Source organism: Ovis canadensis, chromosome 21 (genome assembly GCF_042477335.2).
Source record: "Ovis canadensis isolate MfBH-ARS-UI-01 breed Bighorn chromosome 21, ARS-UI_OviCan_v2, whole genome shotgun sequence".
Taxonomy (NCBI): Eukaryota; Metazoa; Chordata; class Mammalia; order Artiodactyla; family Bovidae; genus Ovis; species Ovis canadensis.
This window is the reverse complement of record NC_091265.1, coordinates 43,287,886-43,359,974: the sequence shown is the minus strand read 5'-3', so window position 1 is coordinate 43,359,974 and position 72,089 is coordinate 43,287,886. Positions and strand designations below refer to the sequence as shown.

The 72,089-nt window shown below is 37.3% G+C and overlaps 5 protein-coding genes and 1 pseudogene across 5 annotated transcripts; 1 reads left to right on the top strand and 5 right to left on the bottom strand.

Moving 5' to 3' along the window:
• The first annotated feature begins 7,501 nt into the window (after positions 1 to 7,501).
• LOC138426591 (olfactory receptor 8D2-like) lies at positions 7,502 to 8,434 on the top strand. Its single transcript, XM_069565295.1, has one exon. The coding sequence runs from the start codon at positions 7,508 to 7,510 to the stop codon at positions 8,432 to 8,434; it is 927 nt and encodes a 308-aa protein (XP_069421396.1). The 5' UTR covers positions 7,502 to 7,507.
• A 24,003-nt stretch (positions 8,435 to 32,437) lies between these two features.
• Positions 32,438 to 33,424, bottom strand: LOC138426468 (olfactory receptor 8G1-like). Its single transcript, XM_069565030.1, is given in 1 exon segment — positions 32,438 to 33,424. A coding segment is annotated over 1 exon segment (951 nt). The 5' UTR covers positions 33,389 to 33,424.
• A 5,463-nt stretch (positions 33,425 to 38,887) lies between these two features.
• On the bottom strand, positions 38,888 to 39,835 carry LOC138427323 (olfactory receptor 8G1-like). The gene has a single exon (XM_069566675.1). The coding sequence runs from the start codon at positions 39,833 to 39,835 to the stop codon at positions 38,888 to 38,890; it is 948 nt and encodes a 315-aa protein (XP_069422776.1).
• A 5,353-nt stretch (positions 39,836 to 45,188) lies between these two features.
• LOC138427248 (putative olfactory receptor 8G3) lies at positions 45,189 to 46,111 on the bottom strand (annotated as a pseudogene).
• A 13,190-nt stretch (positions 46,112 to 59,301) lies between these two features.
• LOC138426348 (olfactory receptor 8G1-like) lies at positions 59,302 to 60,252 on the bottom strand. The gene has a single exon (XM_069564770.1). The coding sequence runs from the start codon at positions 60,250 to 60,252 to the stop codon at positions 59,302 to 59,304; it is 951 nt and encodes a 316-aa protein (XP_069420871.1).
• Positions 60,253 to 70,609: 10,357 nt separating this feature from the next.
• On the bottom strand, positions 70,610 to 71,572 carry LOC138426469 (putative olfactory receptor 8G3). Its single transcript, XM_069565032.1, has one exon. It carries the CDS (start codon positions 71,543 to 71,545, stop codon positions 70,610 to 70,612), a length of 936 nt encoding a protein of 311 aa, XP_069421133.1. The 5' UTR covers positions 71,546 to 71,572.
• Between the last annotated feature and the right edge of the window lie 517 nt (positions 71,573 to 72,089).

Sequence of the window (72,089 nt, the reverse complement as noted above, 5' to 3'; positions counted from 1 at the left end):
AGAAAGCTGAGCACCAAAGAATTGATGCTTTTGAACTGTGATGTTGGAGAAGACTCTTGAGAGTCCCTTGGACTGCAAGGAGATCCAACCAGTCCATTCTGAAGGAGATCAACCCTGGGATTTCTTTGGAAGGAATGATGCTATAGCTGAAACTCCAGTACTTTGGCCACCTCATGCGAAGAGTTGACTCACTGGAAAAGACTCTGATGCTGGGAGGGATTGGGGGCAGGAGGAGAAGGGGACAACAGAGGAGGAGAAGGGGACAACAGAGGATGAGATGGCTGGATGGCATCCCCGACTTGGTGGACATGAGTTTGAGTGAACTCCAGGAGTTGGTGATGGACAGGGAGGCCTGGCATGCTGCAATTCATGGGGTCGCAAAGAGTCAGACACAACTGAACGACTGAACTGAACTGAACTGAACCTGTTTGGAGGGCTTCCCTGGTGGCTCAGCTGGTAAAGAATCCACCTTCAGTGTGGGAGACTTGGGTTCAATCCCTGGGTTGCGAAGAGGCCCTTGAGAAGAGAATGGTTACCCGCTCCAGTATTCCAGCCTGGAGAATTCCATGGTCTGTATAGAGCCCATGCGTCACAAGAGTCAAACATGACTGAGTGACTTTCACCCTGTTTGGAAGCATCAGAAAATTACTTTTGCTGTTATGCTACAGAAATATGTAAATTATCTAGCATTATTCCACAGCTTAGGAAGCTGAGATTTGACCTGGTGACTCAAAGTATTTAAAATATTGAAATCATATGCTACCCAAAAGAATTAAATTTATTCCAGAAACAACTGTACTTGACACCCTATGTTCCCTTATTAATTTTATGACATAAAACAGATGGACTATTAAGAAGAAAAAATCCAAAAGCTTTCCCAGATAGCACATCTCTTTGGGGCTGTCTGAGAACAGCTAGAGTAGATTCAGACAAAAAATTTTTGCTAAGAGGAATGTTTGGTGAAACAGTTTGTAAATTCTATGGTGTTACAGAAGACAATGTATATATTATTATTGTGTTTTACTAACAGAGACCAGTCCCTTGGGTGATGAAATCTTTTTGAGATGTAATTTCTATTTTTGTTTGTTTGTTTGTTTTCATTGATTGCCTAATGCACATAGGGCCAAATCTTGAGAGATTTGTAGACATTTGGGAATTAGTTGTTGTGTATTTCTAAGCCCCATCTCAATATTTGCAAACAATATCAAGATGCAGTCTTTGAAGGAAAATAAATAAATATCTTAAGGTGAGTGTATATCAACTTAGCAGAGAAAAAGTTTAAAGTGATGTCTGGATTGGTTCTATTTAAAAAGCCTAATTAATCATTTTTTCTTCATGATATTAGGCTAATAGTATGAACTAGTTGTTCAGTACTTAATATGTATCTTTTTAAAAATTAACTTCAATTAACTAAAAAAAATCTTAGGAGACAGGTTTTACACATGAAGACATTGAGTCACAAGTGATATGATTGTCCCAAATCACACAAGTCTTAAGTGGTAAAACCAACACATGGTTCTAGGCAGACTGAGGCTAGGGTGTCATTAAAGCTCTAATCAATATGTTACCCTATTCTTTATTTTTTTGAGATTATACTCATTTAATTTTTCAATGACTGAAGAAAAAGTCATACATTTCAAGACAAGCCAACTGTTCTGAAAACTTTGCCTGGAGAAAGGTAATCTTGAACTTTAAAGGTACTTACTTTCTTTTAGTCAGTCTGTAAACTGGATGACAATTTTCTTGATTTAATTACCCATTATCTGCAATTCAGTTTCAATATTTCCAATCAGATGCTCCAGTGAACCAAAGGATTTTCACAGAGCCCAATGTTTTAAGTTCCTCTTGTCCTGAAATCTGTTACATTGGCTTAACTGAACACCAGATGATCTTCCTTATGTAGATGGAAATTGCTAGCAAAATGGTGCCCTATCCAAGGCAGAACTGGCAAATGCAGCTCTAAATTATCAGACTTAAGTTACTGGGCTGTTAACTGTCATTGTTAAAGTTTAAGAAATTGGTGAGAATATTTAGATATGAAAACGTCAGAATGCTCAGCTGTATTGTTATTGTTGTTGTTCAGTCGCTAAATTGTATCAGACTCTTTGTGACCCCATGGACTACAGCACATCAGGGACTGGCGGCATTTAATGACCTCATCCTTTTGTTGCTCCCAGTGCTTTTCTGAGCAGTTTACTGCAATCTGTTCCTACGACAGCAAGAACAGAGTTGATATAGTGGCTAACACAGCTCCTTCTTAAATCTGAATCCTGACTTTCTGTTATTCATAGCCTCGAATGTGCACCAAACTCTTGAGAGTTCTCCCAAAGCCATTGTAGAAACACCTGGAATCTCCTGACTGCTTTGCTTTTTAAATTATAATTAAATTTTTTTTTTTTTTTGCTTTTCATGGTTAAAGAGAGTGCCCTTCTTGATGAGACCCTGGAACAAACACCACTTTTCTTGGTAAATACACACCTATACTTTCATTACATGGATAAGGGTGCCTGTTACTTTGTGGAACATTGGCATACACAGTGGAGAAGGCAATGGCACCCCACTACAGTACTCTTGCCTGGAAAATCCCATGGAAGGAGGAGCCTGGTGGGCTAAATCCATGGGGTCGCACAGAGTCAGACACGACTGAGTGACTTCACTTTCCCTTTTCACTTTTATGCACTGGAGAAGGAAATGGCAACCCACTCCAGTGTTCTTGCCTGGAAAATCCCATGGATGGAGGAGCCTGGTGGGCTGCTGTCTATGGGGTCGCACAGAGTTGGACACTACTGAAGCGACTTAGCAGCGGCAGCAGCAGGCATACACAGGTAAAGTAAACTCAGAACGTGTTTTGTAAGTGTAAGAAATCACAAGTGGTATAAAGTTTTCAAATCTCAATACAAGTCTTTATCTTCTTAGCTATTCTTTCTAGTTGAAGTAACAAAGATTCAGAGAGGGTAAGTGATTTGCTTTAGTCACACAGATTCTATACAAAGTGTTCTTAGCCCCCTCTTCAGACTCTGTGTGTTATTATACAATCATAGCATTTAAGATTTGAAATTGATAAAGATTTTGCTCTAAGTCATACAGATGTTTTATAACATTTGCTTTGGATAAAGAAACAAATAGGAATATCTCCTTTCCACAGTATTTGACTTCTATGAAGAACTAAGCTTCATTCTCTACCCAAAAGATTGAACTTTATAAATTCTACCTTCTTGACAAAAATGCCCACTTCATCAGATCCTAAAGGGACAGGCATCTACTTTCCCAGTAGTATTTGAGATTCGAGTATCAAGACAATTTTTTTTCTTCTCTCTCAAATAAAGTTACATCGTAGAAAGAATAAGAACAGGATTTCTCCCATAACTATAACTCTGTATTCCAGATCCTGCAACAAATTAGTTTAGGAAAATGTTATTAGTGTTATGTTATCTTTCAGTGAGAGAATATAACAAATCAATATCTACCCTAAATAGTTCTGCATTAAAAAAGTAGGCCTTTGCAAGATGAGTTTTCTTAGATTTGTGTATCTCTGTTAAATTAAAGAAATAAAACTTTAGAATTAAAAAAATTAATTAGGCATACAGACACATACACCCAGACATACACATATGCAAATGTTACGATTAATGGGAGTTTCCAGGCCAGAATACTGGAGTGGGTAGCCTTTCCCTTCTTCAGGGGATCTTCTCAACCCAGGGATGGAACCCACGTCTCCTGCATTGCAGGTTGATAATTTACCAGCTGAACCACAAGGGACGCACACTTATACTGTATAGATATTTAAATTTTAATTCTGAATCTTTTATGGGTAACTTGATGAAGGATATAAGGAGCAGTATTCTTACATCCTTGAGTAGTTGATGATGCTACTTCCATTTATGATCTCCAAGGATAGGAGGTGGCATTTTCCTGCCTTCACTATTGGTTGTATTATAAAAGTTTAAAAACAGTAGCATCCTAGACCACTAGCTATGGGGAAGAAAAATTCAGAGGGAAACAATGTATTGTCTTCTCTTCTCTCCCCACAGAGAAGCATATTACCTACATATATAGTAGTTATTCACTTTCATTTCATTTGGCATAATAACATTTCACTTCCAGTAATAATCTCACATATATAAATATCTTATTATTCTTGCTTCATTTACTGAATTACTTTGATAGGAAATTTAAATATTGCATTTCATGCTTCCCTGGCATTTTGAGTTAAAGATATTAAAAATTAACTTTCTTTTGGTGATTCAGGGCAATTACTTTTATGCATATGAGCTATTTTGTGCATGTATTCTGCATTTTGATATATTCAAATGTTCTCGAGTCCTATATACCTATGCAGTTTGAGGATTTTTTCCTTTTTTTTTTTTTTAAGCACTCTTCTGGAAGCCTCCTTTTTTGCTGTTAAGCTGCTCTTCTTGATATCCTGAGCCTTCTTTCTTGTATCTCCCCTCCCCTTTTAAAATTCTGCCTTCATTCTGATCTCCTCCATGTTTGTTAGAAGTATTTCTTAAGGAAAAGAATAACAGGGCACTAAGAGAAACCTAAATGGATTGACAAATGGATAAATTTTGTTACATGATATTGTGACATTTATATTGGTGTCTTCAAGGTATTTGGGGCTTCCCTGATTGCTCAGTTGGTAAAGAATCCGCCTGCAGTGGAGACCCTGTTTGATTCCTGGGTCAGGAAGATCTGCTGGAGAAGGGAAAGGCTACACACTCCCGTATTCTGGCCTGGAGAATTCCATGGACAGTATAGTCCATGGGGTCACAAAGAGTTGGACATAATTGAATGACTTTCACTTTTCAAGGTATTTTTACTTACCTTCAGTCTCTTGGTACATTGTAAGTTACTAGATAAACATCTTCAAATAACTGAAGAGTTAATGCATACATATTGCTTTTCTTATTCTACTGGTCTCCATCAAAGCATAATCTAATAATGGGCTTTGTTTACTTGACGAATCAGCAACTTGAGTCTCAACATCAGCAGGAATATCTGGACAAGGAAAACAATCTTTTTTGGTTCTGACCTCTGGACAACCCTTCTTACTGGTAATGATTTTAGTATTATTTGGGATTTAAAAAAGAATTTTAGTCAGTTCATGTGTGAGCCTATTAAAAACCTATAGTACTCAACCCAAAGTGAATCTCAACCCAAAATGCCCCACCTCTCTCCCTTTCATGGAATGTTGATTTGGTTTGAATAACAAAAGCCTCCGCCTTCAGTCTTAATTATATTCAGACAAATTTAGAGCATCTACCTGGAGATGTTTGAATTTCATGGTCTTTGTTAATCTGGTTACTTTGAGTTTTATCCTGGCAACTCTGATCCTCTTTTCTTAAGTTTTATCTAATTTTCTCAATTCAGAACCATGTGTTTTTTTCTCATATGTTCTTTATTTTTCTTTTCCATTGTTGTTTATTACAAGATATTAAATATAATTCCCTGTGCTAAACAGTATGGCCTTGTTGTTTATCTATTTTATATTTAATAGTGTATGTCTGCTAATGCCAAACTCCTAATTTATCCCTCCCCTACCTCCATTCCCCTTTGGTAACCACAAGTTTGTTTTCTATGTCTGTGAGTGTGTTCATTTGTGTCATACTTTGAATTCCACATATAAGCGATTTCAAAAGATATTTATTCTCATGTGCTCTCAAAGATAATGACTCTGTGTAATTAAGCCTTTTAATCAACACATATATTGAGCACCCTCAGCATGTTGTGGAAGGTAGAGAGAGAAAATAAATTAAAGCAAAGTTTCATACATTTTTGTTTGTGATGAAACTATTTTTATTTTTCATGCAAAATAAAATCAAATTCTATATCACTCTATGTACAGAAAATTTTCTCCATTGATTTTTTTTTTCACTCAGTGAAAAGTTATTAAGCTTGATTCCTTTAGGTAAGAAAGAGTGCATGCACTGAAAGCAGGAATCTCTTTCCCCTGATTCCACTTTAGGGGAAACTAAGATAGTGAAGGAGAAATCCCCAGTTCTGATATAACAGCTGTGAGAAAGGTCAGTGCAAGTTTGGCCTCTGATTATGGACAGCAGGGAAGAGCCAGGGATAAAACACTGATTTGTTGATGGCTCAGAAAATATACCTGAAAGCTAATCTTCCTTTTTTGCTGTCGTTGAACAAGAAAGTTTTAAAATACAGACTAAGAACAGCCTTTGGCATCTTATTTCTGTTAACCACATCTGCTGACAGAGGATGAAAAGAGTTTCCTGGCTTAACTAAAGTCTTCCATCCAGAGAACAATAGAGAGATAAGTGGGAGTCTGAATTGATTAAAGACACTGATTGAATTTCTTTTTGTATAAACAATCTCTTTAATAAGTCTATTATGTTTCTAGATTCCCAGTTTTAGAAAATATCATGATAACTCATATAGATGGGTTGAGATATTGAAAAGGATGACTTTCATTTCATTAGAGCTAGATTAGAAGCCATGTTTTAACCAAATTTGAAGGTTCTATTCATATATGTCAGAAAAAGGGATGGGCAACATTCCTTTAAGTATATTAAAGAAAAACTAATTAGGTCTTTAAAGTTTGTGCTTTTTTTCAAAGTGAGGTAGTTGTTGGCTTAAGCCAGGGAGTAAAATGAAAAGGCTATGACTTATGAGGGGGAGGGGTGCTATTTGAGTTTTGGGTGGAACCAAGGCTCTGGGTATACTTCCAGTCTTTGTCTTTGAGTGCTTGTTTGTTTTTGTTTTTTTGGTAGATTCTTATTATTTTTAAATTATTATTTATTTTTAATTGGAGGATAATTGCTTTACAATGTTGTGCTGGCTTCTGCCATACAACAAATTGAATCGATGATAGTTGTATGTATATCCCATCCCTCTGGAGATTCCCTCCCACCCCAATCACTTTAGGTCATCACAGAGTGCCAGGATGGGCTATACAATGCTGGCTATACTAACTGAGAAAGTAGCATTGATGTCTATACAGTACCATGTGTGAAATGGATAGCTTCCCACTAGCTATCCATTTTACACATGGAAGTGAAAGTCGTTCAGTCATGTCTGACTCTTTGCAACCCCTTAAACTATACAGCCTATGAAATTCTTCAGGCCAGAATACTGGAGTGGGTAGCTGTTCCCGTCTCCAGGGAATCTTCCCAACACAGGGATCAAAGCCAGGTCTCCCACATTGCAGGCAGATTCTTCACCAAATGAGCCACCAGGGAAGCCCATTTTACACATGGTAGTGTATATATGTCAATGCTACTTTCTCAGTTAGTCTCACCCTCTCCTTCCCCATCTGTGTCCACAAGTCCATTTTTTATGCCTGCATCTCTATTCTTGCCCTGCAAATAGGTTCCTCAGTACCATGTCCTTGAGCTTTTAAGAGATCACCGGAAAGGATGAAGACAAGGGACAGATGAAAGATGGATCCAATCAAGACAGGACCTGTCATGCTGTTTTGGGAATCAGAAAATAACTTGAATGCACCTATTTTGTCTCACTTCTTTCTGTAGATAATATCTTGTGAGGAATGATGACTTTAAATCATTCTTCAGTGAGTGAATTTATCCTTGAAGGGTTAACAAAATGCCCAGAGCTTCAGTTGCCACTCTTCCTCCTGTTCCTTGGAATATATGTGATCACCATGGTGGGGAACCTGGGCATGATCTTCTTAATCGCTATCAGCTCTCAACTTCACTCTCCAATGTATTATTTTCTCAGCCATTTGTCATTCATTGATCTCTGCTACTCCTCTGTCATTACACCAAAGATGCTGGTGAACTTTGTGTTAGAGAAGAATGTTATTTCCTTCCTGGAATGCATGGCTCAGCTTTACTTCTTCCTTATTTTTGTAATAGCAGAAGGTTATCTTCTCACTGCCATGGCGTATGATTGTTATGTTGCAATCTGCCGCCCACTGCTTTACAATATTATCATGTCCCCTAGGGTCTGTTCCATAATGATGGGTGCAGTATATTCATTGGGCTTGTTTGGGGCCACAGTTCATACTACCTGCATGTCAATGTTGTCCTTTTGTGGGTCTCATGTTATCAGTCATTATTTTTGTGATATTCTTCCCTTGTTGAGTCTCTCTTGCTCCAGCACCCATGTTAATGAGATACTGTTGTTTATTATTGGAGGAGTTAATACCTTGGCACCGATACTGGCTGTACTCATCTCTTATGCTTTCATGCTCTCTAGTATCCTCCATATTCACTCCATCAAGGGAGGGTCCAAAGCCTTTGGCACTTGTAGCTCCCATCTCATGGCCGTGGTTATCTTTTTCAGGTCTATAACATTCATGTATTTTAAGCCTCCTTCGAGCAATACTATGGAACAGGAGAAAGTGTCCTCCGTGTTCTACACCACTGTGATCCCCATGCTGAACCCTTTGATCTACAGTTTAAGGAACAAGGATGTGAAGAATGCACTGAACAAGATGCTTAAGGGAAAGTAATCACCCCAGCAAAGGAGATTTCTACAGAGAGGAAGAAGTGAACTGGATGAAAAATTGTCATGAGCTCTGTGTTATTTCTTTTTCTCCTGTAGAGACAAAATGCACTGTTACTTATAAAATATATATTTGTACTTGAGAATGTTTGAGGCATTTTGGTCATTTTTATCAAACAATAAGATTTTCTCATAGCGAACATAATATTTGGAAATTTTACTTGTATTAGGGTTGTGTTTGAAAAGAGATGATGTTAACTGATTCAACATCTTGAAAGGCAGAAAGAGAAGTATTTTTAAACTTCCAAAGGAAGCTTTTTTTTTCCTATCCCCAAGCCATTATAGTGAAATATTGAGAATATTGATATCATGACCGAGCTGTGAGGATGCAGTACTTATATCAAAGAACCACATATAGGTGGATTGCAGTGTGTGTGTTTGAGGGGAGAATAGCTTTAGGGTGGAGAGGTGAGGGTAAGAGATGTCAAAATTAGCCTAGTCTTATCATATTCAGTTAAGATCAATTATAACTAATCTAAAATCTCACATTGCCTTTCTTTGGAGGCTATCACTTAAGCCATAACTATCCATTAGAAGTCTAATAGAGTCTTGTTCCAACTTGGGGAGTTTAACTTACTATTCTGTATTAGAATAATCAGTTTAATGAGGGCAATGCTGTTTCTTTTCTCCTGGAATTGTATATAGCTCTTTCCCACCCACCCTCTGTATGAATCATAGTGTTGTTTGCTTTGTTTGTTTGTTTATCACCTTGTGACTTTGCCTGTATCCACAATTTCTCTCTGGTGCAGGAATCCAGCCCTCTTGGAGATCAGAAACACAACCTTCTTGGTGCTTCTTTGCCCTGAGACATCATTTTGGACATCAGTGCATAACTTCCATCTTACTCTACTCTTAAGTATGGGAGTCTTAGAGGTATATGCATGAAGTGGCTGGGGGTCTAGCTAAATGATTTTTTTTTGGTCTTTCTTCAATGACTTGAATAATAATATAGGAAATGAATCACCAGTCTAGGTTCCATGCAGGATACAGGATGCTTGGGGCTGGTGCACTGGGATGACCCTGAGGGATGGTATGGGAAGGGAGGTGGGAGGGGAGTTCAGGATTGGGAATACGTGTACACCCATGGCAGATTCATGTTGATGTATGGTAAAACAAATACAATATTGTAATGTAAAAAAAAAAAAGAGTTAATGTTACCTTAGCTGCAATAGCTGCATTTTAGCAGAGTAATAAAACTTCAAAAAAATCATGTGCATATAATGATTAGAATACTTCCATTTGAATGTAATTCATTCAGTGGATATCACTTTTCAAAAACCTTTGGCTCCTTTTGCATTCTGAGGTCTATGGGCATGATGAATAAGGGACTTGAAATCATACATCCATTCCTATATTCATTATCTTGGTTATTCATATAGCAAATACTGCAGTATATACCTAGCCTATTCCTCATACTGGTGATAAAGAGATGAATAAAAGAACAGAAGTCTTTGTCTTCATTTCATTTAGGTTTTGGTATCAAAGAAAATAAACAAGGAGACATATATGTAATGTAACAGGTCACAAAATACTTTTTTAATAAATCAGGTAAGGCAAGACAATATGGATGGGGAGGATGCTTAGATTCAAAAAAGAAAAAAAGAAAAAAGAGCAGAAGTTTGGTTGTGAGACTTGTGGTAGTTTTTGCCACAGGACATAACTAGGCTATGAGGAAGAAAGTTGCAGAGAGTCACATTTTTCTGACAATTTAAGAAAGCCTTTTTCTCAAATTTCTCATTTCCATACCATCACCATTTGTAAGTGTGCCTCCAGCCTCTGTATGCTCATTTCCTGGCCTGAACACAGCTTTCATCTAAGAAGGTGAAATTTGGGGGTTGGGGGCATCTTTCTCTCAAGGAGCTATAGCAAATCTTTGTTTTGGGCCTTCTATTAGTTCCCTTTGGCTACTGTAATAAATTACCATGTGAAAAAGAAAGTGAAAATGTTAGTTGCTCAGTCATGTCCTACTCTTTTGTCAACCCATGGACAGTAGCCCACCAGGCCCTTCTGTCTATGAGATTTCCTAGGCAAGAGTACCGCAGCGGGGTGCCATTTCCTTCTCCCAGGGATCTTCCGGACCCAGGGAATGAACACAGGTTTCTGCGTGAGCCACCAGGGAAGCCCAATCAGTTCAGTTCAGTTGCTCAGTCATGTCCGACTCTTTGCCACCCCACGAATCGCAGCACGCCACGCCTCCCTGTTCATCACCAACTCCTGGAGTTCACTCAGACTCACGTCCATCGAGTCAGTGATGCCATCCAGCCATCTCATCCTCTGTCGTCCCTTTCTCCTTCTGCCCCCAATCCCTCCCAGCATCAGAGTCTTTTCCAATGAGTCAACTCTTCGCATGAGGTGGCCAAAGTACTGGAGTTTCAGCTTTAGGATCACTCCTTCCAAAGAAATTCTAGGGCTGATCTTCTTCAAAATGGATTGGTTGGGTCTCCTTGCAGTCCAAGGGACTCTCAAGAGTCTTCTCCAACACCGCACTTCAAAAACATCAATTCTTCGGCACTCAGCCTTCTTCACAGTGCAACTCTCACATCCATACATGACCACAGGAAAAACCATAGCCTTGACTAGACGGACCTTAGTCGGCAAAGTAATGTCTCTGCTTTTGAATATGCTATCTAGGTTGGTCATAACTTTTCTTCCAAGGAGTAAGTGTCTTTTAATTTCATGGCTGCAGTCACCATCTGTGGTGATTTTGGAGCTCAAAAAAATAAAGTCTGACACTGTTTCCCTGTCTATTTCCCATGAAGTGATGGGAAGCCCAATAAATTACCATAATGGAACTTTATTCTCTCACAGTTCTGTAGGTCAGACATCCAAAAATCACATTGAGTGGACAAGAGCCTGGTCCCCCTAGAGGCTCTAGGGAGAATTTGATCCTGGCCTCTTCTGGCTTCTGGTGGAATTCCTTGGCTTTTGGCTGTATCGCCACAATCTCTGCCTGATTGGTTACATCGCTGCCTCCTGTTCAGTGTGAAATCACCCTCTGCTTCCCTCTTATAAGCATGTGTTTGACTGTATTTAGGACCTTCTGGATAATCCATTGTACTCTCTCCATCTCAAGATCTTAATGTAGTCACATCTGCATAGCCTGTTATAGCCCTAAAATGTAGCACCCATAGGTTCCAGGGTTTAGGAAGTAGATATCTTTGGGGAGATAGTTTTTCAGCTTATCACAGGTCCATGGGAAAGCAAGGACCTATGAGATTAATTTAGAATTGTGTGTAACTTCTAGGCTTCTCAGACAGCTTGTCTTAGACAATAGCATGAAAAAAAAAATGACTCAAACTACAAGACATAAAGCCACAAAATATTACTGTAACTATTTCAGAACATGTATCTAGATACCTGGAGAAAGGATATTCTTTGAGTCCAAGTTATTATCAGGGTATGTGGATGTAAAAAAAGCAATTTCTTTGTTTTATATTCTATACCCTGGAGGCTCACTAGAGGCATTCATAGGTTTTTTTTTTTTTTGCTATCCCTATTTTATTTTATTTTATTTTTTAAATATATATCCCCATCCTTTTTCAGATTCTTTTCCCATCTAGGTTATTTTTTTTTTTTAATTTTAAAATCTTTAATTCTTACATGCATTCCCAAACATGACCCCCCCTCCCACCTCCCTCCCCACATCAACTCTCTGGGTCATCCCCATGCACCAGCCCCAAGCATGCTGCACCCTATGTCAGACATGGACTGGCGATTCAATTCTTACATGATAGTTTACATGTTAGAATTCCCATTCTCCCAAATCATCCCACCCTCTCCCTCTCCCTCTGAGTCCAAAAGTCCGTTATACATATCTGTGTCTTTTTTCCTGTCTTGCATACAGGGTCGTCATTGCCATCTTCCTAAATTCCATATATATGTGTTAGTATACTGTATTGGTGTTTTTCTTTCTGGCTTACTTCACTCTGTATAATTGGCTCCAGTTTCGTCCATCTCATCAGAACTGATTCAAATGAATTCTTTTTAACGGCTGAGTAATACTCCATTGTGTATATGTACCACAGCTTTCTTATCCATTCATCTGCTGATGGACATCTAGGTTGTTTCCATGTCCTGGCTATTATAAACAGGGCAGCGATGAACATTGGGGTACATGTGTCTCTTTCAATTCTGGTTTCCTCGGTGTGTATGCCCAGCAATGGGATTGCTGGGTCATAAGGTAGTTCTATTTGCAATTTTTTAAGGAATCTCCACACTGTTCTCCATAGTGGCTGTACTAGTTTGCATTCCCACCAACAGTGTAGGAGGGTTCCCTTTTCTCCACACCCTCTACAGCATTTATTGCTTGCAGATTTTTGGATCGCAGCCATTCTGACTGGTGTGAAGTGGTACCTCATTGTGGTTTTGATTTGCATTTCTCTAATAATGAGTGATGTTGAGCATCTTTTCATGTGTTTGTTAGCCATCCATATGTCTTCTTTGGAGAAATGTCTATTTAGTTCTTTGGCCCATTTTTTGATTGGGTCATTTATTTTTCTGGAATTGAGCTGCAGAAGTTGCTTGTATATTTTTGAGATTAGTTGTTTGTCAGTTGCTTCATTTGCTATTATTTTCTCCCATTCAGAAGGCTGTCTTTTCACCATTCATAGGTTTTTCATATCTGTCTTTTAAAATAAACTCCAGTACTTTAGTCAGCCATAATGATCTCACTTATCTTTTCTGAGGGTTTGGCTCCTTGTATTGATTTGAAGTAGAGTGTCTGTCACATTATCTAATCATCTATATTTTACTCAGACAGGTTCTAAGCTGGCAGAAACAGATCCTATACATTATGCTTAGTCAACAAATCTACCTCCATCATTGCCTACATACTGAATAATTTTGCCCATCCATATAAGTGAGAAAGAAGAACAGATATGAGTGGTAGGAGAAAGTGAGTCTCAGAGAATTCTAGGAACTTCCTGAGTTCAGTTATTTTGACCAAATGGACAGTATATATGTAAAATGCTTAGTTATAAGCATCTATTAACAGTGGTTCTAATTGTAAAACTAGGAAGAGCAGTTGTAGTCAGTGATATTATTATTATTGGAACAGGTTTGGAACCAGAGAATGAAAACACACTACTGAACAAATCCAACTCTGAATCAGCTGTATTGATACATCATTCATGTGTCAAATTTGCTAGGGATCCTTGGATGCTTTAGAAATGAACTTCATTAGAGAAGGGAGTTCAGTGGTAAAACCCTGGTATTTCTGGCAAACCTAGAACAGAAAAGCTGAGGGGGCTCTTAAACACTACCATTGTCTTTGATAGTGGTGAGATGGTTGGATGGCATCAAAACTCAATGGATATGAGTTTGAGCAAACTCCGGGAGATAGTGGAGGACAGAGAAACCTGGCATTCTGCAGTCCATGTGGTTGCAAAGAGTCAGACATGACTGAGTGATTGAAGAGCAGCAACTAAGTCACTAAGAACACATGCCACAATTATCTTAGAATAGGAAGAGCATGGGAAAGGTTTAATAAACAAAAATGGATTTAGGTTGCTCAAGCCATTTAATGATATTGACTCCTGTCACAGGAAACAGTATTGGAGCAGACACAGAACCATCATTGCATTCTGGTAATTAAAGACGAGTTCAGGGGGGAAGATTCGTGGAATATATGTCTTGGGCTCCCAGGAGATTTCTTACCTGTATAACGCTCTGAGTCCTTAGATAGGAAGGGCAGACAAGACTTTTGTCTATATTGCCAAACTCTGTGGTTCACAGCATTTGGCCTCTAGAGGGCTGCCACATTTTTAGTTTGACAGAAGTGCTGTGCTTAGTCACTCAGTCGTGTACCACTCTTTGCAACCCATGGACTTTAGTCTGCCAGGCTCCTCTGCCATGGGATTTTTCAGGTAAGAAAACTGGAGTGGGTTGCTATTTCGTCCTTCAGGGGATCTTCCCCAACCACAGATCAAACCTGCATCTCCTGTGTCTCCTGCTTGCAGGTGGATTCTTTACCCTCTGAACCATAGTCATTCAAACAGAATAAGCAAACAAATAAGCAAATAACCAAGAAATATAACTATAATTTACTGTCAGCATCATGCCATATAATTAAACAGTATTTGGAATCCCAACCACAATAAAAATAAGATGGAAATGATAACCCCCTCCCCCCAAGAAAGAGGAATATTTGTATGCCCATGTTCATAGCAGCATTATTCAGAACAGTTGAAAGTTGGAAGCAACCCAGATTCTATTATCAAATGAGTAAACAAAATGTGATATGTACATACAGTGAAAAATTATTTGGCCTTAAGAGAGAAATTATGACTCTCACCATAACATGGGTGAACCTTAAGGAGATTATGCTTAATGAAATAAGCTGAACACAGAAGGAGAAAAACATTATGATTTTGCTTATATGTAATATCTAGTGTAGTCAAATTCATAGAGACTGAAAGAAGTGTGGTTGCCAGGACCTGGGAAGAGAGAGAATGGTAAGTTATTGTTTAATGAGTATAGTTTCAGTTTCTGGGGATGATGGTGATGATGATTGAATGACAATGTGAATGTACTTAATGGCACAGAACTGTACACATTAAAATAGTAAATATGTATATTTTATTGCAATTTTAAAAGAGAAAAATAGACAGTCTTTACATTGAATCATTTAGCTGTAAGGAAAATTATGTTTTATTAGTTTCCTCCATTCTTTTCTACTGACTGATGAAATCATAGTCAAGAACCAGCTGAAATCATAGTCAAGAACCAGCAATTGCCTTTCAGCAATCACTGATCTTATTTCACTGTGTTTCAGAATCCTCATAGGTGACATGAAAATATAAAATAAGAAGCTTCTGTTGGGATCTTTACTACTCTTGGGAAATACAGGAATAGGCAGGCACAGGGGATGATAAGATTATTTTTGAAAAGGATTATTAAATACTGAGCACTCAGATAATCTCTAGGCTCAATGGGTATTGGGGGACCTGTGAGTATATTTAATGGTGTCCCTAAGTTTAACAAGCCACAAATAAAAGTGGAATAACATGCCACTCCCTTGCTTTTTAAGACCAGGAAATCAAACATCACGATGTTTTTTTTTTTTTTTGTAAGAGTTTGTACTATTAGATCAGTTTTGATGTTTTACCTTCAGCCAATCAAATAATTCAACCATTGACATATAAATGTGCACATCAGCCAGTTGAAAGGGATTTGTTCTTTCTTGGTGATTACAAGAACCTGTTTCCTACGCAAAGTAAGCAATTTTTAAGAACTTCAGTCTCTGAGCAGTGTCAGGGTAAGTGTCCAGTTTTATTTATGGCAACTGTACCCAATCTAATAGAGGATGGTTGGTGATTAGCAATGCTGCTAACCATGTGTAATGTTTGTGCTTTATCCAGGAGACTTGACCTACTGTTCTTTCCACTTGGTTATGTCCACCCTTCTCCTCTCTTATTAATCTCATCTTGTCTCTTCCTCCTAATTTGGGTACAACCTCCTGCAGGTGTTTTTCCAAACTGAGTTCACCTACCTCTGGTGCTTAAAGCATCAATGGGATTTCCATATGGTTCTGAGCTTTCACTTCCCTGTAGTGCTTCTAGTTGATGTATTTATTACTTGTCCTTTTTGTACACCAGCCCACATAAGTCTCCACAAGATAAAAAATAAATGTAGATACAAACCCAGGTAACATATTAAATATTGGGAAGAATATTAGACAAAAAAATCCTACTTCTCTTTTGACTTGAAACATTGTTCTCAGGTCAGTGGGAGATACAGAAGAGTCCTTTCACCTCCTTAGCCCTGCTTTGTTTCCTCTTGGTCTCAGAAGCACTTGCCAAAGGTACACCCTTTGGAATAAAGAGCCTTCAATGCCAATAATATGCAATACTTACAATGCCTCTCAAAATATACAAATCTGTAGATCAAATGTTTAAAAACCTAAGCCCCTCAAACATTTAAAATAATTTTATCACTCACACCAAGATGAAAAATCTAGAATGAATAAGAAACACACATATGATTTTTCTTCCTATAAAGGTAATGTATATCCATTTCCCTGCATTGTGTTCCTTTAAAAAAAAAATACTGTAGTAGGGTATAGTGACTTTGTGACTCCTTTGTCACTCAGTCAGTAAAGAATCTGCTTGCAGTCCAGGAGACCCAGGTTTGATCCCTGGGTTGGGAAGATCCCCTGGAGAAGGAAATGGCAACCCACTCCAGTATCCTTGCCTGGAAAATCTCATGGACATAGGAAACTGGTGGGTTACAGTCCATTGGGTCGCAAAGAGTCAGGCACGACTGAGCGACTAACACTAACACTATAGTGACTTTACAATGTTGTGTTAGTTTCTACTATATTATCCTCTTTCTTTTAGATTTCTTTCCCATTTAGGTCACTACAGAGCACTGAGTAGAGTTCCTTGAGCTACAGAGTAGCTCAAACTATAACACTCCTCTAAGTTTTATAGTTTCTGGTCTTACATTTAGATCTTTAATCCATTTGAGTTTATTTTTGTGTATGGTGTTAGAAAATGTTCTAGATTCATTCTTTTACAAGTGATTGACCAGTTTTCCCAGCACCACATGTTAAAGAGATTGACTTTTGTCCATTGTATATTCTTGCCTCCTTTGTCAAAGATAAGGTGTCCATCAGTTCAGTTCAGTTGCTCAGTCGTGTCCGACTCTTCATGACCCCATGAATCGCAGCATGCCAGGCCTCCCTGTCCATCACCAACTCTCAGAGTTCACTCAGACTCATGTCCATTGAGTCAGTGGTGCCATCCAGCCATCTCATCTTCTGTAGTCCCCTTCTCCTCCTGCCCCCAATCCCTCCCAACATCAGAGTCTTTTCCAGTGAGTCAACTCTTTGCGTGAGGTAGCCAAAGTATCGGAGTTTAGCTTTAGCATCAGTCCTTCCAAAGAACACCCAGGGCTGATCTCCTTCCGAATGGACTGGTTGGATCTCCTTGCAGTCCAAGGGACTCTCAAGAGTCTTCTCCAACACCACAGTTCAAAAGCATCAATTCTTTGGCGCTCAGCCTTCTTCACAGTCCAACTCTCACATCCATACATGACCACTGGAACAACCATAGCCTTGACTAGACCGACCTTTGTTGGCAAAGTAATGTCTCTGCTTTTGAATATGCTATCTAGGTTGGTCATAACTTTTATGTGCTTGGATTTATCTCTGGGCTTTCTATACTGTTCCATTGATCTATATTTCTGTCTTTGTGCCAATACCATACTGTCTTGAGGATTGTGGCTTTGTAGTAGAGCCTGAAGTTAGGCAGGTTGATTCCTCCAGTTCCATTCTTCTTTCTCAATATTGCTTTGGCTATTCGAGGTTTTTTGTATTTCCATACAAACTGTGAAATTATTTGTTCTAGCTCTGTGAAAAATACTGTTGGTAGCTTGATAGGGATTGCATTGAATCTATAGATTGCTTTGGGTAGAATACTCATTTTCACTATATTGATTCTTCCAGTCCATGAACATGGTATATTTCTCCATCTATTAGTGTCCTCTTTGATTTCTTTCACAAGTGTTTTATAGTTTTCTATATATAGGTCTTTTGTTTCTTTAGGTAGATATATTTCTAAGTATTTTATTCTTTTCGTTGTAATGGTGAATGGAATTGTTTCCTTAATTTCTCTTTCTATTTTCTCATTCTTAGTGTATAGAAACACAAGGGATTTCTCTGTGTTGATTTTATATCCTACAACTTTACTATATTCATTGATGAGCTCTAGTAATTTTCTGGTGGAGTCTTTAGGGTTTTCTGTGTAGAGGATCATGTCATCTGCATACAGTGAGTGTTTTATTTGTTCTTTTCCAATTTGGATTCCTTTTATTTCTTTTTCTGCTCTGACTGCTGTGGCCAAAACTTCCAGAACTATGTTGAATAGGAGTGGTGAAAGTGGGCACCCTTGTCTTTTTCCTGACTTTAGAGAAAACGCTTTCAATTTTTCACCATTGAGGATAATGTTTGCTGTGGGTTTGTTATATATAGCTTTTTAAATGTTGAGATATGTTCCTTCTATTCCTGTTTTCTGGAGAGTTTTTATCATAAATGGATGTTGAATTTTGTCAAAGGCTTTCTCTGTATCTATTGAGATAATCATATGGTGTTTTTGTCTCAATTTGTTAAATTACATTGATTGATTTGTGGATATTGAAGAATCTTTGCATCCCTGGGATAAAGCCCACTTGGTCATGGTGTATGATCTTTTTAATGCATTGTTGGATTCTGATTGCTAGAATTTTGTTAAGGATTTTTGCATCTATGTTCATCAGTGATATTGGCCTGTAATTTTCTTTTTTTTTTTTTTTTTGTGACATCTTTGTCAGGTTTTGGTATTAGGGTGATGGTGGCTTCATAGAATGAGTTTGGAAGTTTACCTTTGTCTGCAATTTTCTGGAAGAGTTTGAGTAGGATAGGTGTTAGCTCTTCTCTAAATTTTTGATAGAATTCAACTGTGAAACCATCTGGATCTGGGCTTTTGTTTGCAGGAAGATTTCTGATTACTGTTTCAATTTCCATACTTGTGATGGGTCTGTTAAGATTTTCTATTTCTTCCTGGTTCAGTTTTGGAAACCACTTGTAAAAGAATGAAACTAGAACACTTTCTAACACCATACACAAAAATAAACTCAAAATGGATTAAAGATCTAAATGTAAGACCAGAAACTATAAAACTCCTAGAGGAGAACATAGGCAAAACACTCTCAGACATAAATCACAGCAGGATCCTTTATGACCCACCTCCCAGAATACTGGAAATAAAAGCAAAAATAAACAAATGGGATCTAATTGAAATTAAAAGCTTCTGCATAACAAAGGAAAATATAAGCAAGGTGAAAAGACAGCCTTCTGAATGGGAGAAAATAATAGCAAATGAAGTAACTGACAAACAACTAATTTCAAAAATATACAAGCAACTCCTACAGCTCAATTCCAGAAAAATAAAGACCCAATCAAAAAATGGGCCAAAGAACTAAATAGACATTTCTTCAAAGAAGACATACGGATGACTAACAAACACATGAAAAGATGCTCAACATCACTCATTATTAGAGAAATGCAAATCAATACCACAATGAGGTACCATTTCACACCAGTCAGAATGGCTGCTATCCAAAAGTCTACAAGCAATCAATGCTGGAGAGGGTATGGAGAAAACGGAACTATCTTACACTGTTGGTGGGAATGCAAACTAGTACAGCCACTATGGAGAACAGTGTGGAGATTCCTTAAAAAACTGGAAATAGACTGCCTTATGACCCAGCAATTCCACTGCTGGGCATACACACTGGGAAACTAGAATTGAAAGAGATACGTGTACCCCGATGTTCATCACAGCACTGTTCATAATAGCCAGGACATGGAAGCAACCTAGATGTCCATCAGCAGATGAATGGATAAGAAAGCAGTGGTACATATACACAGTGGAATATTACTCAGCCATGAAAAATAATACATTTGAACCAGTTCTAACGAGGTGGATGAAACTGGAGCCTATTATACAGAGTGAAGCAAGCCAGAAAGAAAAACACCAATACAGTATACTAACACATATACTATGGAATTTAGAAAGATGGTAACGATACCCTGTATGTGAGATAGCAAAAGAGACACAGATGTATAGAACAGTCTTTGGAGTCTGTGGGAGAGGGAGAGGGTGGGATGATATGGGAGAATGGCATTGAAACATGTATAATATCATATATGAAATGAATCACCAGTCCAGGTTTGATGCATGATACTGGATGCTTGGGGCTGGTGCATTGGGACAACCTAGAGGGATGGTACAGGGAGGGAGGAGGGAAGGGGGGTTCAGGATGGGAACGCGTGTATACCTGTGGCAGATTCATGTTGATGTATGGAAAACCAATACAATATTGTAAAGTAATTAACCTCCAATTAAAATAAATAAATTTATATTAAAAATGCTTAAAAGGAAAAAAAATCATCCCATATGAAAATGCTTTATTTAAAATAACAGTTCCTACATCTGTTAGATGGTAGAGTCAGATCTCCCAGAAAGTACAGTAGGAACATCTGCTGAGTTATTGGGCTTCCCTGATAGCTCAGTTGGTAAAGAATCTGCCTGCAATGCAGGAGACCCCAGTTCAATTCCTGGGTTGGGAAGATCCCCTGGAGAAGAGATAGGCTACCCATTCCAGTATTCTTGGGCTTCCCTTGTGGCTCAGCTGGTAAAGAATCCACCTGCAATGTGGGAGACCTGGGTTCAATCCCTGGTTTTGGAAGATGCCTTGGAGAAGGGAGAGGCTACGCACTCCAGTGTTCTGGCCTGGAGAATTCCATGGACTATGGGTTGCAGAGAGTCAGACACAACTGAGCAAGCTACTCATGACTGAGCTGAGTTACTAATTCTGCCTTTCTAACATTCATTCAAAATAATGATAATTTTAAATAAAAATATGTTTATATTGCTTATTTTTATAATGTAATTTTATTATCTCTTAATTCTCACAAAATCCTTGTGAAACCGTGATAATGAGTCCCAATTTCTAAAAAAGAACACTGACATTCAGATAGTTAGAAACTTTTCTAAAACTAAAAAGTGAAGAGCAAGTCATACTCAGATCTTCTGATTCCAAGTTTAGTGTTCTTTCCTCAAAAAAAAAAAAAAAAAGACAATACAGATGCCAATTGTCCTTTTATGACTGAAAAACCACTTATAGATTCACTCTTAAGATTTGGAGAAGTCTTCCAGGCATCCCCACAACCATTAACTGTCTATTTATTATTCACTGAAAAATTTATGGTACTAGATTGTAGCTCCAGAGAGGGAGGTGAGTCTCTCAACAATGTATTATATTTCAATAGGTCCCACAGCTACATTACTTCTTCCCTGGTGCCTCAGATGGTAAAGCACCTGCCTACAATGTGAGAGACCTGGGTTCAATCCCTGGGTTGGGGAGAGCTCCTTGAGCAGGAAATGGCAACCCACTCCAGTACTCTTGCCTGGAAAAGCCCATGGACAGAAGAGCCTGGTAGGCTACAGTCCATGGGGTCACAAAGAGTCGGGCACAACTGAGTGACTTCACTTTCACTTTCATAGCTACAGAGAAATTTCATTTCTTGAGGACAATCCCTAAGGGGATATCTCAGATTATGGTGCAGCATCAATGAAAATTTACATCAAGAAATATCAGCCTATCTCTTTATTTCACTTCTATTTATGAGTTTCAATATTCTTCAAGTTTTGCAGATATTTCCCCCATTGAACTGGCCTGAAATAGTCTCACTCATAGAAATAAATTCTACCTCTCTAATTGGGTGTTGATTTTTACTTTGCAAGTTTGTCCATTTACATGAACACAAAAGCATTTATTTAATATATGTATTCTCATATTATTTGCTTTGTAAGTGCATGGGTGGGTGGTAAAAATTGGTCAAGAAAATCAGAAGAGGAAAAAGTCAAGTAGGGTTAAAAGACTGATGAATTGAATGTGAAACAGAAGGGAAGGATACTTTTTCATATGATTCATACATGTGAAAGGTTATACATATGAAAGCAATATCCAAGTTTGGAAAAGAAGATCTAGGGTTCACTCTACGTATTGTGAATGATGCTATAGATTTGTATGTTATCCTCTCCAGGGTAAAAGCTGAAACTCTGAGCAATTGCAGAATTAATACCAACTAATGCCATAGTTCTTCTTCCCTTGGTTTATAGACTTCAAGCATTCCTGAAAAGCAAAAAGAAGATAGGCTGATATGGCTAAATCATCATAAGTGATGATAGTTTCTTATGATTCTAACCAACATCATGAGAACAGTTGAGTGTAGTGTCTCTTGCACAATTCAGAAAAGGAAACTTTCACAAATATTTAAGTACAAAACTTTATTAATTATTATAATATTATCTTCCCTAAATGTCTCTCATTTTGTCATTGTAGAAACTCATTTATAATAATAAATGTCTAATTTCATCAACAAAAGAGGCTGCAGGGGCAAACACTTGCATCTGCCTTTTTAGGCCAGTTTTCTGTATTTCAAAACTATAACATCTCAAATGTTATACAACATTTCCAACAATTCCTGAGACATAATAACTTGCCTTAGTGTGCCAATGTAACAGTGTAGCATAGATTATAAATCATATTATTTTCACATACCAACTAGGCAACAATCAAGTTATTTTTAAGAGTCTATAGATCTGTCTTCTAGATCTATACAGAGTACATTTTGTATAGATCTTCTTTATATTTTCTTACATGTTTTGAAGATCACAGAAGTTATATTATATAATAAAATATTTAAGGATGGGTATGACTGACCTAAAAAACCCGTCTTAGAATATGAGAAAGCTGAAGGAAAAAGACCTGCTCATCAATGCATTTCAGTCCATGTGTCAGAATATTAACTTTCATCTGGTTCTGATTAAATCTCTGAAGCCACTTTCCAGTAGTTTTGAATACAGGTAACAAAGAAAGTACAGAAATGAATGTGTCTGGTTCTCACATTCTAATAGACTTGATTGAATCCATGATTTGTGAATTATGAATATGAGAATTTAAATACCCTAAATCCAGCATCAAGAAATAAATTTTGACAAATAATTTATACAAATTAACTTCCTTCATGTGTTAAAATGACCTTCAAAATCCACTTGTAATTCAGTTCTCTCTCATCAACATAAAAAACTGCTTGTGAAAAAGAAATTGGAGGGAGGGAAAGATGGCGGAGGAATAGGACGGGAAGATCACGTTCTCCCTCACAAATTCCTCAAAAGAACATTTCAACGCCGAGCAAACTCCACAAAACAACTTCTGTAGGCTGGCAGAGGACATCAGGCAACCAGAAAAGCAGACCATTCTCTTCAAAACAGGTAGGAAAAAATATAAAAGACGAAAAAGGAGACAAAGGAGGTGGGGAGGGAGCTCCGTCCCGGGAAGGGAATTTTAAGAAGAGAGGTTTCCAAACACCAGGAAACACTCTCCCTGCCGAGGCTGTGGCAAGCCTTGGAAACACAGAGGGCAACATAACAGGAAGGAAAAATAGATAAATAATTAAAACCAAGAGATTACAAGCCCACCAGTAACTCCCCCAGCGGAAAAGCAGCACAGACGCCTGCATCCGCCATTGGGAAGTGGGGGCAGGGCAGGGACGCGCGGGAGGCGCGGGCTGCAGAGCTTTGTAAGAATCGGGCAGGAATGCCCCACCCGCAACCAGAACGATCTAACCTGGGCTAGCAAACCAGACTGTGGGATAGCTACCACGCGAAAAGCTCGAACATAAGACACCGCCAGGACTGAGCACAGAACAAAGGACGGAGCGGAAAAAGCTGGCTGCAGACCATTCCCCGCTGGGGACAGGCAGCCAGAGCCGTAAGGTCTGGAAAGGGGCAATTGCAGACCCGGAGAGACTTTACTTACCTAACTGCAAGCAGGCTCCTTTGCTAAGACTTCTGGGGGTGCTGGACAGTCACAGTCTGCTTCACGGGGTGCGCCAGCGGTCCACCCAGAAAGCTGAGCAGCAGCGGCGGAAAAGGTGACAAGCCGCGGCGATTGCGCTCGCCAAACTCCTGAGCTACTCGGACCTGGGAAGGGCACAAAGCGCAGTCCCAGCCGCATTTGTGCCTCTGAGGGCTGCCTGAGGGCCGAACCTGAGCGGCTTGGACCAGGGAAGTGCACGCGGCCTAGGGCCGGCCCCAGACGGTTCCCGGCTGAGCATCGTAGAGCCGGAGCGGTTTGTGCGCCGCGAGAAAGGACAGGTCAAGCGGGGCAGAGATACTGTGTACACACGACAGTGCTATTTGTTTGCAGCATCCCCCCTCCCCACAGCGCGACTGAACTAGTGAGCCTAAAAACCAGCAAACAGAAGAAGTTAAACAGAGGAAACCACCTTGGAAGTGAGCCCACACGGCCCATAACATCAGAGAAGAGCCAGATATATTTTTAATTTTTTAATATTTTTAAAATCATTCTTTTTTTTTTGCCTTTTGCTTTTTTTTCTTTTTTTCCGAGCTTTTTTTTAATTGTTAAGTCTTCTATTTCTCCTCTAATTTTTATTTCTATAACCTAGTATTACTATTTTTTTAAAAAAAAAGACTTTTTTTTTTTTTTTTAAGGCAAACACCATATATACTCTTTGGATGGTTGTTGGTGTTTTGGTTTTTTTTTTGTTTGTTTGTTTTTTAATAATTCTTTTTTTTTCTTTCTTCCTTTTTCCTTCTGCTTTTCTTTAATATTGTATCTTTGAAAATCCAACCTCTACTCCAGATTTTTAATCTTTGTTGTCAATTTTGTACATTTAAAAACCCAAACTTCACTACCCAAGTTTACCTGAGAGCGAGATTACTGGCTTGTCCACTCTCTCCTCCTCTGGCCTCTCCTTTTTCTCCACCAGGTGGCCTCTGTCTCTTTTCTCCCCCATCTCTTCTCTATCCAACTCTGTGAATCTCTGTGTGTTCCAGACGGTAGAGAACACCTAAGGAACTGGTTACTGGCAGGATTTGTCTCTCTCCTACTCATTCCTCTCTCTTATCCTCCTGGTCACCTCTGTCTACTTCCTCCCTCTCCTCTTCCCCGTATAACTCTGTAAATACCTCTGAGCAGTCCAGACTATAGAGCGCACATAAGGAAGAGACTACTGGCTAGCTTGCTCTCTCCTCTCTTGATCTCACCGCATCTCATTCCAGTTACCTCTAACTACCCCCTCCATCTTCTCTTCTCCTTGTAACTCAGTGAACCTCTCTGAGTGTCCCTCAAGGTGGAGAAACTTTTCATCTTTAACCTAGATGTTTTATCATCGGTGCTGTATAGATGGAGAAGTCTAGAGGCTACTGTAAAAATAAAACTGAAAACCAGAAGCAGGAAGCTTAAACCCAAAGCCTGAAAACATTAGAGAACTCTTGAATTCAGGGAACATTAAGCAATAGGAGCTCATCAAATGCCTTCATACCTACACTGAAACCAAGCTCCACCCAAGGGCCAACAAGTTCCAAAACAAGACATACCACGCAAATTCTCCAGCAACACAGGAACACTCCCCTGAGCCTCAATATACAGGCAGCTCAAAATTATCCCAAAACCTTTGATGTCTCATAACCCATTACTGGTCACTCCACTGCACTCCAGAGAGAAGAAACCCAGCTCCACCCACCAAAACTCCAACACAAGCCTCCCTAACCAGGAAACCTTGACAAGCCACTGATAGAACCCCACCCAAAGTGAGGAAGCTCCATAATATAGAGAACTCCACAAATTATCAGAATATAAAAAGGCCACCCCAAACGCAGCAATATAACCAAGATGAAGAGACAGAGGAATACTCAGCAGGTAAAGGAACAGGAGAGTTGCCCACCAAACCAAACAAAAGAGGAAGAAGTAGGGAATCTACCGGAGAAGGAATTCCGAATATTGATAGTGAAAATGATCCAAAATCTTGAAATCAAAATGGAAACACAGATAAATAGCCTAGAGACAAGGATTGAGAAGATGCAAGAAAGGTTTAACAAGGACCTAGAAGAAATAAAAAAGAGTCAAAATATAATGAATAACACAATAAATGAGATCAGAAACACTCTGGAGGCAACAAATAGTAGAATAACGGAGGCAGAAGATAGGATTAGTGAAATAGAAGATAGAATGGTAGAAATAAATGAATCAGAGAGGAAACAAGAAAAACGAATTAAAAGAAACGAGGACAATCTCAGAGACCTCCAGGACAATATGAAACGCTCCAACATTCGAATTATAGGAGTCCCAGAAGAAGAAGACAGAAAGAAAGATCATGAGAAAATCCTTGAGGAGATAATAGTTGAAAACTTCCCTAAAATGGGGAAGGAAATAATCACCCAAGTCCAAGAAACACAGAGAGTCCCAAATAGGATAAACCCAAGGCGAAACACCCCAAGACACATATTAATCAAATTAACAAAGATCAAACACAAAGAACAAATATTAAAAGCAGCAAGGGAAAAACAACAAATAACACACAAGGGGATTCCCATAAGGATAACAGCTGATCTGTCAATAGAAACTCTTCAGGCCAGGAGGGAATGGCAAGACATACTTAAAGTGATGAAAGACAATAACCTACAGCCCAGATTACTGTACCCAGCAAGGATCTCATTCAAATACGAAGGAGAAATCAAAAGCTTTACAGACAAGCAAAAGCTGAGAGAATTCAGCACCACCAAACCAGCTCTCCAACAAATTCTAAAGGATATCCTCTAGACAGGAAACACGAAAAGGGTGTATAAACCCGAACCCAAAACAATAAAGTAAATGGCAACGGGATCATACTTATCAATAATTACCTTAAACGTAAATGGGTTGAACGCCCCAACCAAAAGACAAAGACTGGCCGAATGGATACAAAAACAAGACCCCTCTATATGCTGCTTACAAGAGACCCACCTCAAAACAAGGGACACATACAGACTGAAAGTGAAGGGCTGGAAAAAGATATACCACGCGAATAGAGACCAAAAGAAAGCAGGAGTGGCAATACTCATATCCGATAAAATAGACTTTAAAACAAAGGCTGTGAAAAGAGACAAAGAAGGCCACTACATAATGATCAAAGGAACAATCCAAGAAGAAGATATAACAATTATAAATATATATGCACCCAATATAGGAGCACCACAATATGTAAGACAAATGCTAACAAGTATGAAAGGGGAAATCAACAATAACACAATAATAGTGGGAGACTTTAATACCCCACTCACACCTATGGACAGATCAACTAAACAGAAAATTAACAAAGAAACGCAAACTTTAAATGATACATTAGATCAGTTAGACCTAATTGATATCTATAGGACATTTCACCCCAAAACAACGAATTTCACCTTTTTTTCAAGTGCTCATGGAACCTTCTCCAGGATAGACCACATCCTGGGCCATAAATCTAAACTTGATAAATTCAAAAAAATCGAAATCATTCCAAGCATCTTTTCTGACCATAATGCATTAAGATTAGATCTCAATTACAGGAGAAAAACTATTAAAAATTCCAACATATGGAGGTTGAACAACACACTTCTGAATAACCAACAAATCACAGAAGAAATCAAAAAAGAAATCAAAATATGCATAGAAACTAATGAAAATGAAAACACAACAACCCAAAACCTGTGGGACACTATAAAAGCAGTGCTAAGAGGAAAGTTCATAGCAATACAGGCATACCTCAAGAAGCAAGAAAAAAGTCAAATAAACAACCTAACTCTACAACTAAAGCAACTAGAAAAGGAAGAGTTGGAGAACCCCAGAGTTAGTAGAAGGAAAGAAATCTTAAAAATTAGGGCAGAAATAAATGCAAAAGAAACTAAAGAGACCATAGCAAAAATCAACAAAGCCAAAAGCTGGTTCTTTGAAAGGATAAATAAAATTGACAAACCATTAGCCAGACTCATCAAGAAGCAAAGAGAGAAAAATCAAATCAATAAAATTAGAAATGAAAATGGAGAGATCACAACAGACAACACAGAAATACAAAGGATCATAAGAGACTACTATCAGCAGTTGTATGCCAATAAAATGGACAACGTGGAAGAAATGGACAAATTCTTAGAAAAGTACAATTTTCCAAAACTGAACCAGGAAGAAATAGAAAATCTTAACAGACCCATCACAAGCACGGAAATTGATACTGTAATCAGAAATCTTCCAGCAAACAAAAGCCCAGGTCCAGATGGCTTCACAGCTGAATTCTACCAAAAATTTCGAGAAGAGCTAACACCTATCCTACTCAAACTCTTCCAGAAAATTGCAGAGGAAGGTAAACTTCCAAACTCATTCTATGAGGCCACCATCACCCTAATACCAAAACCTGACAAAGATGTCACAAAAAAAGAAAACTACAGGCCAATATCTCTGATGAACATAGATGCAAAAATCCTCAACAAAATTCTAGCAATCAGAATCCAACAACACATTAAAAAGATCATACACCATGACCAAGTGGGCTTTATCCCAGGGATGCAAGGATTCTTCAATATCCGCAAATCAATCAATGTAATTCACCACATTAACAAATTGAAAAATAAAAACCATATGATTATCTCAATAGATGCAGAGAAGGCCTTTGACAAAATTCAACATCCATTTATGATAAAAACTCTCCAGAAAGCAGGAATAGAAGGAACATACCTCAACATAATAAAAGCTATCTATGACAAACCCACAGCAAACATTATCCTCAATGGTGAAAAATTGAAAGCATTTCCCCTAAAGTCAGGAACAAGACAAGGGTGTCCACTTTCACCGCTACTATTCAACATAGTTCTGGAAGTTTTGGCCACAGCAATCAGAGCAGAAAAAGAAATAAAAGGAATCCACATTGGAAAAGAAGAAGTAAAACTCTCACTGTTTGCAGATGACATGATCCTCTACATGGAAAACCCTAAAGACTCCACCAGAAAATTACTAGAGCTCATCAATGAATATAGTAAAGTTGCAGGATATAAAATCAACACACAGAAATCCCTTGCATTCCTATACACTAATAATGAGAAAGTAGAAAAAGAAATTAAGGAAACAATTCCATTCACCATTGCAACAAAAAGAATAAAATACTTAGGAATATATCTACCTAAAGAAACTAAAGACCTATATATAGAAAACTATAAAACACTGATGAAAGAAATCAAAGAGGACACTAATAGATGGAGAAATATACCATGTTCATGGATTGGAAGAATCAATATAGTGAAAATGAGTATACTACCCAAAGCAATTTACAAATTCAATGCAATCCCTATCAAGCTACCAGCCACATTTTTCACAGAACTAGAACAAATAATTTCAAGATTTGTATGGAAATACAAAAAACCTCGAATAGCCAAAGCAATCTTGAGAAAGAAGAATGGAACTGGAGGAATCAACTTGCCTGACTTCAGGCTCTACTACAAAGCCACAGTCATCAAGACAGTATGGTACTGGCACAAAGACAGACATATAGATCAATGGAACAAAATAGAAAGCCCAGAGATAAATCCACACACATATGGACACCTTATCTTTGACAAAGGAGGCAAGAATATACAATGGAGTAAAGACAATCTCTTTAACAAGTGGTGCTGGGAAAACTGGTCAACCACTTGTAAAAGAATGAAACTAGATCACTTTCTAACACCGCACACAAAAATAAACTCAAAATGGATTAAAGATCTAAATGTAAGATCAGAAACTATAAAACTCCTAGAGGAGAACATAGGCAAAACACTCTCAGACATAAATCACAGCAGGATCCTCTATGATCCACCTCCCAGAATGCTGGAAATAAAAGCAAAAATAAACAAATGGGATCTAATTAAAATTAAAAGCTTCTGCACAACAAAGGAAAATATAAGCAAGGTGAAAAGACAGCCTTCTGAATGGGAGAAAATAATAGCTAATGAAGCAACTGACAAACAACTAATCTCAAAAATATACAAGCAACTTCTGCAGCTCAACTCCAGAAAAATAAACGACCCTATCAAAAAATGGGCCAAAGAACTAAATAGACATTTCTCCAAAGAAGACATACGGATGGCTAACAAACACATAAAAAGATGCTCAACATCACTCATTATTAGAGAAATGCAAATCAAAACCACAATGAGGTACCACTTCACACCAGTCAGAATGGCTGCGATCCAAAAATCTGCAAGCAATAAATGCTGGAGAGGGTGTGGAGAAAAGGGAACCCTCCTACACTGTTGGTGGGAATGCAAACTAGTACAGCCACTATGGAGAACAGTGTGGAGATTCCTTAAAAAATTGCAAATAGAACTACCTTATGACCCAGCAATCCCACTTCTGGGCATACACACCGAGGAAACCAGAATTGAAAGAGACACATGTACCCCAATGTTCATCGCAGCACTGTTTATAATAGCCAGGACATGGAAACAACCTAGATGTCCATCAGCAGATGAATGGATAAGAAAGCTGTGGTACATATACACAATGGAGTATTACTCAGCCGTTAAAAAGAATTCATTTGAATCAGTTCTGATGAGATGGATGAAACTGGAGCCGATTATACAGAGTGAAGTAAGCCAGAAAGAAAAACACCAATACAGTATACTAACACATATATATGGAATTTAGGAAGATGGCAATGACGACCCTGTATGCAAGACAGGGAAAGAGACACAGATGTGTATAACGGACTTTTGGACTCAGAGGGAGAGGGAGAGGGTGGGATGATTTGGGAGAATGACATTCTAACATGTATACTATCATGTGAATTGAATCGCCAGTCTATGTCTGACGCAGGATGCAGCATGCTTGGGGCTGGTGCATGGGGATGACCCAGAAAGATGTTCTGGGGAGGGAGGTGGGAGGGGGGTTCATGTTTGGGAATGCAGGTAAGAATTAAAGATTTTAAAATGTAAAAAATAAAAAACTAAAAATAAAAAATAAATAAATAAATAAATAAATAAATAAAAAAGAAAAAGAAATTGAAGCTATTATTAAGTCAAATAGAATGATAAATTTGATGCTCCTCTTTTGGGATTTCACCAATGCAGGAGCCACAGGAGATGTGAGTTGGATCTCTAGATCTGGAAGATCCCCTGGAGTAAGAAATGACACCCCACTTCAGTATTCTTACCTGAAAAATTCCATGGGCACAGGAGCTTGGTAGGCTACCATCCACGGGGCCTCAAAGAGTTAGACATGACTGAGCAACTGAGCAAGCATGCGTGCGCGCACACACACACACACCCAGTGACAGTATCTTCAATTGTAACCCTGAGTTGCCTAGATTAGCAACCCATTGTCTTGGTAATGGTCAGCCTGACATGCCCAGTATATAAAGTAAGTATTCACATATTACTTCTTTTATAAGTACATGGGTGGGTGGTAGAAATTGGTCAAGAAAACCAAAGAGGGAAAAGTCAAGCATGATTCTTTGAACCCTGATACCTCAAAAATGTTGAATTGAATGTAACTCAGAAGCAAAGAGTACTTTTTTCTTATGATTTGTATATATGAAAGGTTATACATATGGAAGAATTATCCGAGTTTGGAAAGGAAGATGTAGTGTTCATTCTAGGAATTGTGGCTAATGTGGCTTCTGGTATAGTGCCAGAATTATGTAATAGATTCACACTTGTTTTCTAGAGTCCAGTCACACATCAGAAACAAGGTACACTCTAGGATTCTTTAAGTATCATCTAACATTAGCAAAGAAGGATATTGTAAAAAGACTTAAAGAGAATGCGTGATACACTAAACTGGATAATGAATTATAGTAGGTCATGTGATTTTCATTTATCATAAAATAGTGCCACTTAAGAAAGCAAAATATGAAACCTGGAAATTACTGTTTATCCATCTATCTACATATATATTAGATGTAAAAATAAAAGTGTATACACTTATCTAAAACCATCTTTTATTTTCTTAACACTGTCTTTGAAAAGCAAAATATTTTAATTTTGATGAAATCCACACTATTAATTTTTATGAGTTATGATTTTGGGATCATATCTAGAAATTTTTTCCAGGCCCAAGGTTGGCTGTCAATGCAACTTAATGACTTGAGAAATCAGATATTCACAAGTTAGGGTTTGGGAAAGGTGCTTTTCCAGACTAGATGTGCAAAAGTTAGAGATTACAATCATTATACTGATAGCAGTTTTGCTGTTTTCTTTTCTTTTCTATTTTTTTGGACAGAAGAAAGAACATTAGTGATAACTGCTAGAAGATATTTCATTGACAGAAGGTTTTTATCAATTGTAGACAAGAACAGAGGGAGGAACGGTGTTGATGCCTTTAAGTGGGCCCATGTATCCAGATCATCCTATTTCTTTTAATCTGTATCTCAGTGATGTTTATGAGAGAAAAACTCAGAGACAAATGGCATCACAGGCCATACGAATATGAAATAATGTCAATAGAATGCCACTAAATGAATGGATATATATTAATAAATATATATTAACATGTGGGTTAAATTTAAATATTAACTTGCACAATAAAACAGCTAGTTAATTAGACTAAAACGTCATTCTCATATTATTTCTGATTAGAAGAATATTCTTCTCTCTAGCATTTTCTTCAGGGCAACATTGACATCCCTGTTCCGTAGACTATAAATCAGGGGGTTCAGCATGGGTACAACAATAGTGTAAAACACAGAGGACACTTTCCCTTCATCCATGGAACTGACTGATGATGGCTGCAGATACATGAATGCTGCAGACCCATAGAAAATAGCAACAGCTGAGATGTGGGAGCTGCATGTGCTGAAGGCTTTAGATCTGCCCTTCACTGAAGGAATGCGGAGGACGCTGGAAATAATGATGACGTAGGAGCTGACAATGATCAGGCTGGGGGCAAAGATGTTAAGTGCGCTAAAACATAGAACCAGTAATTCGTTGACATAGGTGCTAGAGCAGGAAAGCTTTAGGAGGGACAGGAGATCACAGAAATAATGGTTGATCACATCTAATTTGCAGAAATGAACTCTAAGTGTGCAGCCTGTGTGGGAGAAGGCACATATCAATCCCATCATATACACTCCCGAAATGAGGGAGAAACAGGCCTGATGTGACATGATAATATTATACAGCAAGGGGCTACAGATGGCAACATAGCGATCATATGCCATTGCAGCCAACATGTAACACTCAGAGATAGCAAAAAGAAGGAAGAAGTAAAGCTGAGTTATGCATTCAGGGTAGGAGATGATGCTCTTCTCTGTCATAAAGTTCACCAGCATTCTGGGGGTAATGACAGTGCACTGACAGAGGTCAATGAAAGACAAGCTGCTTAGGAAATAGTACATGGGAGTGTGCAGGCAAGAACTGAGCCCAATCAATATGATCATGCCCAGGTTCCCCACCACCGTGACCACATAGATTCCTAGGAAGAGGAGGAAAAGGGGCAGCTGGAGTCGTGGCTGTTCTGTGAGGCCAGCAAGGATGAATTCAGTCACTGATGAGTGATTTCCAGGGTCCATTTTCTTCTCGGCAGGTTCTAAGTTTGAAAACAGAAAAATGAGTGCAAGTGTGTGTGTGTGTGTGTGTGTGTGTGTGTGTGTATGTGTGTATGACAGAGATAGAGGCTTATGCATATATGTATGTGTGTGTGTGTGTTTGTGGGTGTGAGAGGCAGAGAATAATTCTGCAGAGATCATTCTTTATCCATCATCAGAGGACATACATAATGAAGGGAATTCTCTAGTATATCCTTCTACTGTAGGATAAACAATCATTCTGGTTGATTTAGAATAGAAATTATAAACTTCAAGCACTTTATAATTAAGATATTTCATAAAGTTTAAGAGAAACAATTTATAAATTTTTAAAGCCAGTCAAAAGAAATATTTCTAATATTATTTCTGAGTGTTCATCTTTCCTCCAAATTTTTATGTTTATATATTAATGTCATCAATGTCAAATGGCATAGAACTTTTCTTTCATTTATAATAAGTAATATAGTGTATGCTTTCTATAATTAATGAAGAGAGGATTCACAAGTCTATGAAAAGTAATTATATTAGTTGGGGTTATATTCTTTAGTAACATCTCAACTGGAAATATCTGATGACCAGTATCATTTCACCTGAGATCAATGCTTTAATGGCTCAGCTTCCTTCTCCCTGGACTTTGACTCCAGAGGGCAGAAATGCAACTGCTTGGCAGACATCATGTTTATATCTCAACAGATATTCCCACCCCAGGAACCATTCAGTCTTCTTATTCTAAATAGGATAATCTTAGGGGTGAGAATATAATGGCATAAATACAAGCCATGTACTCTACCACTATGACCAGGGCATCACTGTACTGAGATTGATCTATACAGAAATGCTTAAGTGTTAGGTATGCCAATATTTTAAAAATATAATCATGTATTTTGTACATGTCTTCAAAAGAATTCAAAGATGGTAGAGATGTGGATGAGTAAAGTACATGCAAAATAAAATAAGTAATTTTAGTGTCAATTCAATACTAGTCAACAGTGATATGTTTTTTTAAAGACCAGTGTACCTTTGGTCTAGATTTGCAAAGGAAATGAGTAGGTACTAGAAAATAGAAATTCATATTCTTAACACTCAAGCAATATTTGGACTATTGTGTTCAGTTTGAAGTAAAATACTGTGTGTGATAAAGGAGAAGCTGCACAATTTCATAAATATGATCTAGAAATATGGTATTTTAAGATGGCTAAAACAATCAAAGATATTTTTTTCCAGCAAAGGAAAAATTCTTGTGACACTGGGCAGTTATCTCAACGTTCATTATATGGCAGTGAGAGGTACTGAACTTATTTTATATGTTCAAGAGATTGAGTAAAATTAACTGCTTCAAATTATGGAAAGAAATATTTGGTTTTACAGCAAAGACAAATATCCCTATCATCAGACACACCCCAAGCTGGCAATCATAAAATTTGAGCTCAGACTGAGAAACCATGTGCATAGCACGTATTCTTTAAGGACACACCTAATGAGTAGTTGGATTTAACATACTTCTATTATCTTCATTCTAATGGAACCTGAATATGGTGGACAGTAGGAGATTGAATCCTCAGCTAAACACCCTCTTGCTGTGTGGTCTTGAGATAACATGTTTACTATCCAACACTCCGAAAAACAGAAACAATAAAATCTACCTTCCGTGTAAATTCTGATTAATGGTTCCTATGAGATGCTTAGTATGGTCCATACCTTTGGAAAGACCTTAATACTGTCAATGTTATTTTAATTTTGATCTATTGAGTTTGTTCCATTATATCTTTTGGTTCAGTGGCATTTTCATTTCTGCTATAATGGCTGGCTGCATATTGTCACTCTGGTTATTTAACTTATATGCATAGTACATCATGAGAATCGCTGGGCTGAATGAAGCACAAGCTGGAATCAATATTTCTGGGAGAAATATCAATAACCTCAGATATGCAGATGACACCACCCTTATGACAGAAAGCGAAGAAGAACTAAAGAGCCTCTTGATGAAAGTGAAAGAGGAGAGTGAAATATCTGGTTTAAAACTCAACATTGAGAAAACTAAGGTCATGGCATCTGATCCCATCACTTCATGGCAAATAGATGGGGAAACAGTGGAAAGAGTGACAGATTCTGTTTTTTTGGGCTCCAAAATCATTGCAGATGGTGACTGCAGCCATGAAATTAAGAGACACTTGCTCCTTGGAAGAAAAGATATGACCAACCTAGATAGCATATTAAAAAGCACAGACATTACTTTGCCAACAAAGGTTGGTCTGGTCAAAGCTATGGTTTTTCCAGCAGTCATGTATGGATGTGAGAGTTGGACTATAAAGAAAGCTGAGTGCTGAAGAATTGATGCTTTTGAACTGTGGTGTTGGAAAAGACTCTTGAGAGTCCCTTGAACCTCAAGGAGATCCAATAAGTCCACCCTAATGGAAACCAGTCCTGATTATTCATTGGAAGGGCTGAAGTTGAATCTGAAACTCCAATAGTTGGCCACCTGATATGAAGAACTGACTCATTTGAAAAGACCCTGATGCTGGGAAGGATTGAGGGCAGGAGAAGAAGGGGATGATGGAGGATAAGATGGTTAGATGGCATCAATGATTCAATGGACATGAGTTTAGGTAAACTCTGGGAGTTGGTGATGGACTGGTAGGCCTTGTGTGCTGCAGTCCATGGGGTCACAAGTAGTTGGATACAACTGAGCCACTGAACTGAACTGAACTGATGGATGGCTGGAATTTTTTTTTTTCTTAAGACATTTTCTTGTTCCTCCTTTCTACTTAAATACATACAATGATCCTGAAATTTGAAGTTTTTACTAAATATAAACTTCCTAAATATTAATATTTTATAAGGTATCCAAATGAAGTTTGAATAAATTTCTGTCATTCAATGATTTATTTCACCCAACAACAAAAATTTTTATTTTTATGTCTCACCAGGTGTCACATGTTTTAAGTATTATACAAAACAGCATTTGATAGAATTTCTTTTATGACCCATTATATTTCTTTATCTTCTCTCACACATTCCCAGTGTATCTGATGAAATATATTCAATAGTTAGAGTCCTTGAGTTAAAGGCTTTAATAATGGAAACCCCAGTTATAAGATCATTTTCTGTGTGCTGAGGATACCTTTCTCATGTTTACATTTAGTACGTGCTTAATTCTGTATCAATTATTATGAGTTACTTATCAGCTTTTCTTCTATCCTAGACTGTTAATACAGTGTTTGGCACAATGCCTTATATACAAGAATCAATAAATATGATTTTTAATAAAATTGTTGAAAGGAGTGTAGTGATAAGCTAACATAGACTCCAACACAAGTGAACAAAGCTCTCACACTACCTGAGTTGAAATGAGTAAACAAAGAAATACTGGCCATACTTTTATCCAGCGGACACAGAGAGATGATAAGGGAACCTTTGCTCCTCAGGGAGTGTGGATATTAGAGTGAGGAGTGATAGAGACAGAAAAATAGCTACTCACATCTTTTCATCTGAGGGCCCTAGAACAGAATATTCAACTTTCTAAAGTCCTGGACTGGGATGCAGATACATCTCTCTTTGTCCCCAAAACACCAGTGCTGTGTATTCTTCTCCTCTATTTCTCTGTAGGGAAAATGGTTCTGGTGATGCAGGTGGATAGTTCTGAGTACTAACCTTGCAGAAATTCTTGTTCTTGTAGGGTCATAACCTAGAAGACTCTGCTGTAATAATTGTGAGTCACTGGTCCTAGCTTCTGTTGAAGTCGATGGCCCCATGCAAATGTTGGTTGATGTGAATGGTGACTTATAATCTGAGTATTGATGCTACGAGTCAGATGAGGAACAGATAATGCTAATGATCTCCCATTAGGATCATATCCCACACATATCAACTCTTGGGAAGAGTTACAATTAGCAATTCCCTCTTCTCCCGTTGACTCTCTAGTGTTTAATAGTGTCATATCATTGTAACTTATCACTTTTGTTAGATTATAGGTTGGAAGAAAGTCTGGGATAGATCTTATTAGAACTCTGGTGAATTTCACGTCAAGCTATATAAGAACTCAAAATTTTAGGAAAATTTTAAGACCTGCGTTAAAGGAACACTCTAAAGTGATTTCACAAAAGAGATTAAAAAAATAAAAATAAATTTGTGTGCAATATTTGAACAATTTTTTTCTCGTTGACATATATTAACTGTATTCAGATGCCATGATGTATTTATAAAGCAGTAGTACTTGAAATATTTTAACATGTAGGCTGCAGGAAGGTTTCAACTGGTTACTGTCATAATCCCATGAAAAGTTCCTAACAAGTAGAATAAGTTAATGACTTTATCTAACTCTATAAAAAAGGAAATATTGAGGAATAATATAGAAATATGTCACTTAATGTGAACAAGTTTACTAGTTGTTGTTTGCTTAATGCATAGAATAATTAAAAATCATGTTCTGGTTCAAGGTGACAACCTAGGAAGATCCACAACTCTGATTGCAGCAATATAGCAAAATGTATTGTATTTTCTCTTTATCTTAAAAACAAATTTATTGAACTGTAATTTACATGTGGTAAAATTCTACATATTAAGAATTTTCTCAGTATCAATATAGGTGAAGTTCTTCTGCTTGGGTATAGGAAACCATGATAATCTAGACTGGAGTATTTGAGTTCCAGATACCAATGTATCTCCAGATTTGTTATGTTGACCCATCAGATACCAACCATACATACTATTTTTTAACACATGTAGACTGCATGCTTGAAAACCAAGAGTTTTGTTTCAAGGATATTGGCTTTTTAACTTCATTTAATGACTTAAGAAATCAGCTGTTCACAAGTTATCTTACCTACACTGGGGCTTGATACAGAAGCTACTTACATTCATGCTTCTAAGTTTTTGTATAGAAATAATTTATGATGTCATCAGTTTTATTGCAGGTCTTTGAAGAACTCATCAAATATAAAATTAATTGATTTTAACTTGGCGGATTCATGTTGATGTATGGCAAAACCAATACAGTATTGTAAAGTAAAATAAAGTAAAAGAAAAAAAAAGAAAAATAAATAAATAAATAAAATATTGAGAACTAAAAAAAAATAAAGTCATATGTAGCTAATTAGAGAAAGTAATGGACAAAGACAGTATGAGATATATACAGCTTCACATAAATGTTTTTAAAAAGGAAATAAGGAAGTTATCAAAGTCTTTCTAGTGTCAATATCTATTTTAGGTCCTGAAGATATGGAAGTAAAATACCAGCATGGGGGTAACCTTTATGAACATTACAGTAGATATATATTTTGGGCAGTAAGCATGAAAGTACACACCAAAAACAATAAATGGCATAGTAGGAGGCATACTGGTTTGAGCAATGTAACAAAGCATGAAACTTTGTTCTTAACTTAGATTTTAAGCTCTGGTAAGGATTTTGAAGTAAGAGAATCATATATCCATTCAATGTAATAGGCAATGACTAGATCTAAAATATTACGCTCATGTTATGTCTGGTCACAAAAATATTCTTCTCTCAAGAATTTTCTTCAGGGCAACATTGACATCTTTATTCCTGAGGCTGTAGATTAGGGGATTCAGCAATGGCACAACAATAGTATAAAACACAGAGGACACTTTCCCTTGGTCCATGGAACTCACAGATGATGGCTGTAGGTACATGAATGCTTCAGATCCATAGAAAATAGTGACAGCTGAGATGTGGGAGCTGCATGTGCTGAAGGCTTTGGACCTGCCCTCCATGGAACGAATGTGGAGGATGCTGGAAATGATGAAGATGTAGGAGCTGAGGATGGTCAGGATGGGGGCAAAGATATTAAGTGCACCAAAGCATAGAACCAGTATTTCGTTGACATAGGTGCTAGAGCAGGAGAGCTTTAGGAGAGGTAGAAGATCACAGAAATAATGGTTGATCACATCTAATTTGCAGAAATGAACCCTAAGCATACAGCCTGTGTGAGAGAATGCACATACCAATCCCATCATATACACTCCCGAAATGAGGGAGAAACAGGCCTGATGTGACATGATGGAATTATACAGCAAGGGGCTACAGATGGCAACATAGCGGTCATATGCCATTGCAGCCAACAGGTAACATTCTGCAATTATAAAAACAAGAAAGAAAAAGAGCTGGGTCATGCATTCAGGATAGGAGATGATGTTCTTCTCTGTCACAAAGTTCACCAGCATTTTGGGGGTAACGACAGTGGACTGACAGAGGTCAATGAAGGACAAACTGCTTAGGAAATAGTACATGGGGGTGTGCAGGCGAGAACTGAGCCCAATCAGTATAATCATGCCCACGTTCCCCACCACCGTGACCACATAGATTCCTAAGAAGAGGAGGAAAAAGGGCAGCTGGAGTCGTGGCTGTTCTGTGAGCCCAGCAAGGATGAACTCAGTCACTGAGGAGTTATTTTCTGCTGCCATTTCCATCTGCATAGTCTCTGGAGGGGAAAGAGTAAAACACTGTCATCGGAGGGAATTCATTCCATTCTTTTTAATTTGGAGTAGAGTGTTCCATATAAATGATTCACATTTTTGGCATCCTATCCACCTATATAATCACTTAACTGTGGGTCTATTTATGGAATGAAAGTGCATCTAAAGCCAGAAAGAAGAACACCAATACAGTATGCTAACGCATATATATGGAATTTAGAAAGATGGTAACGATAACCCTGTATGCGAGACAGCAAAAGAGACACAGATGTATAGAACAGTCTTTTGGACTCTATGGGATAAGGAAAGGGTGGGATGATTTGGGAGAGTGGCATTGAAACATGTATAATATCATATAAGAAATGAATCACCAGTCCGGGTTCAATGCAGGATACAGGATGCTTGGGGCTAGTGCACTGGGATGACCCAGAGTGATGGTACAGGGAGGAAGGAGGGAGGGGGGTTCAGGATAGGGAACACGGGTACACTCGTGGCTGATTCATGTTGATGTATGGCAAAACCAATACAATGTTGTAATTAGCCTCCAATTAAAATAAATAAAAAAGAAATCTCAATAAAAAATAAATTCAATATTTATAAAGCCTCACTTTCAAATATAATAAATATATTTTCTTTTTTTTAAATGTAAATTTATTTATTTTAATTGGAGGTTAATTATATTACCATATTGTATTGATTTTGCTTCTATTAAAGCTTTTAGCCATGTTTATAATAATAAAAACATGCATGGCAGCTTTATGCGTAACAATGCAAATTGGAAACAATTCAAATTTATGTCCATCACTGATGAATAGATGAGTGAGTCATAGTATAGTATGTACATACATAATCATATGCATATCCACATATATACATATATGTATGTGCATATATAAACATATACAGCAACATATATTGATGGTATCTATAGATTGGATTAAAAGTGTGACATTCAGAGTCTTTTAATTTATCATCAACCACAAACTGCCTCATCCATCTACCCTTTGATGCCATGTCAGTATTACCATTTTCTATTTGTGCCATAAAAATCAACCCTGAATATTCACTGGACAGGATTGTTGCTGAAGCTGAAGCTCCAATACTTTTGCCACCTGATGTGAAGAGCTGACTCATTGGAAAAGACCCTGATGCTGGAAAAGATTGAAGGCCAAAGGAGAAGCAGGCAGCAGCTGTCTGTCTTTTTTTTTTTTGCCCACATGAAATAATCCTATCATCTCTCTTTGTCTCTGTTGTGTGGTAAATATGTTCTCTTTTCTTTTCAATCTTACTTAAGTTAGAAATCATCATGAAAACATTCTCCAACACCTTGTAATTGATTTAACTTTCCCACTTTACATTCAGAAAACCGTCATTTCTAAACAGCACATTTTTAGACTTGAGGTGTATTGTAAGTCAGTTGATAAACCGAATTATACTTATTCTCCTCTGTATAACAAGTAAATTGCATAGTGTTTAGGACATAGGGGGATACAAATGGGATTTTATAAATAATTCCATACAAGAATGTATGAAGACTATTTGCCTGAATTTTCATGGTATTATTTCCAGACTTAATAGTCTCAAGCCACAAACGTGAGATGAATACACTCACCTTTCTTCTTGCTGGAAATCTCAATACCAAATTTTGTTTGCAACATTCTTCCTTTGACTCAGAAGATAGCTCTGTATTGGTGTCAGGAATGATAGGTACCCAGCTTTCTGCTGTCTTTAGTGTTGAGAGGGCTGGCACAGCCCCTTTTGAAGCTGGTCTACATCACAGGTCAGCATCTCTAATTCTAAGTCTTCAGTGTGTGTTTCTTCAGCTTCAAGGTAGCAAACACCTGCACCTTTCTCAGTTCTCCCTTGAGCGGTTGTGATCACTGTGCTATGAAGGTGTGTCACGGATTTCATATAAGCCAGGCAATAAATAACATGGAGTCAAATACTCTCCAAGGATTTCCGTTTCTCAGAAGACAAGCTCTTGAGAAAGAAGCAGCTGCAGTTGACATGTCCCCAGTTGTCTTATCTTTTTCCTTAAGAGGAATTCTCTGTCAATCCTGAACTCAACAATTAGTGACCAAGATTTCTTCACAGGATCACCTGGAGATTTTTTCGAAAAATAAAATCCTCAACCAGCATCAGATCCTTCTCAAGAGCATTTGAGATTTTGAAATTCTGCATCTCATACAAGCTCCTGGCCAGTTCTAGTTGTTCCTAGTCCACTCTGTGAGTAAAAGGTTTTAGAGGATTGGGCAACATTCTGACAAGTTATCCTAATGTTAAAATGGAAACAATTTTTAATATGATGAGGTAAATCATTTATCCTTTCAAAAATGTATTTAATCCATTTTACATGTAAATACAAAATACACACATTAATTCAAGTCAAATCTATATGTTATTGGATTTAAAGTTATGGGGTAAGAATTCAGAATATTGACAATTTTTGATCTTTTAGGTGCTCACTATTAACGATTCTAGTGCTAAGCTGCATATATAAAACATTTTATTAGGCACTTATGTTTCATGTTTCCTCTGTTCTTGTGTATTGTATTTTCACTGTTTGTTCTAAAACAGGAAAATTGGAAACATACTTAGAAATGACTGAATTAAGGTAAATTGCACACTCAAGTCAGGAGAAATCTTAAATATAAGAAGACTCAGTTTTATTTTTAACCAGTTTATACTTTTGTTACATTGAAAGTAAAAGTCACTCAGTTGTTTCTGATTCTTTGTGACCACATGGACTATGAGTCCACAGAATTCTCCAGGCCAGAATACGGGAGTGGTTAGCCTTTCCCTTCTCCCTGGGATCTTCCCAACCCAGGTCTCCTGCTTTGCAGGTGGATTCTTTATAAGCTGAGCCACAAGGGAAGTTAATGCTTCTCAATTTTAGATATTCATTTAAACTCATTAAAAAAATTATCAGGGAAGTTTTTTTTTTTCTTTTAATTTCAATACCGAGGTTGAACCCTATGCCAATTAAGTCAAAATTTCAGGGTGTGAGGTCAGATATCAATATTTTTCAAAAGCTCCTCAACTTTTAATGTGTATGGGAATAAAGCAGATTCTTATAGTAAGTCTTTTTTTTTTTAAGGCTACTAGTTTAAATTTTATTTTTTTAATATAAATTTATTTATTTTAATTGGAGGTTAATTACTTTACAATAGATTTGAGATTATACATTTTAAATAAAATCTTTCAGATTTTGCCACTATTTCTCGTCTATCGACCACTCTGAGAAACAAGGTTCTAGAGGGTCTCTTGTTTTGAATACCTTCCACTGGAGTTCTTTCAGATTCAAGAAAAATCCACCCTACCCATGCACCAAAAATCTTTTAGCTTTGTGTTTGCTATGGCTGCAGGATTCTGATATGTTTGGAGAAGAATACTGTGTGTCTGGAATGCCACTGTATAAGTGAACAGACTATGATTGAAGTTGCTTCAGTGTGCCAAATAAAAGAAGTAAAAAAGAGTTGGAATTTGGTAAAGGTCAGATATAGAAAGAATGTAAACGAGAAGTAAAGAGATCATTCCTATACTTATTCAGAAATTAAAACTATGAAGAGATCCATATAAGCCATATGTTCATTTCTGACAGGTTATATGTTCTGATTTAGCTGATTTATATATATATATATATATATATATATATATATATATATATATTTATATATTCTGGACTATATATAACAGACTAGGAATTATGCCTAAGGTAGAAGTTGTAATTGTAGCCATTCTACCTTCTTTTATAGTATTGATGAATAGTAGGTCAAATAATATGAAAATAATAAGACAAATAATATGAAAATTAAGTCAAATAATATGAAATAGATGAAGATGAATGTTTGCCATTGATGAATGAATGGATAATGAAATACACGTGTGGTAAATAAAATTATGTTTATATATATATATATATATATATATATATATATATATATATATATATATAGTAGTCTATTTGGACACTATAGTTGAATAAGGCAGCATACTACCCAAAGAATGTTGATCTGTCAGTAATGAGTAAGATGGTTTGAACTGAGAAGAGGCTGAAGACAACTGGGTATTCAGAGTTTCATGTGAATTTATAGTTACCAGATGTTAATGCCCAGAAGCTAAAAAGGAACAATATGAGGGGAGATAAGAGATGTTTCCAAGATAAAACTGACAAGAAATGGCAATTGTTTATAATTTATATGGCAAAAGGTGTGAACCTCATGAAAGTAATACAACTTACAGAATTTGGGTTTATTATGAGTAGCTGTTAACATACATTTATTGTTGTAGTTTAGTGGCAAGGTTATGTTCGATGGACGCTTTGCAACCCTGTGGACTGTAGTCTGCAGGCTCCTCTCTCCATGGGATTTCTCAGGCAAGAATACTGGAGTGGGTTACCAGTTCCTTCTCCAGGGGATCTTTCCCACCCAAGGGCTGAACCCACATCTCCTGCATTGGCAGCTGTATTCTTTACCGCTGAGCCACCGGGGAAGCACCTGTTACATAAACAGTATAGCACTAATGGTTTAAAGATAAAAATGTGTTGAGCTTCTTGTGTAGAAATTGTTGGTATTGAAAATGATAATTTGAATCTCTTTGATAAGTCTTATCATAAGATTCTGCAATCACTCTGCATTTGGTGTTTTTGCTTGATCAACACAAGTTTGAAATATTTTGATTGTTTTCATTAAATATGAAATAAAAGTAAAAATAGCATTGGAGAGATCTAACAAAAAGCAATACAATCTCACACAAAAGGTAGATGCTTAATGTGTAGAAAGAAATTACTGGGAAGGCCTTACACCTACCCATAATTACATGGAGCCAATAGATTACTTTGAGTAAAATTACAGTTCTTGGAGCCAGACATTCTAGCCTCTGTCTTTATTATGTTTGGGACTATGGGGACATTTACTCAAAGTAAACAGGTTTCAGTTGATTCATCTCTCAAATGGAAACAATACTAAGGCTTGCCTTGAGAGAATATCATAAATATTAAAGAAAGTTGTCTAATATAAAGTGCTGGGCACATCGTTTGATATTTTATACTATCTCAGTAATAATATGTCATTACTTTATGATGATCATCATAGTTATTCTTGTTTTTATTTTTTTAATATTACACTGAAACTTTAAATCTCGAGTCTCTGACTTTATTCTTGATATTTCTCCATAGTCATATAACACAAATTCAAAGGTTTTAGCCTGAAGAGAATTTGGGAAATGTATTGTCTGAGAAAATGATCCTGAATTTCCAAAAATTTGAACAATAAAAATAAAACATTACATATCTCAGTAAAGCAAAGGTTTATTTCTGATATGGCACCAACACTGAGTCTATTCATCTACATTTTCAACTGTCCAGAATTTTCTTCAGGGCCAATTTGACATCCTTATTCTGCAGAGTGTAGGTCAGAGGGTTCAGCATGGGCACAGTGCAGGTATAAAACCCTTGTCTTTATATGAGCCCCTTGGTCCATGGGACTCACAGATGATGGCTGCAGGTACATGAATGCTGCAGATCCATAGAAAACAGCAACAGCCAAGATGTGGGAACTGCAGGTGCTAAAGGCTTTGTACCTGCCCTCCGTGGAGTGTATGTGGAAGGTTTTGTAGAGAATGAAGTTGTAGGAGATAAGAATAGTTAAGACAGAAATCAGGACGTTGAAAGAACTGTAGACTAGAGCCAAAAAATTGTTGAAATAGATGCTAGAACAGGATAGCTCCAAGAGTGAAAAAAACATTGCAGAAATAATGGTTAACCACATTGGCCTTGCAGAAATAGAGTCTCAAAATAAGGCAAGTATGGAAGGTCAACTGAGTGATCACAAGACAAAAACTGCTGCTGTGAGCTGGAAGCACCTATAATAACACATGATGGTATTATAAAGCAAGGGGTTACAGATAGCAACGTAGCAGTCATATGCCATTTCAGCCAACATATAACTCTCTGCAATAGTAAAAAGAAGAAAGAAATAGAGCTGAGTCAAGCATTCAGTGTAGGAGATGACATTTTTCTCTGTAACAAAGTTCACCAGCATTTTGGGGGTAATGACAGTGGACTGACAGAGATCAATAAAGGACAAATTGCCAAGGAAATAGTACATGTGGGTGTGCAGGTGAGAACTGACCCCCATCAGTGTGATCATGCCCTGGTTCCCCACTACCGTGACCACATAGATTCCTAGGAAGAGGAGGAAAAGGGGCAGCTGGAGTTGTGGCTGTTCTGTGAGGCAGCGGGGATGAACTCACTGAGGAGTGATTTCCAGGGTCCATGTTGTTCTCAGCAGATTCTAATTAAAAAAACAGAAAATGAATGTATTTCTATGTGTGTGTGTGTGTGAGAGAGAGAGAGAGACACACACACACACACACACACAGAGACAGAGACAGAGAGAGACAGGGAGAGAGAGAGAGAGAGGCAGAGAGTAATTCTGTGGAGATCATTCTTTATCCTTCATCAGAGGACATACATGATGCAGGGAATTCTCCAGTATCTCCTACTACTCGAGGACAAACAATCATTCTGGTTGAACTAGAATAGAAATTATAAACATCAAGAACTTTATAATTAAGAAATTTCATAAAGTTTAAGAGAAACAACAATTTATAGATTTTTAAAGTCAGTCAACATGAAGATTTCTAGTATCATTTCTGAGTACTCTTCTTTCCTCCAAGTTTCTCTGTTGATATATTAATATCATGCATGTCAAATGACATAGCATTTTCCTTCCATTTATAATAAATAATAGTAGTGTGTGCTTTCTATAATTAATGCAGGAGGATTCACAAGTCTGTGGAAAGTAGTTATATTAGTTGGGGCTGTCTTTAATAACATCTCAACTGAAAATACCTGAAATGTGACCACCATACAGTATCACTTCACCTGAGATCTGATGGACTAATGTCCCAGCTTCCTTCTCCCTGGACCTTGACTCCAGAGGGCAGACATGCAACTGCTTGGCAGACATCATGCCTATACCTCAATAAGTTTTTCCACCCCAGGAACCATTCTTATTTTAATTTGGATAATCTTAGGGGTGAGAGTATAATGGCCTAAATACAAGTCATGTACTCCAACACTGTAACCAGGGCATCAGTGTACCAAGGTTGATCTATGCAATTTGGACTTCATGATTTAAATCGTGGAGGTGAGAAAATGATTCTATTCTCCAAATCATAAAGTTCTTTGAACACAAACACTAGGTGTTTGGTATGCCAACCTTTTTTAAAATATAGTCATGTATTTTGCCTTGTTCTCAATAGAATTCAAAGATGTACAAGATGTGGATGAGTAAAGAACATGCAAAATAAAATAAGTAATTTTAGTCTCAATTCAATACTAGTCAAAAGTGTGATGTATTTTTTAAAGACCAATGTATCTTTAGATTTGCACAGGAAATGAGTAGGTTCTAAAAAATAGAAATTCATATTCTTAACACTCAAGTGATATTTGGCTATTGTGCTCAGTTTGAAGTAAAATACTGTAGGAAAAGCTACACAGTTTCCTAAATATGATCTAGAAATCAGTTATTTTAAGATGGCCAACATAACTGAGAATATTTTTTTTCTGGCAAAGCAAAAATTCACGTGGCACAAGACAGTTATTTCAAAATTCATCATATGGCAGTGAGAGGTACTGAACTTACTGTATACTTTCAAGAGACTGGGTAAAATGAACTGCCTCAAACCATGGGAAGAAATATTTAGTTTCACAGCAAAGACAAACATCCCTATCACCAGACACATCCTGAGCTGACAGTCATAAAGTTGGAGCACAGCCTGAATAGCCACGTAGACAGCAGATATGCTTTAAGGACACACCTAATGGGTAGTTGGATTAAATGTACTCTATTATCTTCATTCTAATGGATCCTGAATATGGTAGATGTTAGAGGTTTGAATCCTCAATTCAACCCCATTCTTGCTGTGCGGTCTTGAGATAATATATCTACTTTCCAACTCTCCAAAAAACAGAAATACTAAAATCTACATTCTGTGTATATTCAGATAAATGATTCCTATGAGATGCTTAGCACAGTCTCATACCCTTGGTAAGAACTAAATTTTGTCTCTGTTATTTTCTTTTTACTCTATTGAGTTTCTTTCCATTATATCTTTTGTTTCAGCAGCATTTTCATTCCTGCAATGATAGCGGGGTTTTTTTTTCTTTAAGACATTTTTTTGTTCCTCCTTTCTACCTAAATATATACAATGATACTGAAATTTGAAAGTTTTACTAAATATTAACTCCTAAATATCAATATTTTCCAAGGTTTCCAAATAAAGTTTGAATAAATTTCTGTCATTCAATGATTTATATCACCCAACAAAAAAATCTTTTAATTTCATGTCCCATCAGGTATCACATGATTTAACAATTATGCAAAACAGCATTTGATAGAATCTCTTTCTTTGACTCATTATATTTCTTTATCTTCTCTTAAATATTCCCAGTGTGTCTGATGAAATTTATTAAATAGGTCACTAAGTTAAGGGCTTTAATAATGAAAATCCTAGTTAATAAGACCATTTTTATGTGCTGAGGAATACCCTTCTTATGTTTACGTTTCAGTTCAGTTCAGTTCAGTCGCTTAGTCATGTCCGACTCTTTGCGACCCCATGAATCGCAGCACGCCAGGCCTCCCTGTCCATCACCAACTCCCAGAGTTCACTCAGAATCGCGTCCATCGAGTCAGTGGTGCCATCCAGCCATCTCATCCTCGGTCGTTCCCTTCTCCTCCTGCCCCCAATCCCTCCCAGCATCAAAGTCTTCAGCAATGAGTCAGCTCTTCGCATAAGGTGGCCAAAGTACTGGAGTTTCAGCTTTAGTATCATTCCTTCCAAAGAAATCCCAGACATGAACCCCCCTCCCTTTGGGAACGCATGTACACCCGTGGTGGATTCATGTCAATGTATGGCAAAACGAATACAGTATTGTAAAGTAAAATAAAGCGAAAATAAAATAAAAAAATAAAAAATAAAAAATAAAATATTAACAGTAATGATATTATAAAAGAATCATAAAATATTATTTTAAAAATATTTCCCTTATTGAATTCTAACTGGAGAGAAAAAGAAAACATTTCATTTGGTAAATAAAGATATTTATCTGACTGGAAAAAAAAAAAAAAAAAAGAAATCCCAGGTTTGATCTCCTTCGGAATGGATTGGTTGGATCTCCTTGCAGTCCAAGGGACTCTCAAGAGTCTTCTCCAACACCACGGTTCAAAATCATCTGTATCAATTATTATGAGTTATTTATTGGCTTTTCTTCTGTACTAGACTGGAAACTCAATACAGTACTTGGGACAATGCCTTATATACAAGTATCAATAAATATGATTTTTAAATAAAATTATTGAAAGGAGTGCAGTGATAAGTTAACATAGACCCCAAAACAAGTGAGTGAAGCTCTCACACTGTGTGAGTGGAGGTGAGTAAACAAAGAAATACTGGCCATAAGTTTCTCCAGCGGGGACAGAGAGATGATAAGGGAACCTTTGCTCCTCAGGGAGTGTGAATATTAGAGTGAGGGCAGATAGAGACAGAAAAATAGCTACTCACATCTATTAGTGCACTGTGAAGGAGATGGTTGGATGGCATCACTAACTCAATGGACATGAGTTTGGGTAAACTCCAGAAGTTGGTGATGGACAGAGAGGCCTGGTATGCTGCAGTTCATGGGGTCGCAAAGAGTTGGACATGACTGAGCAACTGAACTGAACTGAACTGAACTGAACTGAAGGGAGCTAGAACAGAAGATCAAATTTTTTTAAATCTAGGACTGAGACTCAGATACATCCCTCTTGTTCCCCTTATTCTCTTTTATTTCTCTGAAGGGAAAATGGTCTGGTGATGCTGGTAGATAGTTCTGAGTACTATGCTGGCAGGACTTGTTGTAGGGTCATAAACTAGAAGACTCTGTTGTAATGATTTTGAGTCACTGGTCCTGACTTCTGTTGAAGGGGATTCAGTTCAGCCACTCAGTCGTTATCTGACTTTTGTGAACCCATGAACCACAGCACGCCAGGCCTCCCTGTCCATCACCAATGCCCAGAGTCCACCCAAACCCATGTCCATTGAGTCAGTGATGCCATCCAACCATCTCATCTTCTGTCGTCCCCTTCTACTCCTGCCCTCAATCTTTCCCAGCATCAGGGTCTTTCCCAATGAGTCAACACTTCACATAGGATGGACCAACTGTTGGAGTTTCAGCTTTAGCATCATTCCTTCCAAAGAAATCCCAGGGCTGATCTCCTTCAGGATGGACTGGTTGGATCTCCTTGCAGTCCAAGGGACTCTCAAGAGTCTTCTCCAACACCACAGTTCAAAAGCATCAACTCTTTGGTGCTCAGCTTTCTTCACAGTCCAACTCTCACATCCATACATGACCACTGGAAAAACCATAGCCTTGACTAGACGGACCTTAGTCGGCAAAGTAATGTCTCTGCTTTTAAACATGCTGTCTAGGTTGGTCATAACTTTCCTTCCAAGGAGTAAGCGTCTTTTAATTTCATGATTGCAGTCATCATCTGCAGTGATTTTGGAGCCCAGAAAAGTAAAGTCAGCCACTGTTTTCACTGTTTTCCCATCTATTTGCAATTAGGTGATGGAACCAGATGCTATGATCTTGGTTTTCTGAATGTTGAGCTTTAAGCCAACTTTTTCACTCTCCTCTTTCACTTTCTTGAAGAGGCTTTTTAGTTCCTCTTCACTTTCTGCCATAAGGGTGGTGTCATCTGCATATCTGAGGTGACTGATGTTTCTCCCAGCAATCTTGATTCCAGTTTGTACTTCATGCAGCCCAGCATTTCTCATGATGTACTCTGTATATAAGTTAAATAAGCAGGGTGACAATATACAGCCATGATGTACTCCTTTTCCTATTTGGAACCAGTCTGTTGTTCCATGTCCAGTTCTAACTGTTGCTTCCTGACCTGTACACAGGTTTCTCAAGAGGCAAGTCAGGTGGTCTGGTATTCTCATCTCTTTCAGAATTTTCCAGTTTGTTGTGATCCACACAGTCAAAGGCTTTGGCAGAGTCAATAAAGCAGAAATAGATGTTTTTCTGGAACTCTCTTGCTTTTTCAATGATCCAGCAGATGTTGGCAATTTGATCTTTGGTTGCTCTGCCTTTTCTAAAACCAGCTTGGGAGACAGAAAAAGATGGCGGAGGAATAGGACGGGAAGATCACGTTCTCCCTCACAAATTCCTCAAAAGAACATTTCAACGCCGAGCAAACTCCACAAAACAACTTCTGTAGGCTGGCAGAGGACATCAGGCAACCAGAAAAGCAGACCATTGTCTTCAAAAACAGATTTTTAATCTTTGTTGTCAATTTTGTACATTTAAAAACCCAAACTTCACTACCCAAGTTTACCTGAGAGCGAGATTACTGACTTGTCCACTCTCTCCTCCTCTGGCCTCTCCTCTTTCTCCACCAGGTGGCCTCTGTCTCTTTTCTCCCCCATCTCTTCTCTATCCAACTCTGTGAATCTCTGTGTGTTCCAGACGGTGGAGAACACCTAAGGAACTGGTTACTGGCAGGATTTGTCTCTCTCCTACTCATTCCTCTCTCTTATCCTCCTGGTCACCTCTGTCTACTTCCTCCCTCTCCTCTTCCCCGTATAACTCTGTAAATACCTCTGAGCGGTCCAGACTATAGAGCGCACATAAGGAAGTGACTACTGGCTAGCCTGCTCTCTCCTCTCTTGATCTCACCGCATCTCATTCCAGTTACCTCTAACTACCCCCTCCATCTTCTCTTCTCCTTGTAACTCAGTGAACCTCTCTGAGTGTCCCTCAAGGTGGAGAAACTTTTCATCTTTAACCTAGATGTTTTATCATCGGTGCTGTATAGATGGAGAAGTCTAGAGGCTACTGTGAAAATAAAACTGAAAACCAAAAGCAGGAAGCTTAAACCCAAAGCCTGAAAACATTAGAGAACTCTTGAATTCAGGGAACATTAAGCAATAGGAGCTCATCAAATGCCTTCATACCTACACTGAAACCAAGCTCCACCCAAGGGCCAACAAGTTCCAAAACAAGACATACCACGCAAATTCTCCAGCAACACAGGAACACTCCCCTGAGCCTCAATATACAGGCAGCTCAAAATTATCCCAAAACCTTTGATGTCTCATAACCCATTACGGGTCACTCCATTGCACTCCAGAGAGAAGAAACCCAGCTCCACCCACCAAAACTCCAACACAAGCCTCCCTAACCAGGAAACCTTGACAAGCCACTGATAGAACCCCACCCAAAGTGAGGAAGCTCCATAATATAGAGAACTCCACAAATTATCAGAATATAAAAAGGCCACCCCAAACGCAGCAATATAACCAAGATGAAGAGACAGAGGAATACTCAGCAGGTAAAGGAACAGGAGAGTTGCCCACCAAACCAAACAAAAGAGGAAGAAGTAGGGAATCTACCGGAGAAGGAATTCCGAATATTGATAGTGAAAATGATCCAAAATCTTGAAATCAAAATGGAAACACAGATAAATAGCCTAGAGACAAGGATTGAGAAGATGCAAGAAAGGTTTAACAAGGACCTAGAAGAAATAAAAAAGAGTCAAAATATAATGAATAACACAATAAATGAGATCAGAAACACTCTGGAGGCAACAAATAGTAGAATAACGGAGGCAGAAGATAGGATTAGTGAAATAGAAGATAGAATGGTAGAAATAAATGAATCAGAGAGGAAACAAGAAAAACGAATTAAAAGAAACGAGGACAATCTCAGAGACCTCCAGGACAATATGAAACGCTCCAACATTCGAATTATAGGAGTCCCAGAAGAAGAAGACAGAAAGAAAGATCATGAGAAAATCCTTGAGGAGATAATAGTTGAAAACTTCCCTAAAATGGGGAAGGAAATAATCACCCAAGTCCAAGAAACACAGAGAGTCCCAAATAGGATAAACCCAAGGCGAAACACCCCAAGACACATATTAATCAAATTAACAAAGATCAAACACAAAGAACAAATATTAAAAGCAGCAAGGGAAAAACAACAAATAACACACAAGGGGATTCCCATAAGGATAACAGCTGATCTGTCAATAGAAACTCTTCAGGCCAGGAGGGAATGGCAAGACATACTTAAAGTGATGAAAGACAATAACCTACAGCCCAGATTACTGTACCCAGCAAGGATCTCATTCAAATACGAAGGAGAAATCAAAAGCTTTACAGACAAGCAAAAGCTGAGAGAATTCAGCACCACCAAACCAGCTCTCCAACAAATTCTAAAGGATATCCTCTAGACAGGAAACACGAAAAGGGTGTATAAACCCGAACCCAAAACAATAAAGTAAATGGCAACGGGATCATACTTATCAATAATTACCTTAAACGTAAATGGGTTGAACGCCCCAACCAAAAGACAAAGACTGGTCGAATGGATACAAAAACAAGACCCCTCTATATGCTGCTTACAAGAGACCCACCTCAAAACAAGGGACACATACAGACTGAAAGTGAAGGGCTGGAAAAAGATATACCACGCGAATAGAGACCAAAAGAAAGCAGGAGTGGCAATACTCATATCCGATAAAATAGACTTTAAAACAAAGGCTGTGAAAAGAGACAAAGAAGGCCACTACATAATGATCAAAGGAACAATCCAAGAAGAAGATATAACAATTATAAATATATATGCACCCAATATAGGAGCACCACAATATGTAAGACAAATGCTAACAAGTATGAAAGGGGAAATCAACAATAACACAATAATAGTGGGAGACTTTAATACCCCACTCACACCTATGGACAGATCAACTAAACAGAAAATTAACAAAGAAACGCAAACTTTAAATGATACATTAGATCAGTTAGACCTAATTGATATCTATAGGACATTTCACCCCAAAACAACGAATTTCACCTTTTTTTCAAGTGCTCATGGAACCTTCTCCAGGATAGACCACATCCTGGGCCATAAATCTAAACTTGATAAATTCAAAAAAATCGAAATCATTCCAAGCATCTTTTCTGACCATAATGCATTAAGATTAGATCTCAATTACAGGAGAAAAACTATTAAAAATTCCAACATATGGAGGTTGAACAACACACTTCTGAATAACCAACAAATCACAGAAGAAATCAAAAAAGAAATCAAAATATGCATAGAAACTAATGAAAATGAAAACACAACAACCCAAAACCTGTGGGACACTATAAAAGCAGTGCTAAGAGGAAAGTTCATAGCAATACAGGCATACCTCAAGAAACAAGAAAAAAGTCAAATAAACAACCTAACTCTACAACTAAAGCAACTAGAAAAGGAAGAGTTGGAGAACCCCAGAGTTAGTAGAAGGAAAGAAATCTTAAAAATTAGGGCAGAAATAAATGCAAAAGAAACTAAAGAGACCATAGCAAAAATCAACAAAGCCAAAAGCTGGTTCTTTGAAAGGATAAATAAAATTGACAAACCATTAGCCAGACTCATCAAGAAGCAAAGAGAGAAAAATCAAATCAATAAAATTAGAAATGAAAATGGAGAGATCACAACAGACAACACAGAAATACAAAGGATCATAAGAGACTACTATCAGCAGTTGTATGCCAATAAAATGGACAACGTGGAAGAAATGGACAAATTCTTAGAAAAGTACAATTTTCCAAAACTGAACCAGGAAGAAATAGAAAATCTTAACAGACCCATCACAAGCACGGAAATTGATACTGTAATCAGAAATCTTCCAGCAAACAAAAGCCCAGGTCCAGATGGCTTCACAGCTGAATTCTACCAAAAATTTCGAGAAGAGCTAACACCTATCCTACTCAAACTCTTCCAGAAAATTGCAGAGGAAGGTAAACTTCCAAACTCATTCTATGAGGCCACCATCACCCTAATACCAAAACCTGACAAAGATGTCACAAAAAAAGAAAACTACAGGCCAATATCACTGATGAACATAGATGCAAAAATCCTCAACAAAATTCTAGCAATCAGAATCCAACAACACATTAAAAAGATCATACATCATGACCAAGTGGGCTTTATCCCAGGGATGCAAGGATTCTTCAATATCCGCAAATCAATCAATGTAATTCACCACATTAACAAATTGAAAAATAAAAACCATACGATTATCTCAATAGATGCAGAGAAGGCCTTTGACAAAATTCAACATCCATTTATGATAAAAACTCTCCAGAAAGCAGGAATAGAAGGAACATACCTCAACATAATAAAAGCTATCTATGACAAACCCACAGCAAACATTATCCTCAATGGTGAAAAATTGAAAGCATTTCCCCTAAAGTCAGGAACAAGACAAGGGTGTCCACTTTCACCGCTACTATTCAACATAGTTCTGGAAGTTTTGGCCACAGCAATCAGAGCAGAAAAAGAAATAAAAGGAATCCACATTGGAAAAGAAGAAGTAAAACTCTCACTGTTTGCAGATGACATGATCCTCTACATGGAAAACCCTAAAGACTCCACCAGAAAATTACTAGAGCTCATCAATGAATATAGTAAAGTTGCAGGATATAAAATCAACACACAGAAATCCCTTGCATTCCTATACACGAATAATGAGAAAGTAGAAAAAGAAATTAAGGAAACAATTCCATTCACCATTGCAACGAAAAGAATAAAATACTTAGGAATATATCTACCTAAAGAAACTAAAGACCTATATATAGAAAACTATAAAACACTGATGAAAGAAATCAAAGAGGACACTAATAGGTGGAGAAATATACCATGTTCATGGATTGGAAGAATCAATATAGTGAAAATGAGTATACTACCCAAAGCAATTTACAAATTCAATGCAATCCCTATCAAGCTACCAGCCACATTTTTCACAGAACTAGAACAAATAATTTCAAGCTTTGTATGGAAATACAAAAAACCTCGAATAGCCAAAGCAATCTTGAGAAAGAAGAATGGAGCTGGAGGAATCAACTTGCCTGACTTCAGGCTCTACTACAAAGCCACAGTCATCAAGACAGTATGGTACTGGCACAAAGACAGACATATAGATCAATGGAACAAAATAGAAAGCCCAGAGATAAATCCACACACATATGGACACCTTATCTTTGACAAAGGAGGCAAGAATATACAATGGAGTAAAGACAATCTCTTTAACAAGTGGTGCTGGGAAAACTGGTCAACCACTTGTAAAAGAATGAAACTAGATCACTTTCTAACACCGCACACAAAAATAAACTCAAAATGGATTAAAGATCTAAATGTAAGATCAGAAACTATAAAACTCCTAGAGGAGAACATAGGCAAAACACTCTCAGACATAAATCACAGCAGGATCCTCTATGATCCACCTCCCAGAATTCTGGAAATAAAAGCAAAAATAAACAAATGGGATCTAATTAAAATTAAAAGCTTCTGCACAACAAAGGAAAATATAAGCAAGGTGAAAAGACAGCCATCTGAATGGGAGAAAATAATAGCAAATGAAGCAACTGACAAACAACTAATCTCAAAAATATACAAGCAACTTCTGCAGCTCAACTCCAGAAAAATAAATGACCCAATCAAAAAATGGGCCAAAGAACTAAATAGACATTTCTCCAAAGAAGACATACGGATGGCTAACAAACACATGAAAAGATGCTCAACATCACTCATTATTAGAGAAATGCAAATCAAAACCACAATGAGGTACCACTTCACACCAGTCAGAATGGCTGCGATCCAAAAATCTGCAAGCAATAAATGCTGGAGAGGGTGTGGAGAAAAGGGAACCCTCCTACACTGTTGGTGGGAATGCAAACTAGTACAGCCACTATGGAGAACAGTGTGGAGATTCCTTAAAAAATTGCAAATAGAACTACCTTATGACCCAGCAATCCCACTTCTGGGCATACACACCGAGGAAACCAGAATTGAAAGAGACACATGTACCCCAATGTTCATCGCAGCACTGTTTATAATAGCCAGGACATGGAAACAACCTAGATGTCCATCAGCAGATGAATGGATAAGAAAGCTGTGGTACATATACACAATGGAGTATTACTCAGCTGTAAAAAAGAATTCATTTGAATCAGTTCTGATGAGATGGATGAAACTGGAGCCGATTATACAGAGTGAAGTAAGCCAGAAAGAAAAACACCAATACAGTATACTAACACATATATATGGAATTTAGGAAGATGGCAATGACGACCCTGTATGCAAGACAGGGAAAGAGACACAGATGTGTATAACGGACTTTTGGACTCAGAGGGAGAGGGAGAGGGTGGGATGATTTGGGAGAATGACATTCTAACATGTATACTATCATGTGAATTGAATCGCCAGTCTATGTCTGACGCAGGATGCAGCATGCTTGGGGCTGGTGCATGGGGATGACCCAGAAAGATGTTCTGGGGAGGGAGGTGGGAGGGGGGTTCATGTTTGGGAATGCATGTAAGAATTAAAGATTTTAAAATTTAAAAAATAAAAAACTAAAAATTAAAAAAATAAAAAATAAAACCAGCTTGAACATCGAAAAGTTCACGGTTCACGTATTGTTGAAGCCTGGAGAATGTTAAGCATTACTTTACTATCATGTGAGATGAGTGCTATTGTGTGGTAGTTTGAACATTCTTTTGGATTGCCTTTCTTTGGGACTGGAATGAAAACTGACATTTTCCAGTCCTGTGGCCACTGCCGGTTTTCCAAATTTGCTGGCATATTGAGTGCAGCACTTTCACAGCATCTTCTTTCAGGATTTGAAATAGCTCAACTGGAATTCCATCACCTCCACTAGCTTTGTTCATAGTGATGCTTCCCAAGGCCCACTTGACTTGACATTCCAGGATGTCTGGCTGTAGGTGAGTGATGTCAGTGGGCCCCTGCAAATGTTGGTTGATGTGAATGGTGACTTATAATCTGAGTATTGATGCTAAGAGTCAGATAAAGAACAGATAATGCTAATGATCTCCCATTAGGATTATATCCCACAAGTATCAACTCTTGGGAAAAGTTACAATTAGCAATACCCTTTTCTCCCATTGACTCTCACATGTTTACTTCAGTTCAGTTCAGTTGCTCAGTCTAGTATCATATTATTGTAATTTATTTTTTTTGTTAGATTATAGGTTGGAAGCAAGCCTGGGATAGATCTTATTAGAAATCTGGTGAATTTCATGTCAAGCTCTATAAGAATTCAAAATTGTAGGGAATTTTTAAGACCTGCATTAAAGGAACTCTCTAAAGTGATTTTACACAAGAGATAAATAAAAAAATCAGAAAAAATATCTTTGTGTGCAATATTTGATCAATATTTTTTTCTCATTGACCTATATAAACTGTATTTAGACCCCATGATGTATTTATAGAGCAGTAGTACTTAAAAAATTGTAACATATAGGCTGCAGGAAGGTTTCAACTGGTTATTGGCATAACCCCAGGAAAATTTCCTTCTAGGTACAGTAAGTTAATGACTCTATCTAACTCTATAAATAAAAGAAATATTGAGGAATAACGTAGAAATCTGTCACCTAATGTGAAAAAATTTGCTGATTTTTTTGCTTAATGTATAGAGTAATAAAGAAATCATGTTCTGGTTCAAGGTGGCAATCTAGGAAGACCCACAACTCTGAAACAATATAGGTGATCATATTTTCTCTTTATCTTGAAATTAAATTTTTTGAACTATAATTTGCATGTGGTAAAATTCTACATACTAAGAATTTTCTCAGTGTCAATATAGGTGAAGTTCTATTTTAGTCTGGTTATGGGAAACCCTGGTAATCGAGGCTGGAGTAATCGAGTTCCAGAACCCACTGTATCTCCAGATTTGCTATGTTGACTCATCAGATAACAAATACACATATTATTTTTTAACACATGTATGCTGCATGCTTAAAAACCAAGAGTTTTAGTTCAAGGATTTTGGGTCGTTGACTTTATTTAATGACTTAAAAAATCAGGTGTTCACAAGTTATCTTACCTGTATTGGGGCTTGATACTGAAGTTACTCAAGTTTATGCTTCTAAATTTTTGAATAGAAATAATTTAGGATGTTATCAGTTTTTTTGCAGATCTTTGAAGAACTATTCAGACATAAATTTAATTGATTTTAACTTTTGAAAGTCATATGTAGCTATTAGAGAAAGTAATGGATAATGACATTATGAGATATATATGGCTTCCTATAAATATTTTTAAAAAGGAAATGAGAAAATTATCAAGGTCTTTCTAATGCCAGGAACTATCTTAGGTCCTACAGATACAGCAGTGAAATACATGCATGGGGATAACCTTCATGAACATTACAGTACAGTGCATTTTGGACAATAAGTAGGCAAGTACACACCGAAAACAATAAATGGCATAGTAGGAGCATACAGGTTTGATCAATGTTACAAAGCATGAAGGGTTCTTAGCTCAGATATTAAGCACTGGTAAGGATTTTGACGTAAGAGAACCATACATTCATACAGTGTAACAAGCAATGGCTAGACCTAAAATATCATGCTCATGTTATGTCTGGTCGCAAAAATATTCTTCTCTCGAGAATTTTCTTCAGGGCAACATTGACATCTTTATTCCTGAGGCTGTAGATCAGGGGATTAAGCATGGGCACAAGAATAGTATAAAACACAGAGGACACTTTCCCTTGGTCCATGGAACTCACAGATGATGGTTGCAGGTACATAAATGCTGCAGATCCATAGAAAATAGTGACAGCTGAGATGTGGGAGCTGCATGTGCTGAAGGCTTTGGACCTGCCCTCCATGGAACGAATGTGGAGGATGCTGGAAATGATGAAGATGTAGGAGCTGAGGATGGTCAGGATGGGGGCAAAGATATTAAGTGCACCAAAGCATAGAACCAGTAATTCGTTGACATAGGTGCTAGAGCAGGAGAGCTTTAGGAGAGGTAGAAGATCACAGAAATAATGGTTGATCACATCTAATTTGCAGAAATGAACCCTATGCATGCAGCCTGTGTGAGAGAATGCACATGCCAATCCCATCATATACACTCCCGAAATGAGGGAGAAACAGGCCTGATGTGACATGATGGAATTATACAGCAAGGGGCTACAGATGGCAATGTAGCGGTCATATGCCATTGCAGCCAACATGTAGCACTCAGAGGCAGCAAAAAGGAGGAAGAAGTAAAGCTGAGTTATGCATTCAGGGTAGGAGATGATGTTCTTCTCTATCACAAAGTTCACCAGCATTTTTGGGGTAATGACAGTGGAATGACAGAGGTCAATGAAGGACAAGCTACTGAGGAAATAGTACATGGGGGTATGCAGGTGAGAACTAAGACCAATCAGTGTGATCATGCCCAGGTTCCCCACCACTGTGACCACATAGATTCCTAGGAAGAGGAGGAAAAGGGGCACCTGGAGTTGTGACTGTTCTGTTAGCCCAGCAAGGATAAACTCAGTCACTGAGGAGTGATTTCCTTTTGCCATTTTATCTGGGAAGTTTCTGAAGGAGAGAGAGAGAGAAAGGGACAGCTTTGAAGACGTGTCTTTTTTATGCTTTGTTTATTAAAGTTACCTCACATAGAAGGTTAACTGTTTGAGTATTTCCTTGGTTTCTATGAAAAGTTTAAACTCCAGATAAGTTTTCTAAACAACATTTTCTTAATAAAATCTTTTTACAGTTTGACAGAAAATATATTAAGCTATTTCACTTACACATTTTTCAGCCATAATAGTGATCATTTTACCTATTTGAATGGCTATTCCATAATTGAAACATTCACTTATTTTAAGCACTTCTTTTCCCAATTGAGGACCCAAATCTTAGAGGACCTATTAAAATGACAGAAACTGGTTGAGCATCAACCTGGAGTGAGCAAATCTCATGTAAGTGCAGAACCTTTTATTAACTAGAATTTAATTTCTGTCAGAGAAGAAAAGAGACACATCAAAACAGATTTTGTAATTATTTTTTCTGATAATTATAAAACGTGGGTTTCTATGTAAAAATCTTCACTTTTTAATTTTTTTTTTTTAAAATAAAACAGCACAAACAACATTCACTGTGAACTAGTCCACTGTTGGCATGTTTGTGGACTAAATGCTTTAAGAAAAGATATATGAATTGTGCTTGTGAGTTAAAGTGCAAGTATCTGCATTCATCTACTGACTCATCAATTACTACTTGATAATCTTTGAATAGTAAAATAATCTCATTGTCTAATTAGAAAAGATTAGCAGTCTGAAAATGGTAATAATAACAACAGCTGTTTTTATTGTTGTTATACCATGCTATTATTTGGAAAATAGAAGATAATTACACACTTCAAAATACAGAAAGAGCACGTATAATGGTTAAACTTTTTCTTTTTCATCTTTCATTAACTAAAAAGGTATTAAAACTAGTCATAAAATTAGGGGACATAGAATCAGAAATGCAGTCCCCTATTCTGTTAAGCAGTAAACAGATTATCATTACATATGGGTAGAAATAAAATAGAAAAATTGTTACTTGAATACAAATTAAAGTGAAAACAATCTAAATTGTTCTACTTCACAGCTAAATAAAAATAAAATTGAAGTGAATCCTAAATCTAGGTATAAAATTAAACTGTTAAACTTTGTGAGAAAACACTAAAGAATATGTAATGTATTGGACTAGTCTAAGAATTTGTTAGAAAGAACACACATACATACTAACCAATATAACCAAATAATATAACCAATCTAACCAAACAATATTGATAAATTCTTTTTATTAAAATTAAAAACTATTCCTCAAAATACATTATTAGAATATTAAAAGCACTATGGACTGTTATTGAGAGTATGAAATATAATACTGAAATGATAATAACATGAAGATAGTCAAACAAGTTAAAAATAAGAAAACTATGTGAACAGATATATCACAGATGAAGATAAAAGAATAATTAACAAGAACATAAAAAGATCCTGAAATCCTTATTCACCAGAGAAATGAAAACAAAACTAAACCATAATGGGAAACAACTGCAAGTCTAACATGTTAATGTCTGGCCTATCTGCCTTCCTCCTTGTATCTGGGTTCATTTAAAATATACATATACTGTCAGAAAATGACTTTCTTTCTAGATTCCAACCTATCTCAAGTCAGAGGAATTTTACAGTGAGGACAATATTTTAGTTTCTCAATGTGAACATGAAAGAGACTCAACTTACCTTCACTTCACACAGCCAAGTGTCGCTGGCTCTCATGATGTTATTGTGGGTAAGATGGAGTTCTGTGGGCTGGTCACTTTTCAGTGAGATACAAAACATATCTGAACACAGAGTGTCTGTTAATTCAAGGACTCCCCAATATGGTTTGATGATCAGAGTCACCTAGAGAGCTTAAAGTATCTGCAAAAATAATGACTGTAAAAATGTAAACATGATTATTATTAAGAATAAAATTTCCTGAATCATTGTCCTTAGACTCTTTTGCTCTGGGATGTTAGTATTTGCAGAAGATCAATGATAAACAATTTTTGCTTCTATTTCTTCTCCTAAAGATTACCTTTACAGCTCAAAATAATTCACAGACTCTTGGTACTTCCAGAGTTAACAACTTTCAACATTTTATTGAAATTCCATTTTCTTGCATAAGCAGTACCACTTTGTAAATTTTACTTTAATATTTGATACTAATATTTAAAAAAATATCTTTCCTTCATTTCTTTTTTATCTTTAAAAATGTTCTCAAAAGTTTTTATTCATCAGCTCTCCAAATTCTCTCAACTCATCTGGAGAAATTTTTATTACACATTTTATAACTTAACATCAGAATTAGGGATTCAGAATCTTTGAGGATTTTAAAAGATCTGAACTTTTAATAAAGTAATTTAAAACAAGCAAGCCAATAAACCTGCCAGTGTAATTCTGATGGTTAGTCAGGTTTGAGAACTACTGAATTAGAAGACACAAAGTCAGTGTAGTGGCATGTTTTAGGTGGAGAATTTGAAACATTCTGTTTTTTTTTCTTTATTTTTTCTTTTGTCTTTTCATTTTTTTCCTTTCTTCTCTTTCCTTCTTTTTATCCTTCTTCTGCTCCTTCTTTCTTCTTTCTCTTCTCAATAATTTAGTAAAAATTCATGAGACAGCATTTACCAAAAAGCAAGGTCTATTCTAGAGTGTGAAAACCACATACATACAATTAAAGATGATATTCATCATAAAGTAACATAATATGCAAAAACTGGAGTGAAAACTCAGAGGGCCATGCAAATTTGCATAGATCTACTAATGGATTCAGAGCTAGGGAACAGAATATTTTGGAATTTTTATTTCAAAATGTCTTCTGTTATTTATTAGTCCTGACACAATGTCCATAGGATCTACCTATGAGAGTCTAAATATTTCTTTGGAAACAAGTTATTGTACCCTACTTACATAAGAATCAATTAAAGATAGAGATTTCCCTATCATATATAGATAGATTAGATATACTAGAAAAATTAAGAATTGGATGTGTATAGCAATGCCAATTAAGTAGCATGGCCACTTAATCAGGGTTAAGTCTTTTGTCAAAATGTGAGATGAGATCACTAAACATTAAAAACAACAAAATACTTTTTAATGGCCTTTCAATATTTGAATTTTAAAGGGGATAGGAAGAAGTAAAGGTAGAAAAGAGCAGTTGGGGCTCAAACTCTCTCTGTGAAATTTTTCTTTTCTCAGTGAAGCTTGAGCTTGAAGATTGCCAGTCCCTTCTGGTATAGTACACACTCTGTGGTCAACAAAACTGCTGAAGTTCCCACAACCTAGTCCCTGAGGAAGGACAATAACTGGAAACTTGAACAGAGACACTAAAAATACTTAAAACAAATAAACTGAAATTTAGCAAAGCAAAGAGTTGTTATGTTTAAAATTTAGATTAAAAAAGCCAAATTCTTTGTATACTGGTTATAGCTTTGGGTGCAATTCACCTGAAAAGAATAAGGTGTCAATTCATTATTAACTCAATAAAACCCACAAAGTAAGTGGCTGGTTAATAAATTAGTTTCAGATTACACTTGTAGAAACATAATATCTCCAGTATGATCAGTAGTAACCCCAATAATATAGTTTTCTAACAGTAGTTCCATGGAACTGCAAAGCCACAAATCATCATATGGGTTCGAAGGTCTTGGGTTCTTAACATATCTGGAAGAGAGGATGAACTTACTTCCTTAAGTTTTAAGTTGGTCACCACTGGTCATATGCAGCCTGATCCTTAACCTGTCAATTCACGCAATATTACCATTCTCTATGTGTGCAATTAGGTTGGAAGCACTGTGCTAAACTTACATTATATCTGGAGTTTGGAGTTATAGACATTCTTTTTTTTTTTTTTTTTAGAAATTCTTTTTAAGGAGAGACATCGACAAGATAAAAGGAAAATAAAAACTGTGAAGAACTTAGAAAATATGTGAGGGTAATGGAATACATAACAGATCTATCTATCTATCTTAGCAGATATATCTCAAGGGAGATATAGCCTAAAGAAAATCAACTCTGAATATTCTTTGGAAGGACTGATGCTGAAGCCAAAACATCAGTAGTTTGACCACCTGTGAAGAAGAGATGACTCACTGGAAAAGACTCTGATACTGGGAAAGGTTGAAAGCAAAAGGAGAAAGGGGTGGAAGAGGATGAGATGGTTAGATAGCAGCACCAACTCAATGGATATGAATTGGAGCAAGCTCCAAGAGATAGTGAAAGACAGGGAAGGCTGGCATACTGCAGTCCATGGGGTCACAAAGAGTTCGACAGGACTTTTCAACTAAGCAATAACTTCTCAAGGGGATCTAAAGGGAAGAAAGACATTTTATGCATGACATTTGAAAGATCAAAGAAAATCAGTTCAGTCGCTCAGTTGTGTCCAACTCTTTGTGACCCCATGAACTGCAGCATGCCAGGCGTCCCTGTCCATCACCAAATCCCGGAGTTCACCCAAACCCATGTCCGTTGAGTTGGTGGTGCCATCCAGCCATCTCATCCTCTATTGTTCCCTTCTCCTCCTGCCCTCAATCTTTCCCAGCATCAGGGTCTTTTCAAATGAGTCAGCTCTTCGCATCAGGTGGCCAAAGTATTGGAGTTTCAGCTTCAGCATCAGTCCTTCCAATGAATATACCCTTCACTATATACAAGGGAAATTTTTCTAAAAACTGGGGTTCTTAGAAATGGCAATTCTTGATCATTGAATACACTTAACCATAAATCAGATAATGAACCACCAGGGACGTTAGGGAAAGGATTTTCTTCATGGCTTTTAAGACAAAGTATGGATATCTACACCACCTCTTGCCACTTTCCAGACTCAGTTTGTATCTGGCTCCTTTCAGTTTTAGGTTACATTCAAATTCACAATATTTTGTTTTTCTAGAATAAGTCAAATTCTCTCAACTTATCTATATTTTTATTTACTCATGCTTTCATTATTTCACATGAAAAAAAAGTAGTATTACCAACCCCATTATCTCTATTGTCTGCTATTTTTTTCTTTTCTATCTCATTTACAATTAATGTCATCATGAAAACCTCCAATTCCTTGAAATTGGTTAGACTTTCTTACTACATGCTCAAGAATCTTCCATTTCTAAATAGCATGTTTTCAGACTGAAGTTGGTCTATAAATCAGATGAACAAATCAGACTTATTCTCCTCCGGTCAGTAAGCAGCCTACATCTGGCACATTATAGCAAGTTAAAAATATGCTACGAATAAATTGATAATTATATGAATAACTGTATTGTGGAATATTTGCCTAAATGCCAATGGTTATTACTTTCATAATTAAAGTCTCAAAAGGAGAATGTAAAATCAACACACCTTTTTTCTTCTGGAAACCACAATGCCAAATCTCGTTGGAAACATGCTCTTAGGGAAGAATAGTACTAGTGTGAGTGTTGGGAATGATAGGTATCCAGCATTCTGCTGTCTTTAGTACTGAGAGGGCAGGGACAACCCTGGTCTCAGAGCCACTTTTGAAGCTGATCTGCATCACAGGTCAGCATCTCCAATTCTAAGTCTTTAGTGTGTTTTTTCAGCTTCAAGGTAGCAAACATCTGTACCTTTCTCAGTTCTCCCCTGAGTGGTTGTGGTCACTGTGCTACGAAGGTGTGTCCTTGATTAAGCTATGCCAGCCAATAAATAACATGGAGTAAAATACTCTCCAAGGGTTTCCATTTCTCAGGAGACAAGCTCTTGAAAAAGAAGCAATTGCAGTTAACATGTCCCCAGTTGACCTGTCCCCAGATTTTTCCTTCAAGAAGGATTGTTTGCCAATCCTGAACTCATCAGTTAGTGATAAAGATTTCTTCACAGGATCACCTGGGGACTTTTTTAAATGCAGATCCTCATCCAGTGGTTTGGAGGAGTATTTGAGACTTTGAGATTCTGCATCTCTTACAAGCTCCTTGCCAATGCTACTGGTTCCCAGTCCACTTTGTGAATAAAAGGCTTTAGAGGATCATGGCTCATCTTGACAAGTTGCATGCATGAGTGCTAAGTCACTTCAGCCATGTCTGACTCTTTTGAGATTCAATGAACTGTAGCTTGCCAGGCTTCTCTGTGCCTGGGATTCCCCAGGAAATCATACTGGAGTGGGTTGCCATACCCTCCTCCAGGAGATCTTCCTGACCCAGGGATTGAACCTGCGTCTCATATGTCTCCTGTATTGGCAGGCTGGTTCTTTACCACTAGCACCACCTGGAAACCCTCCTGACAAGTTATCTTAATGTTAATAAGACAATAGATTTTAAAATAATGAAGTAAACTGATTAAGCTTGTATAAGAATGCATTTAATTCATTTGATTGTAAATAGGAAATATAAATATTGATTCAAAAGTCAAACCTATATAAAATTGGAGTTAAGTTTTCAGGTAAGAATTCAGAATATTTATGTTATATTTGGTTTTTTTTGAGGTCCTCACTATTAAAAATTCTAGTTGCTATATATAAATAAACATTTTATTAGGCACCTTTGTTTCTTATTCCTTCTATTTTCATATTCCTTCTATTTTTTATTTGTTTGTATATTTTCATTTTTTGTTCCAAAATCAGAAAATGGGAAATAATATAAGGTTTAACTTAATCAAAGTAAATTGGACACTCAAGTGAGGAGAAATACTATAAAATATAGTTAAATATATCAGTTCAATTATTATTACCAGTTTACGCTTGCACGCATTTGTATTTCTCAATTTCGGATACTCATTTCAAATTAACAAGGGAGTTTATTTTATTATTATTTCAATACCCATGGTACACCCTGTGTCAATAAAGTCAAAATTTTAAGAGTATAACATAAGATATCAGCATTTTTTTAAAAACTTCTAAACCTCTAATGTGCACAGGAATAACCTAAGGATCTTGATCAAGAGTGGTTTGTGATAGCAAGTCTCATAAATGGCTTGATATTATGCATTTTAAATAAAACCTCTCAGATCTTGTTACTGCTCATCTATGGACCTCTTGGAAAAATGAAAGGTAGAAGATCTGTTGTTTTGAATAACTTCCCTGGAGTTCTTTCAGATTTAAGCAAGGTGCCCCCCAATTAAAAAGTTTCTTTAGCATTGGATTTGCTGTGGCTGCAGGATTCTGGGATGTTTGAAGGGCAATATGTGTGTCTGGAATGCCACCTTATAGGTGAGCAGACAATGATTTACAGTTACTTCTGTGTGCTGAATAAAAAAAGTGAGAAAGAGATTTTGGAGTTTAGTAAAGGTCAAGGCTGTCTATTATCACCCTGCTTATTTAACTTGTATGCAGAGTACATCATGCAAAATGCCTGCCTGGATGAAGCACAAGGTGGAGCCAAGGTTGCTGGGAGAAATATCAATAATCTCAGATATGCAGATGACACCACCCTTATGACAGAAAGAGAAGAGGAACTAAAGAGCCTCTTGCAAAGGTGAAAGAGGACAGTGAAAAGCTGACTTAAAACACAATGTTCAAAAAACTAAGATCATGGCATCTGGTCCCATCACTTCATGGCAAAAAAATGGGAAGAAACAGAAATAGTAGACTCCAAAATGCAGATGATGCCTTCAGCCACAAATTTAAAAGACATGTACTCCTTGGAAGAAAAGCTGTGACCAACCTAGGCAGCATATTAAAAAGCAGATACATTACTTTGCTGACAAAGTCTGTCTGGTCAAAGCTTTGGCTTTTCCAGTAGTTATGTATGGATGTGAGAGCTGGACCATAAAGGATGAGTGCCGAAGAATTGATACTTTTGAACTGTGTTGTTGGAGGAGACTCTTGAGAGTCCTTTGGACTGCAAGGAGATCAAACCAGTTAATCCTAAAGGAAATAAATCCTGAATATTCATTAGAAGGATTGATGCTGAAGCTGAAGCTCCAATACTTTGGCCACCTGATGTGAAGAGCTGACTCACTAGAAAAGACCCTGATGCTGGGAAAGATTGAAGATAGTAGAAAAAGGAGGGCACAACAGAAGATGAGACGGTTGGATGGCATCACTGACTCAGTGGACATGAGTCTGAGTAAGCCCCAGGAGATGGTGAAAGACAGGGAAGTCTGGAGTGCTCCAGTTCCTGAGGTCACAGAGTCAGACATGACTGAGTGAGTGAACAACAACAACAAAAGGTCAGACACGGAAAAGATGTGAACAAAAAGTAAAACCAGATATTTTTCCTATGACTGTACATCCTGAAAAGCGTTAAGAAACCCATAGATGCCATTCTTTCAGTTCTAATAGGGTATATGTTCTGATATGTTGTTGTTCAGTTGCTCAGTCGTGTCTGACTCTGTGATCCCATGGACTGCAGCACACCAGGCTTCCCTGTCCTTCCCCTCCTCTCAGAGCTTGCTCAAACTCATGTGCATTGAATTGGTGATGCCATCCAACCATCTCACCCTCCGTAGTCCCCTTCTCCTTCTGACTTCAATCTTTCCCAGCTTCAGGGTTTTTCTAATAGGTCAGCTCTTTGCATCAGGTGGCCAAAGTACTGGAGCTTCAGTTTCAGCCTCAGTCCTCCCAATGAATGTCTGGGGTTGATTTCCTTTAGGATTGATTGGTTTGATCTCATTGTAGTCCAGAGGATTCTTAGGAATCTTCTCCAACACAGCAATTCAAAAGCATCAGTTCTTAAGTTTGTGCTTCCAGGTTATGGAAACAAGATTGCACAAGCAGAAAGAATATGTGTGTATATATATATATATATATTTTTGTGTGTGTGTGTGTGTGTGTATGTATATGCATATATATTCTAGAATATATATATACATATATATATATATATATATATATATATAGCAGAGTAGGAATCATGCCTGAGACAGGAGGTTTTTTTAAAAATCATTTTTCTAAATTAATTTTAATTGGAAGAATAGGAGTTTTAATTGTAGCCATTTATCTTCTTTCAATATACTGATTAAGTCATAATATGAGAGCACTTGGAAAATGAATGTCTGACATCAATGAGTTAATGGATAATGGGATACAAGAGTAGTAAATAATATTATGTTATATGTGTTTTTGTTACATAATTAGACACTACAGGTGAATAAGGTTAAACACTTTCTAAAGAACATTGACCTGTTATTAATGAGTAAATGTTTTGAACTGAGAAGAGACAGAAGACAGCTGAGTATTTAGAATTTCATGAGAATTTATAGTTGTTGCTTAGTCTCTGAGTCATGTCCAGCTCTTTTTTGACACCCGTGGTCTACAGACCACCAGGCTCCTCTGTCCATGGAATTTCCCAGGTTAGAATATTGGAGTGAGTTGACATTTCTTTCTCTAAGGGATCTTCCTTACCCAGGAATTGGACTCACTTGTCCTGCATTACCAGGCAGATTCTTTGCCACTGAGGTACGAGGGAAGACCCAGATTTATAGTAACCAGATGGTAAAATGCCCAGAAGCAAATAAGGAATCATATAAGGGGAAAGAAGAAATGTTTCCGAGATAAAACTGATGTGAATGGCAATTATTTGTAAATTATGGCTTTTTTGGCTACTATGAGTAGTTTTTCCATAAATAATACAGCATTACTCATATAAAGATAAAAATGTATTGAACCACTTTTATAAAAATTGTTGGTGTTGAACATGAAAATTTGAATCTCTTTAGTGAGTTTCCATCATAAGATTCTGCAGTAACTCTCCAACTGATTTCTTTTTCCTTTGATTAAGACAGTTTTGAAATATTTTGATTATTTTCATTATATCAAAAGAAACAGAAGTGATACTAAGATTGGAAAGAGAGAAGAAAATGACACAGTCTTATAAGGAACTGTAGGTTAATGTTCAGAAGAAAATTACTGGGAAGGCCTTAGACTTACCCACAATTACTTGGGGCCAATATATCACTTTGAGTAAAATCACGGAGCCAGACATTCTAGACCCTTGTCATTTATTATGTTTGGGAGCTTAGACATTTACTGAAACTAAATAAGTGTCAGTTTATTCAGATTTCAAAGTAAAATAGCACTAGGTCTTGCTCTGAGAGAAACCTGTAAATATTAAATGAAGTCATCTACTTTAAAGTGCTGGGCTTTGTGCTTGTTATTTTATACTATTTCAATCATGTATGTTATTATTTTATGATGATCATCATAGTTGTTGTGGTTTGTATTTTTTTTAACCAAACTGGATCTTCTTTAATTCTTAAGACTCTCTGACTTTATTCTTGTTATTTCTCCATACATAGTCACTGTAACAGGTTCAATGGAAGTGGCTCAGAGAGAATTTGGGAAAAGCATTATATGAGAAAATGATTCTGAATTTCCAAAAATTTGAACAATAAAACTAAAGCATTGTATATCTCAGCAAACTAAAGACATATTTCTGATATGACACTATGACATTGAGTCTATTCATCTACATTTTCCGCTGTCCAGAATTTTCTTCAGAGCAAATTTGACATCCTTATTCCGCAGACTGTAGATCAGAGGGTTTAGCATGGGCACAATGCAGGTATAAAACACAGAGGACACTTTCCCTTGGTCCATGGAGCTGACTGATGATGGCTGCAGGTACATAAATGCTACAGATCCATAGAAAACAGCAACAGCTGAGATATGGGAGCTGCAGGTGCTGAAGGCTTTGGACCTGCCTTCAGTGGAGTGGATTTGAAGGATGCTAGAGAGGATGAAAATGTAGGAAGCAAGGATGGTTAAAACAGGAATCAGGATATTAAAAGCACTAAAGACTAGATCCAATAATTCATTCATGGAGATGCTAGAACAGGATAGCTCCAGGAGTGGCAAGAGATCACAAAAATAATGATTAACCACTTTGGCCTTGCAGAAACAGAGTCTAATCATAAAGCCTGTATGGATTGCAGATTCAATGATGCACCAAATATAAACTGTCACTGTGAGCTGGAAGCACCTATAATAAGACATGATGACATTGTAAAGCAAAGGGTTACAGATGGCAACATAGCGGTCATATGCCGTTACAGCCAACATATAGCATTCTGCAATAATAAAAACAATAAAGAAATAGAGCTGCGTCATACACTCCAGGTAGGAGATGATATTCTTCTCTGTCACAAAGTTCACCAGCATTTTGGGGGTAACGACAGTGGAATGACAGAAATCAATAAAGGACAAATTGGTGAGGAAATAGTACATGGGGGTGTGCAGGTGAGAACTGAGCCCTATCAGTGTGATCATGCCCAGGTTCCCCACCACTGTGACTGAGTAGATTCCTAGGAAGAAGACCAGAAGGGGAATCTGGAGCTCTGGTTTCTCTGTGAGCCCAGCGAGGATGAACTCAGTCACTGAGGAGTGATTTCCAGGGTCCATTTTCTTCTCAGCAGGTTCTAAGTTTAAAAATAAGGAAATGAGTGTATTTTTGTGTTGAGGTGTGTGTGTGTGAGAGAGAGAGAGAGACAGAGAGAGACAGAGAGAGAGAGAGAGAGAGAGAGAGAGAGAGAGAGAGAGAGAGAGAGAGAGAGAGAGAGAGAGAGAGGTGGGGGACAGAGAGAGAGAGAGAAATATTTATGAACATAAGCATTTGCATGTGTGTGAGGCAGAGAATAATCCTGCTGAGATCATTTTTTAATGGTCATCAGAGGACATACATAATGTGGGGATTTCTTTAGCTTCTATTGTCATTCTAGGACAAACTATGATTCTGGTTGAACTAGAATAAAAATTATAAACTTCAAGAATCTTATAATTGAGATATTTCATAAAGTTTAAGAGAAACACTGATTTCTGGACTTTTAAAGGCAGTCAAAATGAACGTTTCTACTATTTGAGCACTCTTCTTTCCTCCAAATTTCTGGATTCCAACCTATTTCAAGTCAAAAGAATTTTACATCACGGCCAAGGTTTTAGTTTGTGA

What these genes read in the sequence shown, in the direction of transcription:
- LOC138426591 (XM_069565295.1), top strand. Translation starts at nt 7,508, where the DNA reads ATGATGACTTTAAATCATTCTTCAGTGAGTGAATTTATCCTTGAAGGG.
- LOC138427323 (XM_069566675.1), bottom strand. Translation starts at nt 39,835, where the DNA reads ATGCAGATGGAAATGGCAGCAGAAAATAACTCCTCAGTGACTGAGTTC.
- LOC138426348 (XM_069564770.1), bottom strand. Translation starts at nt 60,252, where the DNA reads ATGGCAAAAGGAAATCACTCCTCAGTGACTGAGTTTATCCTTGCTGGG.
- LOC138426469 (XM_069565032.1), bottom strand. Translation starts at nt 71,545, where the DNA reads ATGGACCCTGGAAATCACTCCTCAGTGACTGAGTTCATCCTCGCTGGG.